Raw genomic sequence first — 50,751 nt, 5'->3', positions numbered from 1 at the left:
CCACGTAATAGCGCTGACATGCTTGCGACTGCTTGCCCGACTGGGGAGGTGAGGAACAGCTGTGCTTGGATCCTCATGGAATCCATTATTGCCACAGAATTGTCATTATAAACTTCAACATTGTGTAACAAAACAGGTGTTCTCATAAATCGCACATTGATGGGGTGCATAAAAAGGCCAGGTGAAGCTACTTAATGGTCATTGTGAAAGACAGTTTGGCCGGACTTGGGTTGACACTTTTTTGTTTTCTTTTCCCATTCTTCTGTCGTTTTGTTAAATATTAACTTCTCTGGAAGTACATCACGTGGACTCCAGTTTCATTTCCAATATTAAAGAAACAATAAAATAAATAAAGAGGCAGATACTGTATGCCTTGAAATAATGTCAAACCTTATTTAAAAGACTTTAAAATATGCTAAATGTGAAGCTAGTTTCTTTGAAATGGTCATTTCATGGTAGGTTGATCACTAAAGTGAGCAGAACTATGTTGTGGAGAAGATAAAGTTAAACTATTTCTGATGAGTTAATGCACTATTGAAGGTTTTAAATCATTTAGCTTTCTGGGGAAGAAACTGAAGATATATAAACTGCTATTATTATGTAACTCCTTATTGTTTTACAATGCCTAGAGTGATGATTTCTAAGATATGATTCACAGTCACAACCCATAATAAATTACACTTTTTCCACATATCAAGCGAAAATATCCATTAAATGCCTTTAGTATCTAAGCTGGAATTTAGGTCTGTTTCTATAGTTAAAATGTTTAACTGAAGTATGTACAATTCATTTTATTTAACCATGCATGAACATGATGCCCATTCTTGCAAAAATGAACTTTCTTCTGCTGTAATATGATAAAATACTATTGTTCGATAGCTTGCATGAACCAAAATCAAATGAGTAGAGAGGATAGTTTTAGTTCATGTAGCGATCAGGCATCAGTTTATTTTGCAACAGGTGACTGACAGGTGTATGTGCTAATAAAAAAGAAGTGCTCTTCCAAACATCCGAAGACAGCAGTTAATTACTGTCTATCTTCAATTTATCATTGCATTGTGCTGGGATGTTTGTGCAAATTACAAGGCGTAATATGCAGCAAATGTGCAGGTGACAGACAAGAGTTGGACAAAGTAGAGAGAGAAAGATCAGGCGAGAAAAACTGAATTATGTGGAAAAATAGCTATATAAAAATATTATGATTAATATATCACAAGTTAATGATGTTAAATGATATAATCCATCACTTTTTTGTATCATGCTGTCATTGTCATATGTTTGTTGTCATCGTCCTAAAGGTGCTAGTTGCAAGGAAACGCCAAGGATAAGTAGAGAACTATGATTTCCTCATAGGAGTCATGATGAGTGTTAAAAATAGGTTTTCTAGTAAAAAGATCCAGGCCTAACTATTGTAATAAAATACTGTCAAGCCTACAATATAAAAGTTGCTAAAAATGCAATAAAAGATTTTGAAGAGGAACATGTGATACTAAAGTGCTATGGAGTAGACAAGGTTTTTCCCATCAGAACAGATTTGGTGAAATTTAGCATTACATCACTTGCTCACCAATGGATCCTCTGCAGTGAATGGGTGCCGTCAGAATGAGAGTCCAAACAGCTGATAAAAACACCACAATAATCCACAAGTAATCCACACGACTCCAGTCCATCAGTTAACATCTTGTGAAGTGAAAATCTGCATTTTTGTAAGAAACAAATTCATCAAGACATTTTTTTTTACTTTCCTCCATCCATAATATTGCTTCTTCCAGTGAAAAAGCAATCTTGTCTGAATCAGAAGAGAAATATGCACAGATCAATCACCGTTTACAAGTAAAAACAGTCCAAAACAGTTCAAAACAAATATTATAGTGGATTTTGATGTGAGAGCGTAATGGACTCTTTGACTGGAGGAAGGATCATTATGGATTATGGATATTTTGGCCAGAAGCAACAATTTAAAGTGAAAATGCCTTACAAACATTCAGCTTTTTACTTCACAAACTGTTAACTGATGGACTGGAGTTAACATTAGTGTGTTGTTTTTATCAGATGTTAGAACTTTCATCCTGATGGCACCCTTTCACTGCAGAAGATCCATTGGTAACTACAAAATATTTCAATTTATTTTTTCATAAGTAGCAATAAAGTTCTTCTCTTTTCATAGGCACAATTCTTTCCGCCGACACCTTCCGCGGCAGATGAATGTGACCAGTGTGGACTTCACCATGGACACTCTACCTGTGCGCCAGTCTTCTACAGTCAGTATTGGTCGTATCAAACCTGAGCTGTACAAGCAGAAGTCTGTGGACTCTGAAGAGGGCGCCAAGGAGCCGGTAGAGACGTGTGGCAAGCTGAGCTTTGCCCTCAGCTACGACTATGAGGAACAAGCTCTAGTGGTTCGCATTCTAAAGGCCCTGGACCTGCCCGCCAAAGACTTCACAGGCACCTCTGACCCCTACGTGAAGATCTACCTGCTTCCAGAGCGCAAAAAGAAGTTTCAGACGAGGGTCCACCGCAAGACGCTCAACCCCACATTCGACGAGACGTTCCGCTTCCCTGTGGAGTACAGTGAGCTGTGCAATCGCAAGTTGCACTTCAGCGTGTTCGACTTTGACCGCTTTACGAGTCATGACATGATCGGTGAGGTGGTGGTTGATAACCTGTTTGAGCTGTCTGACCTGTCACGTGAAGCTGTGGTTTGGAAGGACATCCTTGCTGCCACTACAGTAAGTACAGTCCTTGTGCATATAGAAAATCAAAGGTCATAACCAGTACAGATTTCTGGAAGGGTTGTTCGCCATTCAGAGTCGAACAGAGAATGTCTTTCTAATTCAATTTGTATTGAATTTGAGTTAAGGTAGCAAACATGATGTAGAATTTGAATGTTAGGAAGCAGAACTTAAATGAATAGAAACTCAAAGAAATTAATCAGTAATTCAACTGTAATTTTTTAACTAAAACCAAAGTTTGTCAAGACAAACTGAATGTTGGTTTGACAAAGATTTCTTTGAAAAATAAACAAACAAATGAACGAACAGAAGGGCAGCTGTATTCACATATGTACTAACTGGTCACATACTTCTGCTTCAGTCAAACAGAGCTCAAGGGAAACTGACTGCACAAATGTGAAGGTCTCATTAACGGATAGATTGATCTGTTATGTAAAGCCAGGTGTATAGGGAGACTCATCTCCAAACTGACTCACCCTTTCAGGGCACCCACATACCCCTTCCAAATATAGATCCAATTGCCAGTTTCCAGAGCCACAGGAAGCATGATTATCAAGCCAGAGCATTCAAACGACAGCCATGACTAATCCAACAGGTGTGAAATTGAGTTTGTTCTACCGTCCCACTGACTGCAGACTAAAATAAGAAATGTTACTGGCAGTACATTTTTAGGACAAAGGAGCATAAGCAGTTTCCTCCATAGTATTTTTTTAGGTTCCTTAGTCAGATTGGCCTTCATGATAATGAAGCCCACTCATTACGCTTCAGTTAATATATCAGAGCTTATGTAACTGAATCAGTCATGTTGTTTATGAGGGATTTTTAAGGACAGCTCTTATTAAAGGAACAGTTCACCCCAAAATGAAAATTCAGTCATCATTTACTTACCCTCATTCCATTCAAAATCTGTATGACATTCTTTCTTCTGCAGAACACAATATACGGTATTTTAAAGAATGTTATAACTATTTTTGTTCATATAATTATTATTATACTAGTCAATGGGATCCAAAACAACTCCAGTGGACCCCCATTGACCTTCATCGTATGGACTGCAACACAAGACATTTTTCAAAATATCCTCTTTTGTATTTCACATATAAAGTCATACAGGTTTGAAGCGACATGAGGGTGAGTAAATGATAATATTTTTTATTTTTGGATGAACTATCACTTTAATAGTTAGCGCTTGAATAATATAAAAGTATTTAGCCTTATTATGAGCATATACTAGATATCTGAAGAAAACAAGGTTGTAAAGGTAAGGTAAAGAAAAAGGTTTGGGTACTTAGTTCAGAATCTATGATTTCTCACAGCACCTGAAACATTAAACCCTATTTTAAGTGGTAATATGCACACAGGTTTGACGTTATATTATATATTATTACATACTGTATATACTGACTTGTTAAATTGCTAGACGATCTGTAGAGGTGAAAGGCATTGTTTGTCACACTCACCTCACTTACAGTGACTCAGATGCATTTAACAATGACATTCCACTGCCTTCCTACTTCAAAGACAAAGTAAATGGTGACAGCGTTTCATTTTGTTCACCACAGAGAGAATCTGTGATTATGAGTCATTCCTATTTGGGAAACGCAATCGTGTCCTCCTACTTATTTGATGCATCAGTCTCTTTCAGGCTCATTAATTTCCTGATTGTGTTGTTTTCAGCATATTTATTCATTTTCCTATTGTTTGCTTGACAGGGATGCGCATTTCGGTGCCTGTCAAATCACTTATGTTGTATTTTGCTAACATTTGGATCATTCTCATGCTATTTCCTTCTCATTCTCTTCACCGACTATTGCTTTGCCTCATAGCTACAATACAGAAGTATTGATGTTTAGTGTTGGAAAGGCGGTGGAGAGGTTTCGACCTGTTGTGCTCCATTATAAGAGTATCACAGCTGACCTTTAGGGAGAAAAACTGACTCTCAGAACCAGACCAGCTGCTCTTAGGCCCCCGACTGCGGAAAGAAGCTAGTAACTCTCAATTCCTAAAATAGTCGGAGCCATAGATTGCAGCCTTGCTCCGTTACACTTCCGACTGCACATTGAAACTCTCTATTTTATCTTAAGCTGACGTTTGAAGGTCTAATTTTGTTCTCTGTTTTTGGAGCACATTGCTACTGTGGCACAAGGCCATTCAGATCTGCTGACTCTCAGAACCAGACCAGCTGCTCTTAGGCCCCCGACTGCGGAAAGAAGCTAGTAACTCTCAATTCCTAAAATAGTCGGAGCCATAGATTGCAGCCTTGCTCCGTTACACTTCCGACTGCACATTGAAACTCTCTATTTTATCTTAAGCTGACGTTTGAAGGTCTAATTTTGTTCTCTGTTTTTGGAGCACATTGCTACTGTGGCACAAGGCCATTCAGATCTGGAGGAGAGGAAGTTGGCCAGTCAAAACAGGAAGGGTATTATTGCCCCAAAAAGATTTGTGAATTGTTTTGGACACAAACGCTGATAGGAGACGTGACTCCAGAACTAGCCCGTGGCTCTCTGTATTCAACAGTTGTGGTGTGGATAACAAAAGCAGTCAGAGGAGGGGATAGGATGTGACACAAAGGGATCTGACGTCATAATACAACAGAGGAGGTACCACATCTGTTTGATATACAGTATAATCAGTGTTGATATATATATCTTGTCAATTATGGACAACAGTGTTTGTTAACAAACGGCTTTGTCAGAAATAATGAAGATTAGATAAGGAAATGTGCATCATGATAATGAGAATTAAAATAAACAGTACTGCTGCCAAAAATATAACAAGCACACCACAAGAAATTAATAATTCACTGATTTTTTAAAGATATTTTTCAAATAGTCGGGGATTCACTTGCACATTAACAGTAAATGATACATGCTTAATTAACAAAATGTTTGAATATATGGTTTCATTTTGCACTTTCTTGGTAACTAAACTGTTATTTTTGTTGACTACATGTACTCTACCATTGAAACGTATGGGGTCAGCATGATTTTTGTAAAAAATAAATCTATACATTTATTTAGTAAGGATGCATTAAACTGATCAAAAGTGACAGTAAAGACATTTACATTGTTGCAAAATATTTCTATTCCAAATAAATGCTGCTGTTTTGTCATCAACTGTTTTTTGATAAAAATAAGAAATGTTTCTGTGTCAAATCAGCATATTACAATGATTACTGAAGGATCATGTGACACTGAAGACTGGAGTAATGATTATGAAAATTCAACTTTGCCATCACAGGAATAAACTGTATTTTAAAATATATTAAAATAGAAAACAGTTATTTTAAATTGTAATAATATTTCACAATATTACTGTTTTTACTACATTAAATAAATGCAGCCTTGGTGAGCGTAAGAGACTTCTTTCAAAAACATTAAAATGACCCTAATCTTTTGAACGGCAGTGTATTGCCATTGTAGAGTAAAACTGAATAAAAATGTATAAATATAATGAAATAGTAATTCAATTTAAAGATTATTTTTAATCAGAAGACAAAAATTACTAATAAAAAAGGTAACACGGTATGTGATCAATGGTATTGAGAAATTGCACTTGGAAGGCTGGAAAATAGGCATGTGGTACACTTGAAATTTTAACACAGTACAACAGTGGTTACATATGTATGATTCTCCCTATTATGCAATCTGTTTTTTAATCTTTACTTGGACAGATGAATCACTATCTTTAGCTGCCTTTGAAAGAATAATGGCTGTCTTATTCCAGTACCGAAGGGCTGTAAATACCAAAATACACACTGGCCTTTTAGAATAATCCTTACCACCTCTGCAAAGCTAATAAAGGCCAGGGAAGCTAGATCTGTCTCATTCAAAATTGAGTTATTTAATCGCACAAGCCACCCAAACTATACATCCCACAGAAACACGTCCACACACACAAACACAACTGTTATGAAAGTCTTAATGTCTTCCTGGAAAAAGCTTGCTTTCTTAGAAGAGTCATATTTCTTTCCACAACTGTGTAGTTGTTTCTGAGTTTTTTCCCTAAAGTTTTTACAGATATAGCCTCTCTCTAGATTTAACATAGAATATGGTTTTGTTTAAACCTGATGAGCAAACATTAGTCCAATATCTGCCAAGCTATGTTGTTGTTGACGAGGCAAATAAAAGTCTATTTGGAGAGTCAGTCAATAAGGATTTGTTTGCAGTCGCATGAAGTGCTCTCGAGAGAGACTTATTTTACAATATATTACAATAAAAATCATCTTACAATATATGCTGAAGATCCTGCAGATCATTTAATCAATCATTTGTAATGCTATTTTAGGACACTGACGTGCAGACATCACTTTAGCCAACAGTCAAATCAACTTGTTATATTGGCTGCACAATATATTTTTTTCAATATTTAATTTTCTTTCTTTTTCTCTTTCTTTTTCTCTTTCTTTCTTTCTTTCTTTCTTTTTCTCTTTCTTTCTTTCTTTCAGGAGAGTGTTGATCTGGGTGAAATTATGTATTCCCTTTGCTATCTTCCCACGGCTGGACGCATGACCCTCACCGTCATCAAATGTCGCAATCTGAAAGCCATGGACATAACCGGCTACTCTGGTCAGTGCTAACCCTCATGTTCTGTCCCTCACAATTTTACTATCTTTATGCTTAGGGGTTCCAAACTTGCTTCTTGCAACGTTTAGCTCCAACCTACCCCAAAACATTTGCTTGAAAGTTTCTAGTTATCCTAAAGACTTTGATTAGCTTTGTTTAATTAGGATTTGAGTTAAATTCTGCATACTAGTGTCCCTCCAGGAGCAGGATTAGACACCCCTGATATAGCTAGAGACTCCAATGACAGTGAAAATAATAATAGGAATTTTTGAACCAATTTTCTCCTTTTTAGTTTATGTAGACAGAAACTGTTGAAACCTAAACCGTCAGTTGTACCACAATTTAGACATGCACTTTAAAAAAAAAATGTCACTGGTATCCAATATATTAAGGCTTTTAAATACAAAAATGTATTGTAGAAAAATACAACAAAATAAATCCAATTAGACTATTGACAGAATTTTCTTTCTACAGTCATTCAGAAGAAATGTGAAAATTAATTGCATTTTGTTTATGCCTAAGGTCGCCGCAATCCCCAAAATAGATATACAATTTTTCATAGAGGACATTTGATGCATGTTATTAGGTTAACATTTTGTTTATGTATGAGTTCTCATAAGTCATCAACTAGTAGACACATCAATGCTAAGCACGTTTGGTGAGATATTAAAATGTCTGGGGTCTGTCAAATCGCAAGCTGAACATAAGAAGAAAGAAAGAAAATAAATGAAAATGAGCAATATCACACTCGTAGCAATGCAATATGGCTGTATATCAGCATGCTGTGATTACCTACGGCCAAATCACAGCCGTGCCAATATACAGCTATATTGCATTGCTTTGAGTGTGATATTGTGTTTATACAGCAGTTCAACGGCACAAGTGAACCGCCGTGAGAAATACTGCAAGCCGAGTGGTACAAACAGTGAAATGGTTGGATTCTGTTCACTAGAATATCGCACTACTGGAAAAGGCTCTCAGCCAATCAGATTCGAGAACCAGAAAGAACTGTTGTATGAATGCAAATAAAACTATGTTCTTTCATGCATAAACTATTACCTAGGTCTAAAAAAATGTTTGGTTGTGGAAAAAAGCTTTACTTTTTGTGTTTCGGATCTGAAAAGCTTCAGACACATTCACTTTGCTGCTTTCCACAGATCCATATGTTAAAGTCTCCCTCATATGTGACGGTCGGAGACTGAAGAAGCGGAAGACGACCACCAAAAAGAACACACTCAACCCTGTGTATAATGAGGCCATCATTTTCGACATCCCACCTGAGAATGTGGAGCAGGTCAGCCTGTCAATCACGGTGATGGATTACGACAGGTCAGTCCTTGCTCCTTTAGATGATATCAAAACTGTAACCATACAAATTCATAGCATGCTGAAGACAAATTATTCTGGCATGAGAGATGATAATGATGAAGATCGCATGCTAGGAAACCACTCATGCTTGGCAGTTGTTATTCAGATATTTGCAGCAAACATCTTAATGGAGATCTTTCAGTCTGGTCTTGTAAAACACTGCTGTGCAAATTTATTAAATCAGACAGCTACGCTGTAATTAAGGGCAGATTATGGCATCAAAACATCACTCAACCATTAAGGAGTAAATATATATGTGGGTGGATGTGGGATCATTTATACAAAGGTCCTGTTGATCAAGTATAATCGATAATATTTCCACTGGTTTCTTTAGTCTTTTTATCTGGAAGCGCATCCTTTCTGTCATGAGATGTGTTGGAAAGCTAGCAAACCACTTGTCACTGCAAACGGTTTCTAAAATAAGTCTTATGTTCTGTTTCTCTTTCAGAGTTGGACACAATGAAGTGATAGGGGTGTGCAGGGCCGGGCCGGATGCGGAGGGGCTTGGGAGGGACCACTGGAACGAGATGCTAGCTTACCCACGCAAGCCCATCACCCACTGGCATGCACTTTGTGAGGTGAGAAACTAGGAATCAGAACAGAAAGCAGGACCCAATTGTCACTTACCCTTTAGGAAAAGTGTTGCATTATGTTGTTTTTATGGCATGCAAAATGTAAACATTTGGATTTGCAGGATTTATTGATATGTTGTTCTGCAGATTTAAATTTAATTAAAAAAAATTTTTTCAGTATCAAATGAATTATGAAAAACTATATATTTTCACTGGACCTAATGCAATAAATATTTGTATAATAATTTGTAGTCACATTTGCACATAAATGTAACTAAAAATAAATTACAATGACAACTTTTGCAACAGTGTTATGTAGATTGAGCCTTGATGTATTGCTTTAGGCTTATTCTGATCCATTTGCCAAGTGCATTTAAGTCTAGTATGTCCTTAACTACTCTGTTGTGATATTTTGGTATCATCTGTCCCTGCAGTGGCCTGGAAGAGCATCCAGTTTTGAGAGTCAAGGATCATGTCCATCCCCAAAACCCCCACAGACCCCTTAACATCCTGGAGTCCACACAAATCTACTGTAACTGCAAAACACATTTGGTTTGTATAATTAATAGGGAATATTTTTTTCTAGTTGTAGCTTGTAACTTTGCATTTTTATTTAGAAAAGGACTAATCAATACTGGTATCCCTGCTACAAACATAATCAAGTATTTGATTCTTTGAAATTTTGCTGTACTGGTGCTGAGTTTATGAGCTCCTAAAACAATAGTTTTCAGGTCACTTTGAAGCTGACAGTGAAAAAATTTTACGCTTCTTGCTGTTTGACAGTATAATGATTCCATGTCATGTCACAGACACATGAAATGACAGTGCTTATAATTTCATATTCTTGAATGTTTCAGATACATATTACCCTGTCTGGTGAAAATATTTGACAAATTTGATGGAGGGTTAGGGGAGTGAAAATAAAGAGGTGTTCCAATATGAAATCAAGACCTGTTTGGTATGCAAAACATTCATACAATCATGTGACCAAATGGAGAACAATGAAGTTGTCAACATTGTTACAATTATTTATCAAGCCTCTAATATGTCTTTATTTATATAAAGAATACTTTACAGTTGTTATAAAACAACATTTCTTTATATCAACTAAGATGCTGAGATGTCGAAAGTCTACAACTATTTGAGACAGGATGGATCTTCCTTCTAGAGTCTGTCATCATGACTCTGAGAGGCATTATGAAGGAGAAAACATTGTCAAAGCATTTTTACTATACATGAATAATGATTCTACTAACTGACATAATTTGCTTGTTAATTGATGCTTTTAAAGACTTTATATTAATAAAACTGTTGTAGCATACTGATTTAAAGGTATAAAAATTTAATTTAATTACATATTAATATTTAATGATGTGCTCATCATACTTGAATGTCTCAAAGTTGGTAAATAAATGGAAAATATATTACAATAATTCAGCTTTAAAAATAATATATGTATATAGGATAACAGGATAAGAAGCTTCATGAAGGTATTGATGTATCAAACAAATCTAGGATATACAAAAACAGAAATTTAGCAAGCAGTAGGTCACTGAAAGTTAACTTAAGAACTGTCATAATATACCAAAATTTCTCCATAATTAGGCATTTTAAAAAAAATTAAAAATTAAAATTTTCTTAGCTAGCATGTAGTGAAAATTATGGTCAAAAGGAACTTTCACAGTAGCCAAACGATGTAGCATGTTTTATTGTAGTTGTTTAAAAAAATATTCATATAAATTCATATTATCTTTAAATATATGAAACACTTGCGGAACATTAAATTCTCAAATCTAAAAACAATCATCCCACTCCTGTTCTCATTTCCTAGAGTTATTGATGTATTACTAAATGTCACTGCTTGCAGGGGGGAAAAAATCCTTTACCATTTCTAAAACTCTTAACTTGAAAAACCTCATTGTGTTTTTAAAAATAGACAAGTAAATTAACTTTTAATGGTGTTTGGCACTCGCAGAGCGATCCCGCTGTTGGAAAGTTGCATGTAATTCTGTTAAGGTGCTATAAATAATTCCATCAGGCGAATATTAGCAAAATATGTTATGTGCAGATCAATCTTCGGATGACAGTCAAAAGGAAATCAATGCTGACGTGTCATTAACGATAAAAAAAAATTTGAAGATGATGAGCTTTCTTCAGAGGGGGTCAAGAATGAATTGTCATAATTTTCAAAGAATCAATAACATCTAAAGCAATTAACGTGATTGAAACATTTTTTTTCTGCAGAAAGAGAGGTGAAGCACTGCCAACCGCACAAACTTTAGGTACAATTCATGAAGCATTCGCTCTCTGGTCATTTAAAATGGATGGACAATGGAGAAACTTAATTTACTTTTAATTTGAGTGAAATTTGCCTGATGATTAGTAGCCATGTGGTCGAGTTTCAGTATTCATTGTGTGAAAACATCCAGCATCTATTAAGTCGGTATGCAAATAATATGGTACATCATGGTAATTGCACACCTAATGTTTTAAAGCTGGACCCTCCCGATTGGGTTTTCTGAGTGTATTCTGGTGTGTCCATTAAGTAATAATGCAATCATGGCAATTACACAAACGGCTGTAAACTGTTAACATTAATTTGCACAAGACAGTGCTTCTGCCCCAGAGCTCGGTCGATGTGATAGAACAAAGATGAAGTATTCTTGTAGCATGCTGATACCAGTACATTAGATATTGTTTAGAAACGTAGACTCCTATTTTTAAAAAAATTATTTTTTATTTCATTTAAGTTTGCCAGTGCCGATGTGTGTGTATATACTTGAGGATTTCTTTGAATTGTTATGTTGTTAAAGCGCATTTCTATGGATCGTTTGGTGATTGGTTTGTACTATGGGCTCGTGATTTTGAATAACTTTATACACAATTTGCATATATTGTGTAATGGCTTCAAAAATTGTACAACTGTTTTGATTAGCACTCAACTTCCTGAGATGATTTCTTGTGCTTGCTATTGATGAACTGCTTCTCAGTCATTCTTTGACATACTTGCACCGGACAACTAAAATGATCGCTATGTATGTTGTTATGATGTGTACAGTTTGTGATAACTTTTGTAAGGAAAAAAAAACAAATGCAGTAAATATTTGAAATATAATTTTACTGGATGTTTCAAATGTATTTTAACTAAATAAATTCTGAATTGTCAAAGTGTATTTTACAATTGTTGTATATATTGTTATTTGTAGCTTAGTGTCAACTTAAAAAAAAAAAAATTTGCTAGACAGATTTCACATTTAAAATAATCATTTGTACACAGAACATCTGCAACCAGTGTTATTTTAGTATCACTGAGATGCTATTAATGTTTTTATAAATATTTTGAATCAGTTTTTATTTTTCGTTTTCATTTTCATTTTTTTATTTTTAGTATTTTTATATGTCTAAATTGTTTTTATTAATATTTCAAATTTTTATTAATTTATTTCAGTTTTAGTACATCAAGTTAAACTAAATTAAAATGAAAATGATCTAAAATGTATTTATTTATTTACTTAATATCCATTAACGTAACAATTTTTTATGGGTTTCATTTTAATTTACATTTTATTTTTAGTTAACTATAAAAACCCTGCTTGCAATTATAATTTCTAGACTTATATTTTATTACAGAATATTCTATTATATCCCTTATTATAGAATATAATTTTTTTAACTCAAAATGTACACAGATACATTCCACATTTGAAACATTTAACATTTGCCAATTTTAGAAATGGCGACTAAGTATGGGTGAAGAAGAAAATGGTCCATTAAGAATGATACCATATCTTCTGAGAGATGATGCATGTCTTTCAGATAGCAGCAACTGAGTGAGAAAGCTCTGCACGCTGCGCTGTACCAATTTTTCAAACAATTTACTTAATGGTGTCACACTGTTCAGATGCAATTAGGCTTTCTCTGATATTTAATAATTAATGACACAGAGTGGGAAAGAGAGCGAGAGCACGAGAAAGAAAGACCTCAAGCATATTAAGGAGATGAAAGGCAAGAAATTTCAGCGGTTTGTCAAACTAACTCATATTTGATCATCTTTAAGTGAAAAATGCTTTTACTATATGCAGAAAAGGCCATATTCCGTCTTTTATTTTGTTGGAATCACTATAAAATTATAGACATTACAAAAAAAATCTCAAAATGTAATGGCTGTGAAGAAGCAGTTGTGAACAATTCATGTTCAGATACATGAGTTTGACCCACATCAAGGATGCATTAAACAAGAGACCAAAGCCAAATGGCTAAAAGAGAAGATAGAAGTACCAGTCAGATGATGCATGTATTGAAGAATAAAACATGCTTAACACAAAAGGAGATGCTGCTGATTGAGGTGCTGCTTTCTATCTTACCTCTGAGCCTCGGACTGCTAAAAGGTGACTCATCAAAAGACTGGCGCACCTAAGAAAACCTTGATCAGGCTGACAGGCAACTGCCATTTCCTTCATCTCTGCAGATATCAAAGAGTCGTCTGCCTCAGTGGTTTGCAATCCACTCGGTCTGCTGGGGAGAGAGACGGCAGAAAACCAATTGGACCTAATGTTCAGCTTACATTTAGTTATCATGAGCTATGAACTGCGAAGGGCCTACAGTCCAGAGGCAAGTTTGTTTAACACATTTAGGCTGTTGTTCGGCCCGATAAGAGGAACTGGATTAAGTCAGCCAGTCATTGCAAAATAAACCCTGATACAGTGAGCAAGAGAGGTTTGTATAGTCCCAAATTTGTCCCAAAATTGGTTTGTTATGTGAAAATATACACTGAAATTTTATTTTTATTTTACAAATAATTACAAAGAATTGGCAAGAAACACTTTGAATTAAACATGAAATTTTGAAGTAGGAAGGCTGAAATGATATTTTCATATAATCTTTGTTTTATTTACAACTTTTTTATTATTAGTTTATTATACAAGAAAAAAAATAGAATGATATTTACTGTCAGAGTCAAATATTTAATTTAGTTATTTATTATATATTTATTTATTTATTTAAATACAGAATGCCATGATTGAGCAGAGTCAAGTATCCCAGAGAACATTAAGAAAAGTGTAAAACGGTAACAATTTTCAAGAAAAAGAAAAGGAAAAAAGAAAAAGAAAAAAAAAACTCCAAGAACATCATGTCACGTCCTAAGCTACACTATAGACTCTAAGAAATCTTGGTTTTAATTATTCTTCTATAATACAATACTGGTTTGGAAAGGTAGCCACATGATATGTCTGCTAGACCCCTCCAGAGTGAAAATAGCATATCACCAGTCTGCTCAATAAAACCATAAACGAAAAACAAGACTCCAATTATTCCAACAGCAACCAGGAATAAAGTATGAGAGAAAGAGTTTCAGGCTACTGTCATTTCAATGCACTCCTGGTTTCCATTATACAGGAATGATTGGACATCTGAGTGGCCAAAGCCTGCATGCTGTTTGCATCTTATAAAATCTACCGTGCATTTAGTCTCCTTAGATAGAGGCTACAGGGCCAGCGAGTGTGAATGTGTTCACCTTGTCAGTTTAATTGTTGAACTGTCACTCACAACAAGGCAACAAGGGTCCATTTATATCCCCTCGGGCTGACGTCTGACATGTTCTCCATTCTAGCCATTTCTTGAGACCAACGCAAGACGATTAATGTGAACAACTTGTGCTTTCCTGGTATCTGAGAAACTGGTTTAGACTGAACGTGTTAATGGGAATTTTCATCCTAAATCCAAAACATCTAAATTTATTCTTGTATTATTCTGTTTTTAAAGGCATTTTTCATTCTTTCATAATTTACCTACAAAAAAGAAGATATCTTAAATAATGTTTTTACTGCTGAAAGAACTATTGTATCATCAATCTGAAAGGTTTCGTTGGTCCAATTTTATACAGAGTGACTTTTGGAAATTATTGAAAAAGCTTTGTAACAGCTTTTTTTTTGTTAGAAAATTGGACATTTTCTGTGTTTAGGTAGAATCAAATTAAAATATCAGGCTTCAACAGCATCTAATAGCACATCAGGTGGTTGTAGTCAACTGCACTTGTTTGGTTTAGGTATAATGAGGACTTCTCACCAATGTCCTCAAAACTGAGGTCAAAATGAAGAAAACTTTCTAATATGCACGTCTGAACAATTTGCTTGTCAGACTGTACATTTTCAGAGCAAGAAATAACAACTTCAGTCCTAATTGATATGATTAGTTGAGCAGGTTGCAAAGAAGTTGCACAAATGTCCATCGCAACTTTCTGTTGATCTCAAATGGTTTGGGCTTCTAATATGTATACTCCCCTTTGCATTTATCCTTTTTACTTGCACATTTAAACTTGTAGCTTCTTTCTATAAACATTTACAGCTCGTTTTTGAGTGAAGTAATCCTCACACAAGATTTTAGCAGACAGCATTTTAGCTCTGCTGAAAACCTATCCTGTCTTGTATCTGTCACTCTACCTCATCTTTGATTTTGCATTAGTGCTATCCTGATCCGTGTGAGCCAGAGGTTATTCTGTGATATTTGAGTGTTGTCATGTTGAGGGGATGTACTGGACAGGGAGCTCATCTCTCCATTATGAGGGTCGTCACAGTCATCCTGCCAAGCGCAGATGATTTTAATGCTTAAAACCAACAAAAAATTGTGGATTGAATAATAAGCGGGAGGACAGGTAGCAATGCTGTACTCATAATAGCCCCAGTGAATGTGAACACAATGCTTCCACATGCATCTGACTCATAAACGCCGCAAATCTTCTGCTATCATCAGCTAAGAACTGTCATGTCATTTGAAGGTTTAATTATTAGAGGGCATCACACTTCTGCTGCTTATATTTCACACATTCTGGATGAGTAGTCACAGTCAACGATGTGTCCGATCTGACTGCTATCTGGCATTGATATTATGTAAAAAAAATGCACTGAATTCCTAAGTATAAACTTCAGTCATCTTCAATCTATATGTGCAAAAATACGGTCACGTAAGCATGAAATGGCTAAATAGCATGCACAAAAAAATGCATTATGACAAAAAGCATGCACAAAAATGCATGACAAAAAAAAGAATTAAAAAATCAAGAGAAAATAAAAATTATATATTTTTATAAAAATGTAAAAAAAAATCAAGAGAAATTAGTGTTTAAATATCTACATAATGACAACAGTATATACGATTTCCACAAACATTTTCATATTTTTCTAAGGTAATTTTAAAGATAAAGCACATTTTTGCCAATTAATAAAGCTACTAGCTTAGTATCATTTTTCAATATACGTTTTACCACTAATGACTGTTTAGACAATCTCTATCACTGTTCTCAATGAGCATTATGCAGTTTGTTATAACCAATTTAATCCATTACTGTCTTTATTTCCTGAAATGCTGGCGAGAGTGCTCTCACATATAAAGCACAACGCCGACTTTCCAAGCTACTGACAGAGATGCCGGCAGTGGATGTGTATTGATATGAGGAACCAGAAATAGACATTTTGCCCCTTGGATCAGAGCACAGAAATCATCTTTCATTAGAGCCCTCTTGCCTGATATCCTCTGACACACACACGCACACATACAAACGTGTGAATAAACAAAACTGGTGTATTTGTGTGTGTGAAAGGAGGGGGAAAACAGTTCACATAAGGATGCAGTGCAAACTAAGAACATGATCAAATATATAATGGATCATCATCTAGCTTTCTGAAAATGTCTGACACATGCTTTTAAAAATCTGTTTTCATGCAACACTGGAATAATCTGTCTGAACTCAGGCACATTTTGAAGCAACACCTTGTTCAGATCTTTGTGTAGAATGGACTTATTAAAAATATTCAATATTTTCTCATACAATATGCAAAGACAACTGTAAGTATCCATTTGTAGGCTGATTTTGCTGCAAAAAGTGCAAACACTGTGTCTAAGCATCCCAACGAGCCTAAAAGTCTTTATTATTCAAAATTGTGTTTGGTGACACAGATGGGGCAGAAATGACACACTTCAGCTTTAATGATGTTCTAGTAAAACAGATACATTTTTCAAGACACACGTCCTATTTATTTAGCATGTGCCCTATCCAGTCTTCTTGATGCTGTGAAACTCTCAAGGATTAGTGACTGCATCCACTTCATGTGTTATGACAGTATTCCTATCACTTACAGAGCTCCAGCTCTAATTCCCTGAATTATGCATTTGACTTTTACTCACAATCACTTCGCATTGGTGGCACTAAACCTGTTTTTTAATCCAAGTGCTGTATGTCACATTCGGTCATTCAGCATGGTCTTGGATTTAAGCATAGTTGCCTATTCCCGTTACCGAGTCTAATCTGAGAATGCTATATCGTAAATCGCTAGCAAGAACAAAGAAACGTGATGGTGAATCTTAATGATGACATTCATTACAATGATTAATGAAGAGTAAGCCATTGTGGTAAATACAGCCTCATGTCTTTCTACTGCTCTCTGCACACATTGTCCTGCTCTCATAAGCACATAAATGGCTTATTTGTTATACACATAAAATATTAAATGGCCATGTTTCCTTATTCATTTTTAACTCATCCATTTTTAAAGGAACCTATTAATGGTGGGCAGGAATTCTAGATAGACATAAGACAGATAAGATAGATATAACAACAGACAGGCAGAAAGAACAAACTAACGTTGGATGGATGGATGGACAAATGAATAATTGATCAATAGATAGATAAATAGAATAATAGACAAAAAACAAAGACAGACAGACAGATGGATAGATAGACAAATGATTAGACAGACAAATGACGGATGGACGGGTGGACAGAGGGATGGAAGGATGGATGGATAAATTAATAATGGATCAATAGATAAATAGACAGACAGACAGAATGAATGACAGACAAAAAAAAACAAAAGATTGATTTTTTTTCAGTGTAAATTACCCAGTGGCACTGAATAACTAAGTTCTGTCTGTAGGAAATGGTATTTCTATGAATGAGTGTCCAGACGCCCACTCCACACATCATGAGTCATTGACTGAGACTTGGTGTTCTCAGAATCAGTGGGTGCCACCAACTGTGCACTGTTAGATCACTGCACTGTGAGACATAACCAGAGTTGACTCTCACAGAAATGCACACCAAAACACAACCATACACAGCCTTGCTGGAATTTTAACAAGCTAATATCAATGCTGCAGTTGGAGAGGTCAAATAAACTAGCATTTATTCATAATTAATCTTAAGACTTTGCAGTTTAATCCTCCTTCAATATAAGCTGAAACATACACATAATGACACAAAACTTCATTTTCCCCCAAAAAAAATATCACTAAATTACATCAGTATTGTTCTATATCCTCCCTTCTCAGCCATTGGTGCACGTCACCCATTGATTTCCACTACAGGTCAGCACCTTTCATGCTTTCCAAATTCTTAAATTTGTTTTTAGTCTCATCTGAAAAAAAAAACCCAGGTGATCCTATGCCTTGAAACAGTATTTAGCAAATATCTGCAATATGCCCTGAAGTGAGACTGCTCACCATCTGGCACATAATCATTGGGCTTTTAACAGCAGGCAAAACATCTGTGATCATAGTCTGATGTCCATTACGGGAAGGCAAAGCTCTGCTGTTGGCTTGAGCGGTGACAGGCTTGAAATTTGAGAATAAGGATCATCAAGAGGGAGGTAGATTGATGCCCTCATGGTTGGGCTAAATCTGTTTGATACGTCGGCTAGACACAGGTCCCATCTCAATTTGGTGAGCAGTGAAGATAAGCCAAATGAAAATTTGCTGAAAATGTATTCACCCTCAGGCCATTCAAGATTTCTGCATCGTAACAAATTTGGAGAAATCTAGCATTACATCACTTGCTCACCAATGGATCCTCTGCAGTGAATGGGTGCCGTCAGAATGAGAGTCCAAACAGCTGATAAAAACATCAGAATAATCCACAACATGACTCCAGTCCATGAATTAACATATTTTGAAACAAAAAGCTACGTGTTTGTAAGAAACAAATCCATCCAGATAAAATACAAGTCCTCTATCCATAATATGGCTTTCGCCAGTGAAAAAGTCATCTTGTCTGAATCAGGAGAGAAATATGCACAGATCAATCAGTTTACAGGGTAAAACAGTCCAAAACCATTTTAAACAAATATGTTGATGGATTTTGATGTGAGTGGATAACAGGGAATTAACTTTTTTGCTGGAGGAAGCATTATTATGGATTACAGACTTAACTAGTTTAAAGTTAAAACTCAATGATGATTATGTCTCATTAATGACTCATTAATGATTCTTACAAACGCATAGCTTGTTGCTTCACAAGATGTTAATTGATTGACTGGAGACTTGGACTCTCAATCTGACGGCACCCATTCAAAGGATCCATTGGTGAGCAAGTGATGTAATGCTGAATTTCTCCAAATCTGTTCCGATAAAGAAACAAACCCATCTATCTATCTATCTATCTATCTATCTATCTATCGTTCGCTTCATTAATGGCTGGGAAGTTTAAGGGAATGTTTAGCCGCAGGGTGTAAAGATAGTTTGGGGGATGATTATTGTGGACTTGGCCTCCTGCGGTCTCTATGGAAACCCCTGTCTGCTTCTGCAGTCTCTGTAAGAATTTAATAGGTATACCTGCGTTCCCACGGTGACCAGACAGCAGATAAAGCTGGTGTCAGTCACAGCTGTTCTTTGAGAATGCACAAGAGCGCACTTGTGATTTAATTACTTGTAACACTTCGCATTACAGCATCATCCAGCTGAACTGCAGTTAATAGGCCAGTGATTAATATGAGCACAATATTTGAATTGTGGAGCAAAGCTGGGAATTTTTCCAGTCTCTGGTTTATTGGCTACAGCAGTGCAGTGTTACCTAACATGGACCTAGTTTGACAATCTTTGGCTGTTTAAAGGATAGCAATTGATTGAATACGTACTGAAGAAAGCCAAAATCTAAATTAAGAATTAAATGATAATTTTGTTGTTGTTGTTTTTTTACTTATTTTAACATTTTATTCTAACATTTTATGATAAAGGATGGATAGAGAGACAGATAGAGACATCACACATTTCAGTAGTTTAAATCTGCTCAGTCAGTCACATATTTCCATCTTGTGATCAAAATGTGAACTGCAGTTGAAAGCGTGCATGATGTAACCTCATCTAACCTCAGTTTGTCCCCGCTGGTCCCCTAAGTCACTTTAAAGCATGGCATACTGATACATTTCATTTCATTAAGAAAAATAAGATACAAGATTTAGGCTTTGGGGTTTAAATGCATCCATTACCACAACATTTTAAAAATAACAAAAACAAAACTACAACATCCATAGTGTGATAACGATATTTTAAATGGTTTAGGCTGTTTGAACAGCTTGAAACTGACGACACAACAAAGCATCACAACTGTTCAAACCTATGACAGTAACTTAGAAAATGACTTTATAAGTCCTAGACCGTCCCTGAGCAGAAATTCGCTGTTTTACTTGCTCTGAGAAAACTATTTAGCCTACGTGAAATTACAAAGTTTTACTTGTTGTTACAGAGAAATTCACAGCTGGATTCTGATTTAAAATAGTTGGAGAATACAAAACTATTTACAACGCTAAGACTCTTCACTCACATCTCATAAAGTAAGTAGAAATAAATAAATAAAAATAAGCAGTTCTCTAACCTGTAATATCCACATATTCAAATCTGGAGGACTTGTCAGAGACAATACTTCAGCTGAAAGAGGACAGAAAAGTCAATTATAAACATTGCATTCACAACTCCAGTCCAAAATAAACAAACAAGCAAATCAGTAAATAAATAAATATCTTAAGCTAGGCAAGTCCTTTCCTCATTCTTGTGTGCTCTGTGCGTGTTGAGTCCAAAAAAAGAGCAACACACTAACAGACTTTTTAACTTATGATGGGATTACTAATGACACTAATGGCTGTGCGAACAGCAATAACATTATTTGATTTATGATTACCCATATCGGTGTAACGTTAGTCAGTCATATTTTGTTATAGGCTCTTAAAATATGTGTTTAGACAGGTCATAGCTTACATTTTCTTGAAATAAACGTCATAAATCGTACATAATGGGAATATTAATTCCAATTTTCTAAACAGTTAACGTTTTCCGCTGTTCTTCGTTAGAAAGTCTGCAAACAACTACGCCGCAGCGAGCGCGTGCGCGCCGATCAAACGCCCATACGTATCAGGATTTAAAGGGACCGCAATCATTTTGATCAAAACAATCTATTTGTGTCTATTGTGTTAATCTGAATAAAGTAAATTGAGAGTTTGCCCATAAATATTGCTTGTGTGTTGTTTCCTATTTCAGCCTCAGGATTTCGCCTACAAATGTCACTTTAGATGCTCTGTACCCTACTGATCGTAACTTGTAAATTTTGTGGGTAAATATCATTAGCTATATGAAAAAAAAGGATAAAGGAAGCTCAATCATGGACACACACAACAACTTTTTAATCAATTATCATTTAAAAATTAAATTGCAGGAATGATGAGCTGTCCGTTTGACAATAAACACTGCAATGTCGTCTTCAATCCAGCAGATGGCAGTAAAGAGAAGACGAAAAGGAATATTAGACCATCTAAGCAAGGGGTCATACGTGTGGTTGTGTATTTACTGTAGCCTACTGTACTGTACAAATAACAGAACACGATCAGAGAGAGGCAGTAATTTTGATTTATTACTATGCACAACCAAATATTGGATTAAATTAATCATGTTAATGATGGCAGTTCGAATGTATATTATGTGATGTATCTATTTATACTATTACATCAAGCTAAACATATTTTCTGGCTTTCTTGTTTTTGGTGGTCACTTATTTTCATGGCACGGCAATGGAAATGAACTGAACTACAGTGTGTACACTTAACCAGCACCATGGACAGCGACCGCTACCATTCAGCACCAGTGTAAAGTGGGCTTCCAACCAAATATTGGATTAAATTAATCATGTTAATGATGGCAGTTCGAATGTATATTATGTGATGTATCTATTTATACTATTACATCAAGCTAAACATATTTTCTGGCTTTCTTGTTTTTGGTGGTCACTTATTTTCATGGCACGCAATGGAAATGAACTGAACTACAGTGTGTACACTGAACCAGCACCTTGGACAGCGACCGCTACCATTCAGCACCAGTGTAAAGTGGGCTTCCTGGAGGAATGAACCGAACCCTTCGCCACTGGAAAGGAAAATACTCAAAATATGACACAGTTACTAAAATAATATGTGATAAACTTTACCTATTAAAGTAATTAGACATTAGATCAGAACAAGCAATATGAAGAAATGAGAATAAGACAATAATGAGACAGCTTTACATTTCTTCCTGTCTTCTGCTCACGGTTGTATGAAAATGGGTAAGAAAGAAATATATATAATTTTTAAGCAGATTAATACAAAACATGTCGATTTTGTTGATTACCTGATATTAAAAAGCACCAGCTGGCAAATAACAACAACAACAATTATAAGAAGAAACAGCAGAAGCAGTAGTTGATCACACACTCTTTTCATCTTCAATTGGCTCCTCTTCTCCATACTCTGTTGTTACAAAAAAGGATAGAAGATTAGTCTGTCAATTTTGCGATAATATCATTATAGTTCTTCATTGTTTCTCCTAAAGATGTAGAGCAAATACATATTATGCAAATATGTGTCATGCCAAAACACACATTAAAAAACTAGACTGTAAAAATCACCTTTTCTCATGGTTGTGGCATCATCATAGGTCTCATTCGTGCAATCTGTGACAAAATACAGAGACAATATCACTCTCTCTAAACTAGAATTAAGTTATATTTGCTCTTCTACTGCATATTTATTTTCGGAATGATAATTTTAGCATGGAAAATTCTCACAATTCAGTCTATCAGTGTTGACATATTCTTCTGGAACCTCTTGGTCCATTTTGTCTGTATAAATGAAAACCAATAAATCATACACTCTAAGAAACGTCCATTAAAACAGTTCTAAACAAATATAGTGGTGAATTTTGATGTGCAGTGGATGGACTTTTCAATGGAGTAAATGTTATTATGTATTATTAACTTGTATTTCAGTCGGAAGCAACAGTTTAAAGTTAAAACACCATGATGGATTTGTTTCTTACAAACACAGTTTTTCCACTTCACAAGATATTAACTAATGGACTGGAGTAGTGTGGATTTACTTGTGGTTTATTGTTTATCAGCTGTTTGGACTCTTATTCTGACGGCACCCATTCACTGCAGAGGATCCATTTGGTGAGCAAATGATGTAATGCTAAATTTCTCCAAATCTTTTCCAATGAAGAAATAAACTCATCTACATCTTGAATAGCCTGAGGGTAAGTATTTTCATTTTTAGTTGAACTTTTCCTTTAATAAGAGAGTTCAGAAATACTGATTTGGATATCTACACTTGTTCAAACCTCCCCCTCAGACTAACACCCGTGTGCTCTCACACTGACTGCAGCTTGCGCAAACACATTTTTACACAAACGCAGCAATGTGGTTTTCACTGATGAATTCTGTGGTTAAAAGCAGGAAGCCTAACAGGATTAACATATCTTTAACTTTAACTGTCAAAAAAGACATGTAGAATCGTTAGACATGTCAGCATAGTAAAACATTTAATATTTTCAACTATAAATTCATCATTTTAACTATTCACAACTACAGTAAAAAATGTTTTCATATTAAAAATAAAGGTGATCATTTCAGAAGCCTCACCCCTCTGAGTGAAGTGATTGTGTCTGTGCTGAATCTCCTCATAAATGGCCTCAGTCGTCGTCCTGTGTCTCCTCTTAGAGAGAGCTGTGAGTGTAGACAGACAAAACTGCTGTCACTTCACAACACATGACTGATCACACACTGAATAAGACACAATATGACAGTCTCTGGATCTCTCCTACCTCTCCTCATCACTCTGTTCTGCTGAATCAGTATAAGCAGTGGCACTAAGAGCAGTAAGAGCACAACTCCCAGTATAATCACAAGCACTGAGGGGACGGAGAGAGACGCTGCTGGAGGAGTTTGTGGAGGAGCGACTGATGTTAAGCGCACTGGAGGAGAAACTGGAGGAGAAGCTGATGATGTTGTGGCAGGAGAAGTGGACACTGACACATCTGGCAAAACAGACACAAACACATTCAAAATTATGAATACATAAAATGATCTAAAGAGTAATATTATTCCTCAGTGTTTGCTGTGACCTGCACAGGTGAGTCCAGCGTGCTCTTTGCGGGAGCAGTCAGTGTGGTTTTTCAGGGAGAGAGGACAGTCCCACAGGTGAATCTCATTCCCTCTGCACTCGACTCTGTTCAGCCACACAACACCTTCACCAGCACCAAAGACTGAATTCCCATCAGCCCTCAGTGCTGCTCCACAACCCAGCTGCCTGCAGACCACCTGAGCATCGCTGATGTCCCACTGATCATCACAGACTGAGCCCCACACAGAGTTATGATACACCTCCAGCCTCCCGGAGCACCGGCCCTCCCCTCCACTCAGTCTGAGAGGAAGATGCTCTAAAACACACATATCATACATGAGGAGACTCATCAGTTATCACTTACCAGCTAGACTATTCACAACTACAGTGCCTTGCGAATGTATTCATACCCCTTCATTTTTTTCACATTTTGTTTTGAAAAAAAATGAATACTTTCGCAAGGCACTGTATATAGTGAAGAAAAAGCTATTAGGCATTAATTTATTATTGCTCTCATTACTAAAACAAAACCTACTCACTTGAACACTGTCTCTGGTGAGGAGATGCTGAACATGTCAGACGACTCTGTGGAGACTCAGTACTCTCTTTCTCTGTGATTATGGCATGCAAGACTCAACAAACCTCTGATTTAGATGGAAACTAAACTTTTATGAAAACTAAATAACAAACACTAAAGTATTCATGATTTTGGTTTACGGTAAAAAAATAAAAATAAAAAAAAAAATTATTAAATTAATTCTTACCAAAGCAAGTGATATTGGCCACCTCATTATCATAACAGTTGTTCTGGCCCCAGGGTAAAGATGGACACTGCCACAAAGTTTTGTCATGTTTTCGACATTTAAGATGATCTAACCAATTAGGAGCAGATCTCAGTCCCACTGAATAACTGGGTTCACTGCCAGATCTTCCACAGTTCAGCTCTTGACAGATCAGACTCGCTGTGTCTCTGTCCATCTGGTTTAAACACACATTTCCCCAGGAACCATTGTAGAAAACCTCCACATTCCCTTCACAGCCTTCAGTTAACCTGATCTCTTTAAACTCTAGATAAAAGATATTGCATTCAATTCAGTTATTTCTATTTTTGTAAATACCTTATTTTGTAAAACTAATAAACTGAAAATTATTTGAATCTAAATCTGAGAAGCTTAATATTTTCTTTTTGGATATTGAAAGTAGCAGCTGCTGGGCAATTATTCTTACTAAAATGTGTGAGACTTTACCTGAGCACATGACTCCTACATCCTCCTTGTGCTGACAGTCATGTTTTCCCCAGCCTGGAGAAGAGCAGCTCCACAGGGACGTCTCATTCCCCTCACACTCCACCTCATCCTGCTAACGACTTTCTACTTCGAGGATCTTGATAGAAATGTAGTGGAGTGAAAAGTACAATATTTGTCTTTCAAATGTAGTGAAGTTAAAGTCATAAGTTTCCAGAAAAAATAATACTCAAGTAAAGTACAGATACTCAAAAAGTGTACTTAAGTACAATACTCAACTAAATGTACTTAGTTACTGTCCGCCTCTGGTCTTCATTATACATAATATAGAGAGTTTATTGGTAGTATAATAGTCTCAGTGTCAAATAAGTTTACCAGAGCAGATGACTCCAACATCTCGTCTATGAGAACATTCAGCTCGACTCCATGAAGAGATGGAACATTTTGAGAGTTTTGTTTCATTCCCGTCACAGTCAAACACATCAGCCCAGATTTCACCACTTCCCTCTCCAAACCAGTCTGATCCCACAACAGACATGTTGTGTGGAGCTGCAGTTGAGAGTTTGTGAAGAGCTGCAGTTCCCCTGATGAGCTTTACTGCCTGGAGAGTATTTATTTGTCATTCAATATTTATCTAAAATATACTACATTTGTTCAAATGTGTAGTTTTATTCTGAAACCCATGACTTCAGTGTGGTGTGAATGTGCTCACCAGAGCAGATGACTCCAACATCTCGACTATGAGAACACTGAGCTCGACTCCATGAAGAGATGGAACATTCTGAGAGTTTTGTTTCATTCCCGTCACAATCAAACACATCAGCCCAGATTTCACCACTTCCCTCTCCAAACCAGTCTGATCCCACAACAGACACAGCAATCCCACAATTCAGCTGTCTACAAAGGACACTGGCAGCTCTCATATCCCAGCATGCATCACACACTGTTCCCCACTCATTGATGAACCGAAGCTCCACTCTTCCAGAACAAGAGTCTGAACTGTTTACCAGTCTGAGATCAGTGTAACCTGGATAAAGGTTATTGAAACAAAAACAAAACATACAAGTTTAAGAAGACTTAACCTTCTTTGGAAAAGAGAATGGATTTTTTTCTGTATATATTACATGTAAAGAGAGGTCAAATTTTACTCAACCAGAGCATATTACTCCTACAGCATTTTCATGGGAACAGTGTTTATGTGAAGAGCTGGATCTAGAACAGAATTCAAAGTATGATTCATTTCCTCTGCACTGAATCTCGTGTTTCCACATCTGAGTGTCTCCTTTGCCAAAAGCAGCTGCTCCCAGCACCTGTACAGGAGCCCCACAGTCCAGCTCTCTACACACAACCTCTGCATCCTGCTGGTCAAAGGCAGCGGCACACACTGACATCCACGTCTTTATTTGAAGTATCTCTAACCTCCCAGCACAAAGATGAGAACCATTAACGAGTCTGGGGAGGCGACCTGTGAGTTTACATGATATAAATACATATCAACATAACTATTTAATTATTAAGATAAGGACAACAATTCTGTTCAGTTTTTTTTCTCTCTATCAAAACATTTAGGAAGATTGGACAGTCTTACCTAAGCAGATAACTCCAGCATCTTCATCATGATTACAGTTATTATCACCCCATCCTTCTGATGTACAGTCCTTCAGTGTTGACTCTGATCCAGTACACTTCACTTCATCCATCCAGATTGGTCCTGATCCTTGTCCAAAGTGAGCAACACCAACTGCACGTAACGCTCTACCACAGTTCAGCTCTTTACACACCAGTCCAGCAGCTTTAGTATCCCAGCCATCATCGCAAACTGTTCCCCACTGACCATCATGATGAACCTCCACTCTACCAGCACAGGGACTGTTACCACCAACCAACCTCACGTTGCCTGTACACAATAGACATGAGCGTCTTTTGCATAAACATTCACAGGAAACTCATGCTCTCAAATTACCTGATAAATGAAGTGGGACCAAATGTAAAAAAAAAAAAAAATAATTGAAAAAGTTTTTCTGATTAAATCAAATTGTAAAAGCAGCACCTAAAATATTACTTCTTTCTTTCTTTCGTTAACAGCTGTTTTGAGTAATTTATCCAATACAAAGAGTGTAAGTACAGAGCAGAAACTATAACACAAAACCCCCTGCCCCATGATAGGCTACAGTGAAGTAAAAACAAACTAAACCTAATAAAGCAGAGCTTAAAGACGTAAGTAAGTAAATAAATAAATAAATATATAACACCAGTAAGAAATCTGTAAGTTAAACATTAAACCCTACTTAGGTTAATTATTTTCCCAGAAACTCTTTGGCCCTTAACTGAAGATTCATCGACCTGCAGTGTTGAGTGTGACGACTGTGGACATTAAGAGGACTGTCAGACAGATCTTCATCTTCCTCTTCCTCTGCTCTACTACTTCTCATCAGCTCTCAGTGACTATGAAGAAAAAGAGACTTCTTGTCTCACTCAGGGTGAACTTTCAAGAGTTAACAGACAAAATCACCTAACAGCTTCAGTGACAAACTTCTCTTCAGACAGAAGAATTTTCAGCTTTCTTTATATACATCAAGAGAACATCAATACTGATGAACAGGACTCCTCCTCCACCTCACAGAGAGACAGAAAAGCTGCAAAAGTTAAAGTGCTGACAAAGTCCCCCAGCTGTCATGAGACTGATTGTGGGAAACACTTAAGTGTACATTCAGCATCAAAGTCTGACACCTGCAGAGAAGAGATACAAGCACTGATAACTAACTGCTGATGACAAACACTGACAACGGCCCTGGCTTGAGGAGCACTGGGTGTTTATCATATGCTAAGAAAGAGAGACATAGCACTATAGGACACATAGGACAATTTGTGAAAAACAAAACACATTATTTCACAGAATTATACTGAACGTTTGCTTTTTGTGTACCCATATTGAAATAAGATTTTTTTATTTTTTTTTTAAATCCACGCACATAGTCAGAAAAGTCTGATTTTAACTCTTTAATAGAAAACATGGACATCTATTCAAAACAATCAAATAGGAAGCGAAGCTAAAACAAATATATGAAACAAACAGGGTCTCTGTTTTAAAAAAGCTCTATTGTAAACAATTAGTTTTTCAGCTCAGAGTGCATGTCATGTGTTTGTGACTGTCAGAAACCCCCTCTGCAGGACATAAAGTGAACAACATTCTTTTTCGATAATTGCTCAGAGCTGATGTTTGTAAAAGTAGACTATACCCCAAGTAGATTCCAACGAATTTTAGCAAAATGTAAAAGTCCACCAGCATTGGGTCTACATTTGAAAGTAACATTTTCATAAGTTGAAGGTGCTGTGAACTGTTACAGATTGGGGTGGTGGCAGCTTAAAGGCAAAGATTCTGAACTCATCACAATTATATACAAAATGATTGAATGAAAATTAGTTTTTTGTTCTCGCAAATTTATAAGGCTACATGACAGAAATGTATCAATGTAAAATGCAATACATTTAGAAAAGGCCATGAAAGCAAAGCATTTTTTTCTCTCAGAAATTGCAACTGATTTAGAAGATTTTGATACACAATGTGACAGAAAATTGGTGGATTGCAGTATATAGATCTTAAACACTTAAACTCTGCAGGCCACTTAAAACGCTGATTCGAGGCAGTGGGTGTGGTTTACGTTATTCAGTCCATCCCCGTTTTACTGGATCCTCCTCCACATCATCATAGTCTGTTATTAGAAAACAAGAGAAAATTCATGTATCAGCGTGCTTTAAAAATTATAATGAACACGATGTTTCAGTCAGTTTAAATGAGCTTTTGTGACATCAGAAATGGTTAGAATAAGAGAAACTGATAAAATAAAGCTAATGTAAAAACCAAACCAAAATTATTCAGTAACAAAAGGTGTTAATAACGTACCAAACATGTCACTCATATATTCCCTGACATTCTTCACATCATCATACTCCTCCTGAACACCTTCTGATATAAATGTGGCTACTATTAATAACATTAAAAAACAGTCTTCATACTTTGCATGCCACTATCATTTGAAGCAAAAATAAGAAGGGAAAAAAAACCGTTCTCATGTAGAAATGTATAATTCAAAACCCACACCTGCTTTATCATTGCAGAACTGCGGTACAATAACGACATCATCATAGTTTTCTGGTAAGTCATCTACAACAATATAAAGAAAACTTAAATGCATCCATTAATGTACAAAATATTGGATTTTGAAACCGTATATATGTATAATAAAATTTATATTAATATAAAGTGTTAAAAATTTGCATTTAGTCTAGAAATAATTAAAATAAATAAACCCGTAGCATAATGTCTCCGTTCAGCATTGATTACTTCATCATAATTCTCTGGTGTGATTTGTTGCTCTACTTACTAAATCATTTAACAGGAATAAACAAACTAATTTATAGGGCAAATTGGAAATTAAATTAACTGAAATCCTGCCGTCAGTTAACAAAATCACTGACCTGTTCGACCTTTAATGGTGGTGTCATTATAGTAGTCAGTTTTCACTTCTACTGCAGTTTTTGCTTTGAAAAAGAAAATACATGCATATATTATTATTATTAATAATAATAATAATAATAATAATACCTTATCTAAATTATGTACTGAATGATTTATAGAAATTAAACTCTGCTAAGATGGATGTTTTTAATTAATTTAACATACATACTTTTCTGTATGTAAAGGATAACATTATTATATTTCAGTCCTCTAACCTGAAAGAAGCTCATCAGCATCTTCATACCCAGATACAACACTTCCTGTTATGAAGTAATAGAACAATCAGAAACAAGTTTACAATCACAATTCAGCCCCCCCCGCCCCATATCCTTTAGCTCATATAACATTAACCATATCATTACGTGTGACACAAAGAAGGTCCCACAAATAAATCATTGTGATTTACTCCACTCACCCTCTGAATAAAGAGATTACCATGTGGATCTCCACAATTCTGACACTATGACACTTACTCACCCCTTTGAGTGAAGAGACTGTGTCTATTAGTGGGTCTGTGCTGAATCTCCTCATAAACGGCCTCAGTCATCATAGGAGTTTGTGGAGGAGAGACTGATGTTGAGCGCACTGGAGGAGAAACTGGAGGAGAAGCTGATGATGTTGAGGCAGGAGTAGTGGACACTGACAAATCTGACAAATCTGGCAACACACACACATTAAAATCATGATTGTCTTGAAAACACAAGTTTATCTATAAAATGTTCAAATTATTAATATTTGTCAGTGTTTTGTTGTGACCTGCACAGGTGAGTCCAGCGTGCTCTTTGTGGGAGCAGTCAGTGTGGTTTTTCAGGGAGAGAGGACAGTCCCACAGGTGAATCTCATTCCCTCTGCACTCAACTTTGTTCATCCACACAACACCTTCACCAGCACCAAAGACTGAATTCCCATCAGCCCTCAGTGCTGCTCCACAACCCAGCTGCCTGCAGACCACCTGAGCATCGCTGATGTCCCACTGATCATCACAGACTGAGCCCCACACAGCGTTATGATACACCTCCAGCCTCCCAGAGCACCGGCCCTCCCCTCCACTCAGTCTGAGAGGAACATGATCTAAAACACACACATCAAAAATCACTGACCAGCTTCAGCACAACATTTACAACAATAAGGATACAACCTGTTTTCTAACAGTTTAAATCTGTTTAATTTAGCCCTCTATAGGAGTAATTTTGAATTTACAGCGTAAAAAATAATTGACTTTATATTTTATATATATTTAGGAGTAAAATCATTTTCCAAAATTTGTTTTCTTCATCTGACCTTTGACCTTTTTTTAGGGATCCATCATTTATAACTGACTTTGTCCCATTAGGGTAAAACACATTGTGTTTTATCTTGGAATTTCAAATCAATTATCGTAGCACAAGTGAAAGTCAACAAGACTCTTCTTTTTCAGTGTACCCCACACAACCCACACATAAGTAGATGTTGACTTGAACAGTCATCATTGGAGCATCGCTGTCTGTCAGTATAGTAATGCCAATAGACACTGGCATCTTTCCTGACCTCTGGTTGTTGTATGGATCACATCTTTCAAACTGGCATACAATAATGTACCCAAATGCCTGACTTCCACAACAACCTATTCTTCATCACTGCCCTCACCCTCATTGCTTCTATCCTCCTTGGTCCTCAACAACTTGTTTTATTACTACAACCTGATTTTCTGATGCACTCATATCACTATCATCAATACTTTATGAAATAAGTACAGATTTGTCTCTCCATCTTCCAAAAATCGAACAAAAATGAACCTAAAACATATGCATAAAGGCTATTATACTGCCCGCCAATGCTGGTCAATAGTGCCAGCTACACAAAATATGCATCACATTATAGGACATATATTGGACACACTATAGCACAAGATATGCATCACATCTGAGTTGTTTTTATAAAAGTGCATTAAAAATAACAAAAAAACTTTAGAAAACACATTTGGATGTACAATTATATTTTTTATAACTTGAATTTATATGCATTTTCTAGTCTAAAATGAGCTCACTATGGAGCCTTGAGAGCATGTGACCTAACATGTGCTAATGTCTCCTTTACTACTTATTTACCAAAAATTTGAAGCACATGGCTAATCAATTTTAATTTTACTGGTTGAAGGGGATGTAATTTGACATCACTAAACATCAAACTATGCCTTTGTCTCTTTGTTTATTTTGAATACGCGCCCTCCAGCGGCGAAAATTACATATTGTGCCTTTAAATGCAATTATCTTAGTGGCATTTATAAATGACGATATCCCATAGAGGGTTAATGAAATAAAAATAAAAAGTGCGCATATGTAAATAATTTATAAAATACAAACATATAATAACCTTACTTGTACACTGTCTCTGGTGAGGAGATGATGAGGTAGCACATGTCAGATGACTCCGCGGAGACTCATGACTTTCCTCCTCTGAGATTACAAAAAAATTTAATTTGTGAACATCACAAATCAAGGACATTTTACTTTATAAATAATACATAAAATAATCATATTTAAACATACAAAACATGACAATTTCAAACCATCTTAAATCGGTTAAATATCATCTTACCTGAGCAGGTGATCTTTGCCACTTCATCGTTATTACAGTAGTTTTGACCCCAGGGTGAAGAAGGACACTGCCATAAAGTGGAGTCATGTCGTCGACATTTAAGTTTATCAAGCCAGTTACGAGACTTCAGTCCCTCTGAATGTTTGGGTACACTGCCAGATCTTCCACAGTTCAGTTCTTGACAGATCAGACTCGCTGTGTCTCTGTCCATCTGGTTCCAGCACACATTACCCCAGGATCCATTATAGAAATCCTCCACATTCCCTTCACAGCCCTCAGTTAACCTGATCTCCTTAAACTCTAGATACAAAAGCATGAGAATCAACCTCCAGTCTGTTAATTAGGAATCGGAATAAAGAAGAATTTAACAATTCCTCCATTACTATTTTTGTGTGTGTGTGTTTATTTTGGAAAAAAATAAATGCAGTTCCATTACCAAATAATGATATAATTAATGATAAAAACTTTTAAGATAATTTCAACAATTCCAGTCTTTTTAGAGGCAATTTGAATATATTATCAATGCTAAACAAAAAATGTGCAAAAATATTTCAGTCATTAAAACTATTGATCAAACGCAAAATGTGTATCTTTAGCTTTCCTTTGTTACATGAACATCCAGTCATTAAATACACTGATTTAAGTCTCAGTTGTAAACTTCATGTTTTTATTCATTATGGAATCAGACACTGGTTACGTCACTAAAAGAACCAAGTCATTTGAGTCATCTGGGAATTAGACTGGTCGTGCTGTGTTCAGCAGTGTTGTGCTGCAGCACCAATAAGGAAGTAGTACAGCATTCCATCCACATCAGGACATTTAATGTGCAAGAACCAGAATCAGTTCTGTTTTTTTATTTTATTTTTGATGGATGATGAAACTGCATCTGAATAAGAATCAATTCTCAGTTGATTAATAGTGTTCTTAACGTACAATGCAAATTCAATGGATATTGCTAACCATCAGTGCCATACTGTATATGGGTTATTGAAATACTATTATTTAAATTATCGTTTGCTGTTTACCTGAGCACATGACTCCTACATCCTCCTTGTGTTGACAGTCATGTTTTCCCCAGCCTGGAGAAGAGCAGCTCCACAGGGACGTCTCATTCCCCTCACACTCCACCTCATCCAGCCATATGGGTCCAGAACCAGGACCAAACCAGGCTGGTACCTGCTGGTTACTGAGGGCCACTCCACACTGCAGCTGTCTGCACACCACATGAGCATCTTTAATATCCCAGGAGTCGTCACACACTGTCCCCCATGAGCCGCTGTGAAAAACCTCCAGCCTCCCTGCACAGCCTCCCCCAGAACCCATCAGCCTGATGGACCCGCGACCTGATATTCAGAGAAAGAAAAACACATTAATGGTCACGAACGACTGAAAAATCTGTCCAGATGTTGTTTTTCTCACCAAGGCAGGTGATTGACAGCTGCTGTGTGGAGCTGCAGTTGAGAGTTTGTGGAGAGCTGCAGTTCCCCAGATGAGCTTCACTCCCAGAGCACTGGAAGCCCGTCACACACTCATGACTGTGTTCAGGACTGGATGAAGAGGAGCCGTAGAAGTTCAGCACAGAGCCACAGCCCAGCTGTCTGCAGACCACAGAGGATTCAGTGAGACTCCAGGAGTCCAGCAGAACTCTCCTCCAAACCTGATAGATGAAAACTTCCACCTCCCCCTCACACTGTCTCTCTCCAGACAACCGCACCAGACCATCATGACGAGCCAGAGAGGAATCTAAGGAGAAGATGTGGCAATTTATTAAGATATTGCATGGTAATTTATAACATATTTTTCAATAAAATCATCTCACTAGAGCAGACGACTCCAACATCTCGACTATGAGAACATTCAGCTCGACTCCATGAAGAGATGGAACATTCTGAGAGTTTTGTTTCATTCCCGTCACAATCAAACACATCAGCCCAGATTTCACCACTTCCCTCTCCAAACCAGTCTGATCCCACAACAGACACAGCAATCCCACAATTCAGCTGTTTACAGAGGATACTGGCAGCTCTCATATCCCAGCATGCATCACACACTGTTCCCCACTCATTGAGAAACTGAAGCTCCACTCTTCCAGAACAAGAGTCTGAACCGTTTTCTAGTCTGAGATCAGTGTAACCTGAATAAAGAAGAGAGAGAATATAAATAAAGCATAATCCAGTTGACAAAGAAATTATGCTTAATTGAAAAAAAATTAAAAAGACCCTGAATATTGATACTTAACCAGAGCAGATCAGTCCCACAATGTTGTCACTGCTGCAGTTGTGTTTGTGTGATGATGATAATGAACAAAATGAAATCTGAGATTCATTTCCTCTGCACTGAATCTCTTGTGTCCACATCTGAGCGTCTCCTTTGTCAAAAGCAGCTGCTCCCAGCACCTGTACAGGAGCCCCACAGTTCAGCTCTCTACACACAACCTCTGCATCCTGCTGGTCAAAGGCAGCATCACAAACTGACATCCACGTCTGATCATCCATTATCTTCAATCTCCCAGCGCACAGATGAGATCCATTAACAAATCTGGAAGGTTTATCACCTGTTTGTTTTACGTACATGAACCACAGTGCACAGTAGACAAAAATAGATAAATACCATCATAGCAATGCAAAAATGTATTGCAGAATTCCAGAAAAAAACACAATAATTATTTGTGTCACTATGTCCATGGACAACGAGTTAAATGATTTACCCGAACAGATGACTCCAGAATCAGAATTGTGAGTACAGTCGTGTTTGCTCCATCCTGATGACCCACAGTTCTTCACCGTTGACTCTGATCCAGTACATAACACAAGACTCATCCAGATTGGTCCTGATCCTTGTCCAAAATGAGCAGCACCCAGAGCATCTACAGGTTCTCCACAGTCCAGCTCTCTACACACCACTGCAGCATCAGGCATATCCCAGCCAAGATCACACACTGTTCCCCACTGACCTCTATGAAACACTTCCACTCTACCAGCACAGCGACTGTTGTCACCAACTAACCTCACATTTTTTTTATCTAAATGAGAAGAGAGAGACTATGAGTAAAAGGTAAGATACTTAATAAATATTATTCTTATATTATTTTAACTCTTACCAGCACATAGCATCCCCTGGTAGTTGTCATGTGAACAGTTGTTTTCATGTGATGGTGATGTTGGACAGAGGTGAATCTGAGATTCATTTCCTCTGCACTGAATCTCTTGTGTCCACATCTGAGTGTCTCCTTTGTCAAAAGCAGCTGCTCCCAGCACCTGTACAGGAGCCCCACAGTCCAGCTCTCTACAAACAACCTCTGCATCCTGCTGGTCAAAGGCAGCATCACACACTGACACCCACGTCTGATTATGAAGTATCTCTAACCTCCCAGACCAACTGGAGTTTTTAGTAAGCCTGATGCCTGAAGTAGTAAGAGACCGGAAATGTTCAATGTTAAGTCGTATAGATTTGGAAAAACATATGGGTGAGTGAATTAAATTTTGGGGTGAACAAAAATTAAAGCAGGAGGATTATTACCGATGTAAACACAGGGCAGGGTTTGGAACAGCTTACCTGAGCAGATGACTCCCGCATCTTTAGTATGATCGCAATCATAAATACCCCAGTCTACTGACCCACAGTTCTTCAGTGTAGACTCTGATCCAATACATGTTGAGCAATTTGTCCAGATTGGTCCTGATCCTGGTCCAAAATGAGCATCACCCAGTGCATCTACAGGTTCTCCACAGTCCAGCTCTCTACACACCACTGCAGCATCAGCCATATCCCAACCAATGTCACACACTGTTCCCCAATGACCTCTGTGAAGAACCTCCACTCTACCAGCACAGCGACTGTTACCACCAACCAACCTCACTCTCATAATGTCTATGTAATAAATAGGGACAGATGAGGAAAAAAATAGACAAAGTATAAAAATGATGGAGAAAAAAGCACCACACAAAGGGAAAAAATCTACTGTGACAATTCAATATTTAATTTACAGTTTGGGGACATTAAATTGGATTTTAGTTTATTTGAAAAATGATCAAACCTGCACACACTAGTCCAACATGAGAACAGTTGTTTTCATGTGATGGTGATATTGGACAGAGGTGAATCTGAGATTCATTTCCTGTACAATGAATCTCTTGTAAACCCCGGGTCTGATTGCGAAGTATCTCTAAACTCCCAGAAGAGCGAGAACCTCCAACCAGCCTGACTTCTGAAAAAACAACCTTTAAATTAGGGAATTTAAATTCTGCATCATATATCATAAATCATATTTTCTTTGATCTAATGAAATAAAATAAATGTACTATGAAAACATATAAATATCAACAAAACCTCCTCCTCTAGCACCAAAAGGCCTTCACTGAAAGCAAGCTAAAATGGCTCATATCACATTGGTATGGTTATACTGTATGTCAGAAATCTGAATACATAGTGTCATTAACACTCCGCTCACATTTTCATGTCAATAACGTCTAATTTGGCCAGCCCAGTTGCAGTGAGGAAATAAAGAGGATTAAGGACAGAAATTAACAAGCTGAAATAGGATAAAAGGTAGTATAAAACTGAAGGGTTAATTTCATACAGTTTGTTTTTCTTACACTGACCTGACAGCCTGTGTGTTCACAGAGGTGGTTACAGAAAATAAAATTATGACTATTCTACTTTTGGTGAAATTGTTCTGTATAATAAAGACAGGGTTTTTAGCTTACCTGAACAAATGACATGAGCATTCTTATCAAGACACACATCAGGATAACTTGATTGGATCAATCCACATTTCTTAAGTGTGGACTCAGATCCAGTGCACGCCACATTTTTCATTGAGATCGGTCCTGATCCAGGTTCCAAACGAGCAACGTACAACAATTAAATAAAACTGCTTTTGCATTTTGAATTCCTACCAGAACACATTAAGTCAATGGTGTGCTCATGAAAACAGCTGCCTTTGACTGATAGTGATGTTGGGCAGGAGTGAATCTGAGATTCATTTCCTATGCACTGAATCTCTTGTGTCCACATCTGAACGTCTCCTTTGCCAAAAGCAGCTGCTCCCAGCACCTGTACAGGAGCTGTCCACATCTGAGTGTCTCCTTTGCCAAAAGCAGCTGCTCCCAGCACCTGTACAGGAGCCCCACAGTCCAGCTCTCTACACACAACTTCTGCATCCTGCTGGTCAAAGGCAGCGGCACACACTGACATCCACGTCTGATCATGAAGGATCTCTAACCTCCCAGAGCAGTGAGAACCTCCAACCAACCTGACTTCTAAGACAACCAAAATGAACAAAAATCATGGCTTATAGAAAAATAAAATTATAGCCTTTGAAAAACAAAAAAACACAACATAGATTAACACAAATATGGAATTTTATATATCTTTCTCAAGTCAATATTTGAATAATTAAAATCTACTTCTTTAAAGGCCAATGTACTGTAGAAGCACAAAAATCTTACATAGATGTGAATTATAATATGGAAAATATATTACCTGAGCAGATGACTCCATTATCTTTAGAATGATCACATCTACTTTTACCCCATCCTAATGACCCACAGTTCTTCAGTGTGGACTCTGATCCAGTACACATGACATAACTCATCCAGATTGGTCCTGAACCTGATCCAAAATGAGCAGCACCCAGGGCATCTACTGGTTCTCCACAGTCCAGCTCTCTACACACCACTGCAGCATCAACCAAATCCCAAAAATCACCACACACTGTTCCCCACTGACCTCTATGAAGCTTCTCCGCTCTGATGATACAGAAGTACAGGCATCCTCTCAGCCCCCTTAATGAGAGAGAAAGAGGCCCAACACCCTCCAATCACACTCGCTATTACCTTATTAGACACAACAGAGGAAATCATCAAACAACTTCAGTGACAAATCAGAGGACGCTTTTCTGATTTTCTCCATATACTGTATAGGTACATCAGTGCTGATGAACTCCTCCTCCCCACACATCAAGACGCCTCACTGAGGGGAAGCGCATGCACACTCACACACACACACTCTCACACACACACACACACACACGCACACACGCACACACACACACAGTGTATACATATATAGAGAGAGAGACTTACAGGAGACAGGAAACTCTCCAGTTTATTTACAGCTTCAAAGCCCAACACCTGCAGAGACGAGATAAAAGCACTGATAACTAACTGTCCTAAAAATGTCCTAAAAAACAGTATACATATGTTAGCATGACATTAAACTCAACTCTCTAAAATTAATAAAATTGTAAAATGGCATTAAGAAAGTTAAGAAATGAGCATAAAATTTAGTGAAACCTTCCGTCTAAACATAATTTCTCTGACTAATATGAAATCTACCTAATTCCACAAAAGTGGCTTCAGATGGCCCACAAAAAACATAATTCTCATTCTGTAAAGACAAGCATGTTGTTCATCTTGTGACCAGTAGAGAGAGTCTGTGTGCTCCATTTCTGCTAAAGTAATCTGTACTACACATTCATCCTTCCAGAATGTGGACCAGAGATTTGGCCATCTAGTCAAAGTTCTGTAGGTGAGACTATGCCTCTTAAAGCTACTTAGAAGAAAGTGCAAATACAATGTTTGCCACACTTAAATAAGTGAAAATTAAAATGCCCCTCCTACTTGACAGACAGTGGAGAACTCTCAGGGCACTGGCCTTCTCTGGTAAATAAATAAATAAATACATACATACATATTTTTCCCCTTTCAGTGACGTTTACAAGCAAAGTCTGAACTCCACTCTGTAGAGCTATATGCTGTGCTGATGCCATCTACAGAAAAGCAGTAATGACATCATCATCGGGTGTTCTCTCTTTTACAATGTTATTTCTAGATTAGCACAAACAAAGAGAATGTCTACAATTATCAATTTAAGAAAGAAAGTGTTTGAAATAAGGTGGTTTCAGCAGCTATCCAAGAAGCTCTACAGTATGGGTTTGATTTAGGTAGGTTTAAAGCTACTCTTGTTTGATTTTCAAGGCTTGAATAAAAACTACCACAACATTACAGTACTGTTAAGTTGTAAAGTATTTTTATAGTATAATTGGCCTATGTTTGGTGTCAAAGTGAACATAATTATCAAATCAGCTGACTGTCTCCAAGGTGAAGAGAACACTGTCACAAACCTGATTTATATGTGGCGCACCATTGTGGACTCACTCAACACCAGATCCTCAACTCTTCAGCTCTTGACAGATCAGACCTGTGTTATTATACTGTACTTTCACCAAAACAAAACATACAAACGTTGTGAAAATACCCACTCGTTTACCTGTAGCCTCAAAATGTCAAATAATGTACAACATAAATTGATTGGAGGTTTAAAAAACCTGCCAAATGCAACCAGGCCACATTACAAGACTTAATTTAATTGAAAATATATGGCAATAATGGTCAATTTACAACTAACACCAAAGGTTTCACTTAAATAATTAGTGACTGTCTATATTATTTCGACTGCCTACAGCAGCAGTAAACTGATTGGAGCAGCATGAGCACAAGGAGACTCTTGATAGGAGGACATGATTTATGAAGAAGAAACTTTTAGCTCATGACTATAATTTTATCTGTAACCTATAAAAAGTAACATGCAAGTAATACCATAAATTTAATACCATATTATATCAGATTTGCTTTAATCATATGGGCAAGTAGCCAACAACCCTTTACGTTTCTATTACTGCAATCTATTACTTCATCTGTATCCATGAGATGGCAGTAAAAAGCCGTAAAATCCAAGGAAAGAAAATTATTACCTATTGTTCACTTTGACACCAGCAGGGGACTGAAATCACACAACTGAAACGTGCTGGATCAGTTTAAACTGACTTAGAGACTTCCGAGGTGGGGTTTTGTTTTTCTGCCTGTCTGTCTGTCTAGACAAAAATAAATCAAAGCATAATGAATGAGTATAGCACTTACAAATAAAACCAGCGTGAATAGTCAATAGCCTATAATTTACCTTTTATATGCTAATTTATGTTAATGGTATCCTGGTCAATTAAACCTATTATAATCTTAATAGAATCAAGTGATAATATTACCTTGATAAAATAGTCGCAGAACACAGGATTTTTTTTTTTTACATTTATTGCCCAACACAATGGACATCAGGTCTGGTATTATATCAGCAGGAACCTCATGACTTTGTTGTGTTGTGCCAGGTTGTGAAATTTGTGCAAGAATTTCAAAGCTACAGAGCTACAAATTCTGATGTTACTGTTTTATGCATATTAATGTTTATTATTAATATTATTGAGTGATGAGTGAATACACAGCAACTCACACACCCACCATACACACTTGGTACTACAACGCAAACAAATATATATTTTCAAATCAACCAGCAAGTACACAAACACATCCACAAAGACAAAACACATATCCATCCACTCATCCTCTGCAAGCAACAAAAATACTTAAACAGGTTTTTTCAGACTTTATCTTATCATCTTATCCTTTTTTACTTCTTATTGCATTGCTCATTGTTACATTATGTGTTCTTTTCTAAATCTTTACCACTAGTTCACATACTGTTTGTTTAAACACTAGTATGGTTAAAATATGAGCACTTTTACGTTGCTTCAGTCCTGGTATCCAGTGTAGTGAAAAAAAAAAATTTAATTAAAAAAATGGGTTGGCGCACACAGTTGGCCATTCGTGGCCTAGTGCGGCTCATTCCCTCGAGAAAAATGTTGGGCAATGAGAGTTGTCTTCTAAGGCAAAGAGGTCGACCTCTGCCTTCCCAAAGACATCCCAGATCATTTGAACCATTTGGGGGTGGAGCCTCCATTCCTCTGGAGGCATGCTGCCGCAGAACAACATGTCCACTCCCTGGTTCAATTTGTCCAGCATGTGCACTGCCTTCAAGGAGCTCAGGTTGCTCTGTGTTTATGAGGAGGCGCCTCACCATCTTGTATTGGATTGTATTGCATCTTGTACTCACCACTGTCTTGGCGGGTTTTGAAGGTCACCACTGTCATGTTGTCTGATCAGACAAGGACGTGGTGCCGCTTTAGTGATGTTAGGAAGGTTTTGAACATGCAGTATAGTGCATGTTCATTATCGTGATATATCGTATTACCAAATACTGGCACATGTCTAATAACATGTTATTAAAATCAAAAGTTGTAACTATTATTTAATGGACCCGAGCTAACATGAACTAAAAGCAGGAATTTTTTTTTTTTTACAAAGAATAACTTCTGTAACAAATGTAGCTATTGCTCATTGTTAATGAAAATGCATTAATTAAGGTTAACTAATGAGACCTTATTGTAAGGTGTTACATATTGTTCTTTACAATTCTTTTGCACTTTAATCTGTTTGAAATATTTGTTTACTTTATACATTTTTGTGCATTGCTTTATTGTATTTAAATCATGTCCAGTTCTTTGTTCTATTAAAAAGTTATCAAACCTGTTATATTATGAGAAAACTTTTTTGTAATTTGTAACAAAATACTTTTTGATGTATATGTGCCCATCTCTGCCTACAGGTTGGGCGAATTAAAAAACTTTCGTTACTTAGACTTTCTCTAATCAAGTTGCATACGAACCTTTGCTTTAAAGTTTCTATTACTGCATTTCATATGTCTCCACGAGATGGCAGTAAAATCCACAGAAAGAAAGTTATTACCTGTTGTTCACTTTGACACCAGCAGGAGACTGAAATCACACAACTGAAAGTAGAGGTCTGCATTCCCGCGGCTCCAGGGAGTTCCGGGCAAGATGGCGTGTTGAACAGTCACTCGCGTCAGAGACGGAAGCAAAATTGTCCCAAATCTTGATTTTCTGCTTATAAAGACGCTCCAAACAATTAAAAAAGTATGATCAAACCGGCCAGACTGACAATTAAAGAGGGGGACAGTGAAAAGAAGCAAGCTGCGATGAGCACTAAGATTTTCGAACAATCTGCTGACCATGACTACGATATGGAGGTTAGCACAATCACTAAAAGAAAAGACTCCACGCCGACAACTCCGAGTAAGATTCCAGCTGGGAAAAAGAGCAAAACTACATTAAAGGAAAATGAGGTCTCTAACCTGACCATACTGGAAGCCATTCAGAGTTTGGAAACGAACTTCAATGAGCAACTGACGCAACTTCGAGAGCAAGCTAAACAGAGTAGCAGCATGATTGCTAGCCTAACGAAAGCCGTGCAGTTCAATGCCGAAGAAGTTAAGGAATGCAAGGGGAAAGTTATCGAGCTGGAAAAGTGTAACGAACGTTTGTGCAAAGAAAATCAAGAGCTTAAGGAGAGAATCAGGGACCAGGAGAGATACAAGATGCGATGGTGTCTGAAACTGAAAGGCTTGTCGGAAAGAAAGGACGAGAACGTTAGAGCCGACGTCATACAACTGTTCAGTGAGATCGCCCCTGACATGGAACAGCGACAGCTCGAAGAAGCAATCGACATTGTGCACAGAGTCGGACGAAAGGAAGACAACAGGAATAGACATGTAGTTGTCTTATTTGTCCGGAGACTCGTCAAAGAGGAATTATGGCGTCGCTGCAAGGATGCCCCGGTATGCAGAGAGAAAGGCGTCCGCCTCGCCGAGATGCTACCGCTAGAGGATAGAGAGGCAAGGAAAAAACTCTGGCCGCAAATTGAACAGGCTCGTCGGGATGGAAAGCGTGCTTACTACCGCGGACCGTACGGATACATAGAGGGTCGTCGAATTGGTTAAACGAAGGAAAGGTTTGATCTACTGACACTAGATGTAAAAGGAGTGTGTTAAGAGGACATGGGACTATTTTTGTATTTGTTAATCAGCGTACACACACACACACACACGCACACACGCACACACACACACAGTGTATACATATATAGAGAGAGAGACTTACAGGAGACAGGAAACTCTCCAGTTTATTTACAGCTTCAAAGCCCAACACCTGCAGAGACGAGATAAAAGCACTGATAACTAACTGTCCTAAAAATGTCCTAAAAAACAGTATACATATGTTAGCATGACATTAAACTCAACTCTCTAAAATTAATAAAATTGTAAAATGGCATTAAGAAAGTTAAGAAATGAGCATAAAATTTAGTGAAACCTTCCGTCTAAACATAATTTCTCTGACTAATATGAAATCTACCTAATTCCACAAAAGTGGCTTCAGATGGCCCACAAAAAACATAATTCTCATTCTGTAAAGACAAGCATGTTGTTCATCTTGTGACCAGTAGAGAGAGTCTGTGTGCTCCATTTCTGCTAAAGCAATCTGTACAACACATTCATCCTTCCAGAATGTGGACCAGAGATTTGGCCATCTAGTCAAAGTTCTGTAGGTGAGACTATGCCTCTTAAAGCTACTTAGAAGAAAGTGCAAATACAATGTTTGCCACACTTAAATAAGTGAAAATTAAAATGCCCCTCCTACTTGACAGACAGTGGAGAACTCTCAGGGCACTGGCCTTCTCTGGTAAATAAATAAATAAATACATACATACATATTTTTCCCCTTTCAGTGACGTTTACAAGCAAAGTCTGAACTCCACTCTGTAGAGCTATATGCTGTGCTGATGCCATCTACAGAAAAGCAGTAATGACATCATCATCGGGTGTTCTCTCTTTTACAATGTTATTTCTAGATTAGCACAAACAAAGAGAATGTCTACAATTATCAATTTAAGAAAGAAAGTGTTTGAAATAAGGTGGTTTCAGCAGCTATCCAAGAAGCTCTACAGTATGGGTTTGATTTAGGTAGGTTTAAAGCTACTCTTGTTTGATTTTCAAGGCTTGAATAAAAACTACCACAACATTACAGTACTGTTAAGTTGTAAAGTATTTTTATAGTATAATTGGCCTATGTTTGGTGTCAAAGTGAACATAATTATCAAATCAGCTGACTGTCTCCAAGGTGAAGAGAACACTGTCACAAACCTGAATTATATGTGGCGCACCATTGTGGACTCACTCAACACCAGAACCTCAACTCTTCAGATCTTGACAGATCAGACCTGTGTTATTATACTGTACTTTCACCAAAACAAAACATACAAACGTTGTGAAAATACCCACTCGTTTACCTGTAGCCTCAAAATGTCAAATAATGTACAACATAAATTGATTGGAGGTTTAAAAAACCTGCCAAATGCAACCAGGCCACATTACAAGACTTAATTTAATTGAAAATATATGGCAATAATGGTCAATTTACAACTAACACCAAAGGTTTCACTTAAATAATTAGTGACTGTCTATATTATTTCGACTGCCTACAGCAGCAGTAAACTGATTGGAGCAGCATGAGCACAAGGAGACTCTTGATAGGAGGACATGATTTATGAAGAAGAAACTTTTAGCTCATGACTATAATTTTATCTGTAACCTATAAAAAGTAATACCATAAATTTAATACCATATTATATCAGATTTGCTTTAATCATATGGGCAAGTAGCCAACAAACCTTTACGTTTCTATTACTGCAATCTATTACTTCATCTGTATCCATGAGATGGCAGTAAAAAGCCGTAAAATCCAAGGAAAGAAAATTATTACCTATTGTTCACTTTGACACCAGCAGGGGACTGAAATCACACAACTGAAACGTGCTGGATCAGTTTAAACTGACTTAGAGACTTCCGAGGTGGGGTTTTGTTTTTCTGCCTGTCTGTCTGTCTAGACAAAAATAAATCAAAGCATAATGAATGAGTATAGCACTTACAAATAAAACCAGCGTGAATAGTCAATAGCCTATAATTTACCTTTTATATGCTAATTTATGTTAATGGTATCCTGGTCAATTAAACCTATTATAATCTTAATAGAATCAAGTGATAATATTACCTTGATAAAATAGTCGCAGAACACAGGATTTTTTTTTTTTACATTTATTGCCCAACACAATGGACATCAGGTCTGGTATTATATCAGCAGGAACCTCATGACTTTGTTGTGTTGTGCCAGGTTGTGAAATTTGTGCAAGAATTTCAAAGCTACAGAGCTACAAATTCTGATGTTACTGTTTTATGCATGTTAATGTTTATTATTAATATTATTGAGTGATGAGTGAATACACAGCAACTCACACACCCACCATACACACTTGGTACTACAACGCAAACAAATATATATTTTCAAATCAACCAGCAAGTACACAAACACATCCACAAAGACAAAACACATATCCATCCACTCATCCTCTGCAAGCAACAAAAATACTTAAACAGGTTTTTTCAGACTTTATCTTATCATCTTATCCTTTTTTACTTCTTATTGCATTGCTCATTGTTACATTATGTGTTCTTTTCTAAATCTTTACCACTAGTTCACATACTGTTTGTTTAAACACTAGTATGGTTAAAATATGAGCACTTTTACGTTGCTTCAGTCCTGGTATCCAGTGTAGTGAAAAAAAAAAATTTAATTAAAAAAATGGGTTGGCGCACACAGTTGGCCATTCGTGGCCTAGTGCGGCTCATTCCCTCGAGAAAAATGTTGGGCAATGAGAGTTGTCTTCTAAGGCAAAGAGGTCGACCTCTGCCTTCCCAAAGACATCCCAGATCATTTGAACCATTTGGGGGTGGAGCCTCCATTCCTCTGGAGGCATGCTGCCGCAGAACAACATGTCCACTCCCTGGTTCAATTTGTCCAGCATGTGCACTGCCTTCAAGGAGCTCAGGTTGCTCTGTGTTTATGAGGAGGCGCCTCACCATCTTGTATTGGATTGTATTGCATCTTGTACTCACCACTGTCTTGGCGGGTTTTGAAGGTCACCACTGTCATGTTGTCTGATCAGACAAGGACGTGGTGCCGCTTTAGTGATGTTAGGAAGGTTTTGAACATGCAGTATAGTGCATGTTCATTATCGTGATATATCGTATTACCAAATACTGGCACATGTCTAATAACATGTTATTAAAATCAAAAGTTGTAACTATTATTTAATGGACCCGAGCTAACATGAACTAAAAGCAGGAATTTTTTTTTTTTTACAAAGAATAACTTCTGTAACAAATGTAGCTATTGCTCATTGTTAATGAAAATGCATTAATTAAGGTTAACTAATGAGACCTTATTGTAAGGTGTTACATATTGTTCTTTACAATTCTTTTGCACTTTAATCTGTTTGAAATATTTGTTTACTTTATACATTTTTGTGCATTGCTTTATTGTATTTAAATCATGTCCAGTTCTTTGTTCTATTAAAAAGTTATCAAACCTGTTATATTATGAGAAAACTTTTTTGTAATTTGTAACAAAATACTTTTTGATGTATATGTGCCCATCTCTGCCTACAGGTTGGGCGAATTAAAAAACTTTCGTTACTTAGACTTTCTCTAATCAAGTTGCATACGAACCTTTGCTTTAAAGTTTCTATTACTGCATTTCATATGTCTCCACGAGATGGCAGTAAAATCCACAGAAAGAAAGTTATTACCTGTTGTTCACTTTGACACCAGCAGGAGACTGAAATCACACAACTGAAAGTAGAGGTCTGCATTCCCGCGGCTCCAGGGAGTTCCGGGCAAGATGGCGTGTTGAACAGTCACTCGCGTCAGAGACGGAAGCAAAATTGTCCCAAATCTTGATTTTCTGCTTATAAAGACGCTCCAAACAATTAAAAAAGTATGATCAAACCGGCCTCTCTTTCTTTCAGTAGCGGAAATTTAATTGTGAGATTCTGGAAACGAGATCAAAAATTTTGTGGGAACGGTCGGGTCGGGAAGAAAATTATTCTAAGCCGACAGCGGGTGAACAAAGAGTGAATATATAGCGGGAGCGGGTGGGTGCGGAATAGAACCTTGCTGGAGCGGGACTAAAAAAACAGTCCCGCGCAGACCTCTAACTGAAAATTTTGTGCACTTTTTACTGTACCAATATTTTAAATTGGCCTTTGAACTTAGCTTTATTGCATGTCAAATAAAAAATAAAGCGTTACTTTGCCAAAGCACTGACAGAACCCATTGATATAACTGTGTTGTTGAGCACTCCAAATGCAAACTTTGCATGCAACAATCTGGCAGCAATTGACAGCGCGCTGATCCAATATCATACAGGCAACGTCAAATTGACAGTACTCTACCCAGTGATGTTGGGGGATCCAGTGGGGGTGGCAATCATATTTCAGGTTGGCTGTGGCACTTTTTATCACAACCCTGCTAAAATGTAGTGCCAGTACGTGTGCTCAATGGCGCCCCCTCCTGCTGGTGGCGCCCTAGGCTTAGAAACAGGCCTGATTGTCAGTCTATAGTACTTTAGACTGCATACTAAAGTTTGAACTTTTTTTCTGTTTAACAATTTTGAGTTAACAGAAAAAAACTTCTGGAAAAAACCCTTAAAAACCTTATTAAAATATTAAAGTCAACAATATATATAATTTAAAAAAAATCTAAATTACAACCACAGCAAAGACAGGCAATGGAATGATTGAGATAATGAAACAGATATTATTAAAAGATTTCAGCTATATTCAGAACAATTCAGGAATCAGGAGTGGTGTAATCAGTAAAAATGCTGTTTGATTAAGTATTAATTACACACATATTTGTCATCTTTAGCATCTTTTTGGGTGAGACGTAATTCTTGCATCCTACCATGCAATTGTATTCTTATGACAGTTGTTTTACACTACAACATAGCCACTGAATAACATTTATGCAAACATCTTATTTTAGGTTGATCATGAATGCTTTCTAACATATATTCAACAAATATTCAGAAACATATTTGTGCAAGTCATTGTAACTATCATTTTTTGTCAAAGGAAGACTCTCCTACATTTCAGTTATTTGAAATGAACAAACTACTTTAAGAAAAGAGGAAATCAAACCATAAATTATTAAGTGTAGAAATACTTAACCCTGGTCCATAGCCTTAATATTTTAACTAAAAATTATAATGTTAACAGTAGTTCTGTTACTCTAGATTTGTGTTCATGGCCATATTTAAGTAGCATATTAAAGAATATTAACAGAATCAAATGCAACTCTTTAAAAAAAAAAAAAAACTTTCATAAATGAAATAAACAGAGGCAGTGGGTGTGGCCACTGAGTCATACGGCCACTCCCTCATCGTTTGACTCCTCCCCCACATCATCATAGTCTGCATTAAAAAAAAGCAAAAAAATTGTTTAATGTTATGATTGCATCAGTATTCCAAACTTAATTTAATTTAAATCAGCAAATTACTAATAGAATTATTTATAAGTTTTTGTGTCTTAAAATAGGTGCTAATGAAGAATGAGGTGTGTCCAAACTTTTGAAAGGCAATTTTATTCTTAATATAGAATACTTAATATATTTAATACATGTAGGAATCATAAGACAAAAGGGTTACCTAACAGGTTTCTCACATCTTCAGTGATACTCCACACATCATCATACTCCTCCTGATCTCCCACTTTACACATGTACAAAAAATATCATTTTATTTTTTAATACACCTTGATATTGTGTCATGTCATAGACCCCTGTCTCCTCATGACAGATTGTTAAATTACACCTGATAAAGCCATAATGATTAATTAATGGTGTAAACATATTCATATATCATAGAAACAGATGTAGATGATTAAAAATAAGTTCTGTGTGACTCACATTTTCCACATTGAGAGCACTCTCCATTAATGATGTGATCATCATAATTCTCTGGTGTGTCCACTACACATACACACACACATACACATACAACATTACAAGCTCTTAAATATAACATTAAGCTGATTAAAATAATAATTTAAATAATAACTGGCCTTCACCTTAAAGAAGTAGGGTGTAAAAATTCATGAGCAAAATTATATAAAAATAAAACCACCTTTTTCAGTACCATAGTTCTGTCCACTAGTAATGACATCATAATATCCCTCTGGTGTGTCGTCTACAATTTAACATGAAACCAATGCCATCACACTTGCCAACAAACTTGAATGTACTGTATATATTAATATGCACATTATAGAATTACAGAAAAAGAAATACAAGTAATGTACAGAAGAGCATCAGCACCTGTCTCACAATCTGGTATCGACCCACCGGTGAAGATATCCTCATAGATTCCTGGTGTGATCTCATTCACCCTCTCTTCAAAATCAAAATAATATATATAAAGTCATTAATTTCCTGAAATTTCAGAGTTTACATTTATTTATTGAGTTTGTAAATCACCTCTCTAACCTGAGAGAAGCTCATCAGCGTCTTCAGCGATAAGACTCCCTGTTAAAGGAGAGCAGAACAATCAGGTTTTTTTTTTTGGAAATGTCATCTTTGTAGGATTCAACTTTGCAAGCTGTTTTGAAAGTTAAGATCAACAACCTGATCCTTATATAAGCATGAGGTGTCAAGCTGACTTTAACATTGTAAGGGTAATTAGTAATGTGCTAGCAATTGAGGAGAAGTATACACTGTGTAGAGACCCTTTGAATCAATACACAGTTACATTCTCTCATGATGCCTCACCTCTATGAGTAAATAGATTGTGTCTGTGATAAATTTCCTCATAAACTGGCTCAGTTTGAGACTGAGTCCTGTGTAGTCCTGTGTACCAGTCAGAAAGAGCTGTGTGTAGACAGACAAACCTGCTGTCAGTTCACAACACATGACTGATCACACACTGAATAAGACACAATATGACAGTCTCTGGATCTCTCCTACCTCTCCTCATCACTCTGTTCTGCTGAATCAGTATAAGCAGTGACACTAACTCTGTTCTGCTGAATCAGTATAAGCAGTGGCACTAAGAGCAGTAAGAGCACAACTCCCAGAACAATCACAAGCACTGGGGGGACGGAGAGAGACGCTGCTGGAGGAGTTTGTGGAGGAGCGACTGATGTTGAGCGCACTGGAGGAGAAACTGGAGGAGAAGCTGATGTTGTTGTGGTGGTAGTGGACACTGACAAATCTGACAATGTAAAAAATTCTGAAATTATATTCAGTTGATGCAAATGTCTTGAATATACAAATATTTTACACTCTAAAATGATCAAATTAATATTATTCCTCAGTGTTTGCTGTGACCTGCACAGGTGAGTCC

General features: G+C 36.9%; 3 protein-coding genes across 4 annotated transcripts in view; 1 reads left to right on the top strand and 2 right to left on the bottom strand.

Moving 5' to 3' along the window:
- Positions 1 to 10,231, top strand: part of LOC107744086 (synaptotagmin-10-like) — a 13,219-nt gene extending 2,988 nt beyond the window's left edge. For both annotated transcript variants that reach the window (XM_016557577.1, XM_016557569.1), the window contains exons 3-7: positions 2,168 to 2,729; positions 7,183 to 7,303; positions 8,458 to 8,629; positions 9,117 to 9,246; positions 9,675 to 10,231. In XM_016557577.1, coding sequence (XP_016413063.1) covers positions 2,168 to 2,729; positions 7,183 to 7,303; positions 8,458 to 8,629; positions 9,117 to 9,246; positions 9,675 to 9,746 — 1,057 coding nt within the window. In that variant the 3' untranslated portion in view covers positions 9,747 to 10,231. The remainder of the gene's footprint in view (positions 1 to 2,167; positions 2,730 to 7,182; positions 7,304 to 8,457; positions 8,630 to 9,116; positions 9,247 to 9,674) is intronic.
- A 12,506-nt stretch (positions 10,232 to 22,737) lies between these two features.
- Positions 22,738 to 28,107, bottom strand: LOC107743921 (antigen WC1.1-like). The gene is made up of 14 exons (XM_016557374.1): positions 28,019 to 28,107; positions 27,264 to 27,595; positions 26,829 to 27,140; positions 26,388 to 26,702; positions 26,212 to 26,276; positions 25,679 to 25,787; positions 25,196 to 25,498; positions 24,971 to 25,042; positions 24,432 to 24,747; positions 24,133 to 24,353; positions 23,951 to 24,034; positions 23,099 to 23,152; positions 22,940 to 22,984; positions 22,738 to 22,781 (listed from the first exon to the last, which is right to left on the bottom strand). The coding sequence occupies exons 1-14, from the start codon at positions 28,105 to 28,107 to the stop codon at positions 22,738 to 22,740; spliced, it is 2,361 nt and encodes a 786-aa protein (XP_016412860.1).
- A 1,231-nt stretch (positions 28,108 to 29,338) lies between these two features.
- On the bottom strand, positions 29,339 to 41,684 carry LOC107743912 (scavenger receptor cysteine-rich type 1 protein M130-like). Its single transcript, XM_016557364.1, has 23 exons — positions 41,543 to 41,684; positions 41,116 to 41,171; positions 38,858 to 38,905; positions 38,586 to 38,608; positions 38,256 to 38,521; positions 37,887 to 38,032; positions 37,670 to 37,826; positions 36,808 to 36,978; positions 36,327 to 36,641; positions 35,872 to 36,174; positions 35,479 to 35,793; positions 35,011 to 35,325; positions 34,591 to 34,905; positions 34,191 to 34,514; positions 33,797 to 34,114; positions 32,772 to 33,071; positions 32,552 to 32,629; positions 30,951 to 31,265; positions 30,672 to 30,851; positions 30,410 to 30,454; positions 29,778 to 29,840; positions 29,580 to 29,660; positions 29,339 to 29,388 (listed from the first exon to the last, which is right to left on the bottom strand). Exons 1-23 carry the CDS (start codon positions 41,682 to 41,684, stop codon positions 29,339 to 29,341), a joined length of 4,326 nt encoding a protein of 1,441 aa, XP_016412850.1.
- Positions 41,685 to 50,751: the final 9,067 nt, after the last annotated feature.

This window comes from Sinocyclocheilus rhinocerous, unplaced genomic scaffold, assembly GCF_001515625.1.
Source record: "Sinocyclocheilus rhinocerous isolate Xijiao unplaced genomic scaffold, SAMN03320098_v1.1 scaffold551, whole genome shotgun sequence".
Taxonomy (NCBI): Eukaryota; Metazoa; Chordata; class Actinopteri; order Cypriniformes; family Cyprinidae; genus Sinocyclocheilus; species Sinocyclocheilus rhinocerous.
The sequence above is the reverse complement of the archived record's forward strand: the minus strand, read 5'-3'. Positions and strand labels throughout refer to the sequence as shown.

Bases quoted from the DNA above. Each gene is read 5' to 3' on its own strand.
- LOC107743921 (XM_016557374.1), bottom strand. From the start codon at position 28,107: ATGAGAAGTAGTAGAGCAGAGGAAGAGGAAGATGAAGATCTGTCTGAC. The intron at 25,043-25,195 runs GTAAGAATTAAT...CCATAATCACAG, and splicing joins GGCCAATATCACTTGCTTTG to AGAAAGAGAGTACTGAGTCT. The intron at 24,035-24,132 runs GTAGGAGAGATC...CTACACTCACAG, and splicing joins GAACAGAGTGATGAGGAGAG to CTCTCTCTAAGAGGAGACAC.
- LOC107743912 (XM_016557364.1), bottom strand. From the start codon at position 41,684: ATGGTGAGGCGCCTCCTCATAAACACAGAGCAACCTGAGCTCCTTGAA. The intron at 36,175-36,326 runs GTAAGCTGTTCC...TTACTACTTCAG, and splicing joins TGCGGGAGTCATCTGCTCAG to GCATCAGGCTTACTAAAAAC. The intron at 34,906-35,010 runs GTTAAGTATCAA...TTCTTTATTCAG, and splicing joins TGTGGGACTGATCTGCTCTG to GTTACACTGATCTCAGACTA.